This window comes from Arachis stenosperma, chromosome 5 (assembly GCF_014773155.1).
Source record: "Arachis stenosperma cultivar V10309 chromosome 5, arast.V10309.gnm1.PFL2, whole genome shotgun sequence".
Lineage (NCBI taxonomy): Eukaryota > Viridiplantae > Streptophyta > Magnoliopsida > Fabales > Fabaceae > Arachis > Arachis stenosperma.
The window spans coordinates 7,080,537-7,152,198 of record NC_080381.1 but is presented as its reverse complement, the minus strand read 5'-3'; the positions used below and the strand labels follow the sequence as shown (position 1 = coordinate 7,152,198).

The 71,662-nt window shown below is 35.7% G+C and overlaps 6 protein-coding genes across 6 annotated transcripts; 4 read left to right on the top strand and 2 right to left on the bottom strand.

Moving 5' to 3' along the window:
• Nucleotides 1–17,095: 17,095 nt before the first annotated feature.
• Nucleotides 17,096–19,063, top strand: LOC130983254 (cyclin-D5-1-like). Its single transcript, XM_057907461.1, has 5 exons — nt 17,096–17,461; nt 17,564–17,650; nt 17,729–18,026; nt 18,140–18,273; nt 18,387–19,063. The coding sequence occupies exons 1-5, from the start codon at nt 17,198–17,200 to the stop codon at nt 18,591–18,593; spliced, it is 990 nt and encodes a 329-aa protein (XP_057763444.1). The 5' UTR covers nt 17,096–17,197; the 3' UTR covers nt 18,594–19,063.
• Nucleotides 19,064–22,859: 3,796 nt separating this feature from the next.
• On the top strand, nt 22,860–27,451 carry LOC130981617 (uncharacterized). The gene is made up of 5 exons (XM_057905193.1): nt 22,860–24,100; nt 24,200–24,664; nt 24,774–25,832; nt 26,122–26,260; nt 26,487–27,451. The coding sequence occupies exons 1-5, from the start codon at nt 23,048–23,050 to the stop codon at nt 27,449–27,451; spliced, it is 3,681 nt and encodes a 1,226-aa protein (XP_057761176.1). The 5' UTR covers nt 22,860–23,047.
• Nucleotides 27,445–32,005, bottom strand: LOC130981618 (calcium-transporting ATPase 2, plasma membrane-type-like). The gene is made up of 7 exons (XM_057905194.1): nt 31,345–32,005; nt 31,173–31,227; nt 29,135–31,086; nt 28,892–29,050; nt 28,639–28,810; nt 28,246–28,544; nt 27,445–28,147 (listed from the first exon to the last, which is right to left on the bottom strand). The coding sequence occupies exons 1-7, from the start codon at nt 31,519–31,521 to the stop codon at nt 27,908–27,910; spliced, it is 3,054 nt and encodes a 1,017-aa protein (XP_057761177.1). The 5' UTR covers nt 31,522–32,005; the 3' UTR covers nt 27,445–27,907.
• Nucleotides 32,006–38,876: 6,871 nt separating this feature from the next.
• Nucleotides 38,877–41,294, top strand: LOC130981658 (mitochondrial outer membrane protein porin 2-like). Its single transcript, XM_057905281.1, has 6 exons — nt 38,877–39,035; nt 39,176–39,243; nt 40,006–40,116; nt 40,211–40,297; nt 40,383–40,591; nt 40,698–41,294. Exons 1-6 carry the CDS (start codon nt 38,987–38,989, stop codon nt 41,002–41,004), a joined length of 831 nt encoding a protein of 276 aa, XP_057761264.1. The 5' UTR covers nt 38,877–38,986; the 3' UTR covers nt 41,005–41,294.
• A 1,600-nt stretch (nt 41,295–42,894) lies between these two features.
• On the bottom strand, nt 42,895–43,621 carry LOC130981659 (60S ribosomal protein L26-1). The gene has a single exon (XM_057905282.1). It carries the CDS (start codon nt 43,524–43,526, stop codon nt 43,086–43,088), a length of 441 nt encoding a protein of 146 aa, XP_057761265.1. The 5' UTR covers nt 43,527–43,621; the 3' UTR covers nt 42,895–43,085.
• Nucleotides 43,622–44,395: 774 nt separating this feature from the next.
• Nucleotides 44,396–47,466, top strand: LOC130979652 (BTB/POZ domain-containing protein At3g49900). The gene is made up of 4 exons (XM_057903140.1): nt 44,396–44,832; nt 44,915–44,984; nt 46,062–46,583; nt 46,675–47,466. Exons 1-4 carry the CDS (start codon nt 44,684–44,686, stop codon nt 47,275–47,277), a joined length of 1,344 nt encoding a protein of 447 aa, XP_057759123.1. The 5' UTR covers nt 44,396–44,683; the 3' UTR covers nt 47,278–47,466.
• The last annotated feature ends 24,196 nt before the right edge of the window (nt 47,467–71,662 follow it).

The window sequence follows — 71,662 nt, the reverse complement described above, 5'->3', positions numbered from 1 at the left end:
TTTTTCCTTTCTTAGTTTTTTTATTGCTTAGTTTTCTACTTTATTTTTACTTTTTTTAGGCTTACTATTTTTGGCGCCAGCAGGAAAAAAGATATTGAACTGAGATATTGAACTCAACAAAAAAAAGATATTGAACCCAAGTTTAACCAAAAAGAAGATGCATTGAATACAAATACCTCGTTAATTAATGAGGTCACAAATATAGCAACCATATCCATGCATCATGCTTCATGCATCGTTATAGCTAGCGAGAATCTTTTCATAATGAAGAAATATCAGTGTATATAAAAATGAAAAAGGAATAATTGTGGTGGTTGCGAAATGATGAAAACCAACACTGAAAACAGCTCCATGAAAGGGTGGTGATTAATGGATGGTGGCCAAACAAATATATCACACTTCACATAAGTCACGGTAATAATAAATGGTAATTCGCATTTCCAAACCTCACACTCACCAATATTCTATTCCAACCACACATTTTTTTTTTCTTTTTTTTCCTCCCATGTAGAGTACGTGCCCCTTATAACCTCTATATTGCTATATTTGTTTGTCAATAACTATACGTTGAGCTAAAACTACAAAAATATTTATAAAAAAACAAATCATTTAAAAGATGAAATAATAAATATAAAAATAGATCAATATCTTGATCTTATTTTTTTTTATGATTAGAATGTAGGGCTAACGCCCAAAAGCACTACAACAAAACAATTTTAGGGAATTGTTTCGGACTCAATCTTTAAGTTCCTCGTCCTGACTTCCGAGTCTCTTTCATAAAATTTCAACAATTTCTTCTGCTCCTCAAAAGCCCACAGGAACGGAGTTGATGCTCCTACGTCAATTCTTCTGAGAGGCTACAATTGTCATGCAAACATATAAATAACAAAAAAAGTTTTTTTTTTTGCTATGCTATAAATATTTTATTTTTTTCTATTATTCTACACAAGTCTAGTTGAGAAACTCCAAACCTGATTATTCAAATTCACGCTTTTTTCATGGTTCAAACCGGTCCGATAATCCTAAATTTTTAGCCAATATTTAAAATCAAATATCTCTCTTATCTTAACTAATAAGATAAGATAACTACTCCAAACTATATAAAGAAGGTCAAGGGTCTCTTAGGTATGACACATTTTTAACCTTCATCTATACTTCTTAGATCTATTTTGACTTGAGCGTCGAAGTGCCTTTATAAGTACTACTCCCGCCGCTCTAGAAGTTCCAACCCCGTCACCACTTTGACCGGTGAATCCCCGATCCATCCCGCAACCCGTACTAGCGACTTCTTGTACATTGACGCTGTTTATGGGGATCGCCAAGTCGTGGTGGCATGACTAAAAACTTCGAGGAGTAATCCTCAAGTCATCACCATGAGTCAGACCAAAACAACCTAACGCCCGAACCACGGAGCAACATCCCTCCGACCCTCAGGAGGATAACCATCACTGTGCAACGCCAGCCAACCCCTGATAGGCAACCACCAGCTCAATAAGGCCCAGACGCTTGATGGATTGGGAGAGAAAACAATCTAAATAATCAAAGAATTCTACCAAAGAGTACAAACCCTTGACGCCGGATCGCGACTAAGGAGTGATACCATCCGAAACACGTAAGTTAAGCGACCTCTAGGAGCCAATCTCGGCAAGAAACCAGGAACAAAAGATCGCCTAACTGGCGTCACAAAAAATGCCAGAATCGCAGTGGCTCTAGTGAATTTGGTGGAAATATATATATATATATATATATATATATATATATATATATGAAAATTGTTTGAATGAATTGATGAATTTAGGAGTTGAAGTGATTGTGAAATGGAAAATGAGTATGAGATATTGTGTAGAAAAAATTGGTGTTGAATTGGTTATGGTTTGAGTGGTTTGGGGTTAAGAATTTTGAAATTTTAGAGGGTTTGAACTTTTGGTAAAAACTGGAATTTTGACTAACTTCGGCAGGTCATAACTTGGCTTCTAGACCTCCAAATCTTATGAAACTTATTTTGAATAAAAATTGGGTTCGAGAAGTTTATAACGTTCGAAGAGCAGAATGAAAATGATTTTTAACAAAAAAGTTATGCGCGTGAAAATTTGGTGCAAAACACTAGTTTTTCTGAACTTAAACAGCTTTTTGGGCAATCTGATATGATTTTGTACGAGACATGTATTATGCGTAAGCGAGATTTTTCTCTGCCCGCTATTCTCGTGTATGCGAAACATGGCTGCGTACGTGACATTTTCAATTTTTCACTCATATATACGCAGAATTGTGCATGCAAACACGGAACCTTTCCTCTGCCCGAAATACTCGCGTACGCGAACAGTGCATGTGTACGCGACACTGTCTATTTGCGAATTCTCTTACAATTTGTCTACTTTTCAAATATTCGTCTAGCTTTTTAAACGTCTATAACTCTTGTTTAAGGTTCGATAGCCAATGTTGGGATTAGAAAAGGGGGAAAACCTATTTAGGGAGTTAAGTTGACTTTGAGGAAGATTTGTGAAGTGAATTATTGAATCAATGAGGCTGGGTAAAGATGCATAAGATATGGATAAAGATGATAATGATAATGATGAATTATGATTGTATGAGATATAAATCGATAAATTATGAATTACAGATCCAAATGGCATGTGCATTAAAATTATCTGAAACACGAGTTTTTCTGGGTAGATGCAGTGGCTTGCCACCATTTCACTCCAAGTTAAGACTCGATACTTTGTTGACCTTCCGTCGCAAGATGTGACCGGACACTTTAACTCCCCGGATTTCTCCACTGAGATGATAATTGATTGATGATATATATATGCATAGAGTCTTGGGGATGCGCGTATGCAGGGACTGTCCAGGATTTACTACCGGACATGTCGGGTTTGGTTGGATAACCGATAGATGAGACTCATCAGTCATAGAGTAGACATGCATCATATGCACTTGTATGTTTTGTTTGAGTATGCATTATTTGGGCTTGACTATTTATTTACCTGTACTTAACTGCTACATGATCTATTTGCTGTATCTATTTACATGTTTGTGTTTTTTCTTATCTGTCTTGTTTGTATTTACTTCTGAGAGATCCCTTTGGTAGGTGAAGGAGGAACTGATGGTTGTTTCATTTGGTAGATTAAAGGTTTGTAGAGAAGAATAAACAAAGAGTTAGATTAGGACACTTAAACTTAGTTTCCATAATTCAGGTTTAGTGAAAACTTTAAGGTGTGAATATAGGTTGTTAGAGTTTTGGAATGCCTTTGTCTTTTCGGGATATTATTTATTATCTATGCGGGTATCTTTACCATACTAAGAACCTCTGGTTCTCATTCCATACATATATTGTTGTTCTTTCAGATGCAGGACGTGAGGCGCCTCGCTGAGCATGCTGGAGACTCTTGGGATGCGAAGATATACTTCCGGAGGTTTTGTATTTTGTATATGTATATATTTAGTATTTTCTATCTTGTACATAACTTGTATTTTGTCCTTCTTAGAGGTTGAATTCGGAAACCAGGGTTTATATTTTGTCTTTTAGGTAATATTTTTGGGTTGTGTGCATATATATATATACTCTGGCCGGCCTTTGTTTCGCATATTGAGTCTGGAGCTTGATATATGTTTCTTTGGAATGTGTGCTTGCATCAGTTGCATATCTTCAGTGATTTCAAGGATGAGATTCAGAAGGCTTAGCAAAATGATCAGGAACTACAAAAAATGTTACAAGAAATAGAACAGAAGAAACAAGGAGAGGTTACGCGAGACAGAGAAGGAGTTTGGAGGTACAAAGGAAGGATCTGTGTGCCGAATGTGAGAGATTTAAGGTGTAATATGTAGACATAGGTTCACATGAGCGGATTCTTGATTCATCCAGGGGCTACCAAGATGTATCATGACCTAAAGGCGATATTTTGGTGGCTAGAAATGAAGAGTAAGGTGGCGACACTTCTAAGTGCTTGACTTGTCAGAAAGTGAAGATTGAACACCAGAAGTCATTTGGCATGTTGCAACCAATGGAGAATCCACAATGGACAATGTTACAACTGTGGACTTTGTGTCTGGTTTGCCGAGAACTAGAGCAGGATTTGATGTTGTATGGGTAATTGTTAATTGGTTGACTAAATCCACTCATTTTTTGCTTGTTCGTATGAGCTATACCTTAGAAGAGTTGGCACGTTTGTACATTAAAGAGATTGTTAGACTATATGGTGTGCCTACGGCTATAGTTTTTGACAGAGATCCTCGCTTTACTTCAAGGTTTTGGGGAGCATTCTAGAGGGTGTTTCGGACTCGGTTATGCCTAAGCACTGTGTACCATCCTCAAAGCAATGGTCAATTGGAAAGGACAAGACAGACCCTAGAAGATATGCTGAGAGCTTGTGTACTGGGCCAACCGGCAAGTTGGGACCGGTATATGCCACTAGTGGAGTTTGCGTATAACAACAATTACCATGCAAGTATCGGAATGGCTCCGTATGAGGCTCTGTATGGGAGAAAGTGCCAATCTCCACTATGTTGGTATGAGGTCGGAGAATCGAGTTTGTTGGGGACTGAGTTGGTGGCAGAGATGACGAAACAAATTAACAATATCCGATCTAAAATTCTTACCGTTCAGAGTTATCAGAAAACCTATACTGATAAGAAACGTAAACTTTTAGAGTTTGAAGAGGTTGACCATGTGTTTTTGAGGGTTACTTCGACTACAGGTATCGGGAGAGCGATAAAAACAAAGAAATTGAATCCCCGTTATATTGGTCCGTTTCACATCCAGAAGAGGTTCGGGCCAGTGGCATATCGGATAGCTCTACCACCTCATCTTTCGAAACTGCACAACGTATTTTACGTTTTGCAGCTTCAAAAGTATACCTTTGATGCAAGCCATGTCTTAGAGCCTGAACCATTTCAATTGAAAGATGATTTGATGTTTCAAGTGATCCCGGTCAGAATTGACGATGTTAGTATCAGAAAACTTCAAGGAAAAGAAGTTCAGTTAGTAAAGGTTGCATAGAGTCAAGCCGGAGTTACGGAGCACACTTGGGAGCTTGAATCGAAGATGAGAGAGGATTATCTGCAGTTATTCTCATGTAATTAAATTTTGGGGTTAAAATTCCTAATTAGGTGGGTAGGACGTAAAACCCTGAAAATTAATAAATAATTAACTAATAAATTAACTATGATCCAAAGAAATTAGAAAATTAAATTTTATATTATAGAGAAGTAAAAATATTTTAAACACAAATTAAAACACTAATTTTAAAGATTTTGACTCAAAACCGGGCCAACAGAACGAACCGGTTGAACCGAGCCCGTATTGGTCCCAAGGACCAACATATAAATGAAGAACTCAGTCTTCCCTTCCCCTAACACACATGAAACACGCTGAAGAAGGAGAAGAGTGAAGAGAACCCTAACCCCAAATCACTCCCAACTTCAATTTCTTCTAACTTTCAATTCGGAACTCCGATCGCGCGCATCGTTTACGACCATGTGACCATCTCGCCGAGCTCTTCAAATTCATCCGAATAAAGTGATAAGAAATTTGATATTTCTCACCTAGTCCTACTCTCTTTAATTTCGTGATTTTTGGCTTAAGGGTATTGAGAATTTTGTGTTTTGATGGTTTAGGGTTGAACTAGCTTAGGGTAATCGTTGGATTTCATCCAATTGTCCGTGGGTAAAGGTAAGAAACTGTTATCCCCTTCGAATTTTCCAATTTCATGAGGTTATGGTATTGAAAGTGTGAATGTGTATGAAATTAGGTTGGAGATATGTGAAGTGGAGTGCTTGAATTGGAACTCTGGTAGTTGAAAGCTTGTCAAGTGGACTCTGGAGGCTTGAAAACTTGTAAAAACGAGATCTTGAGGTGTTTTGTGGCTTGGGAGAAAATCTGCCAATGTATGGTTTTGATTTTCTGTAGTTAATCTATAATATTATATGAAAACTTGGGCTAATTGCCATAGGATAGGCTTGAATGCTCTGAAATGTTGAATTTGGCAGATTAAAATTTTATAAATATGATGATGATAATGATTGGTGAATTTGGTGGAAATATGTATGAAAATTGTTTGAATGAATTGATGAATTTATGAGCTGAAGTGATTTGAATTAGATAATGAGTATGAGATATTGTGTAGGAATAATTGGTATTGAATTGGTTATGGTTTGAGTGGTTTTGGGTTGAGAATTTTGGAAATGTAGAGGGTTTAAACTTTTGGTAAAAACTGAAATTTTGACCAACTTCGGCGGGCCATAACTTGGCTTCCGGACCCCCAAATCTTATGAAACTTATTTGAATAAAACTGGGTCCAAGAAGTTTATAACCTTTAAAGAACGGAATGAAAATAATTTTTAACAAAAAAGTTATGCACATTGAAAGTTTGGTGCAAAAAACTAGTTTTTGTTAACTTAACAGCTTTTTGGAAAATTTGATATGGTTGTGTATGCAACATGTATCATGCATACGCGAGATTTTTCTCTACCCACTATTCTCGCATACGCAAAACACAGTTGCGTACGTGACATTTTTAATTTTTCACTCATGCGTACGCGGAACCTTTCCTCTACCTAAAATACTCGCTTACGCAGACAGTGCATGTGTACGCGACACAGTCTTTTTGCGAATTCTCGCGTATGTGGTAAGAGGCTCACGTACGCATGACTCCTGTTTTGCTGAAACTTACAATTTTTGACTTTTCAAACATTTCTCTAGCTTTCCAAACGCCTGTAACTCCTGTTTAAGGTTCGATAGCCAGTGTTGGGATTAGGAAAGAGGGCAACCCTATTTAGGGAGTTAAGTTGACTTTAAGGCAGATTTGTAAAATAAATTATTGAATTAATGAGGCTGGGTAAAGATGCATAAGATATGGATAAAGATGATAATGATAATGATGAATTGTGATTGTATGAGATATGAATTGATGGTGATGATGACATTGATAAATTATGAACTAAAGATCCAATTGGCATATGCATTAAAATTATCTGAGACATAAGTTTTTCTGGGTAGATGCAGTGGTTTGCAACCACTCGCTCTAGGTTGAGACTCGATATTCTGTTGACCCTCTGTTGCAAGATATGACCGGACACTTTAACTCTCCGGATTCTTCCAATGAGATTATAATTGATTGATTGATGATATATATATATATATATATATATATATATATATATATATATATATATATATATATATGCAGGGACTATCCAGGGTTCGCTACTGGAGATGTCGGGTTTGACTGAATAACTGATAGATGAGACTCATCGGCCATAGGGCAGACATGCATCATATGCAATTGTATATTTTATTTTAGTGTGTATTTTTTGGGCTTGCCTATTTGTTTACCTGTACTTAACTGCTATATAATCCATTTGTTGTATCTGCTTACATGTTTGTGTTTTTCCTTGTCTGTCTTGTTTGTGTTTGCTTCTGAGAGATTCCTTTGGCGAGTGAGTGAGGCGCCGAGGGTTGTTTTATTTGGTGGATTAGAGGTTTGCAGAAAAGAATAAATGAAGAGTTAGATTAGGATCCTTAGACTTAGTCACCATAATTCAAGTTTAGTGAAAACTTTAGGATGTGAATATGGGTTGTTAGGGTTTTGGAATGCCTTTGGCTTTTCGGGAAATTATTTATTATCTATGTGGACACCTTTACCATACTGAGAATCCATGGTTCTCATTCTATACATATATTGTTGTTTTTCAAATGCAGGACGTGAGGCACCTCGCTGAATGTGTTGGAGACTCTTGGGACGCGAAGATCTACTTCTGGGGATTTTGTTTTTGTATTTTGTATATGTATATGTGTAGCATTCTCCATCTTGTACATACCTTGTATTTTGTCCTTCTTAGAGGTTGAATTCGGAGAACCAGGGTTTATATTTTGTCTTTTGGATAATATTTTTGGGTTGTGTATATGTATGTATGTGTGTGTGTGGCCAGCCTTTACTTTGCAAGTCGAGTCTGGAGCTTGATATATGTCTCTTTGGAACTCTATTTTCACATTTATGTTATCTTATCCGTGCGTTGATATCTATACCTTATACGCTTAACCGTTTCAAGTGCGATGCATTTTCTGTTTGTTTTGTTCAACTTTTTTTCTTCAAGGCTCCTAGTTAAACTTCTTTTCATATATGCCTATGTACGCATTTTACTTTTAGAGGTCGTAATACCTCACCACCTCTGGTTAGGAACTTAAGCGTAAAGCTCTATGTGGTAGGGTGTTACATCCTCTAAGTTCCCCCTGAACTACCCCCAACGCCTTTTTTCCACTTCCTGCTAGCCTCGGAAACCAAAACCTCCACAACCTCCACCTCCGTCTCAACCCCGGCTCCGGCAGCCTCAATAGCAATCACATCCTGAGAAACTGTGCGAGAATCTGGCTGAGTCACGAACTGAGGGGTCGACGGCGAAGCCTCACCGCCCTCGCTCCTAGCATCCCGAGCCATAGAAACCTTCAATCGAGCAAGCGTGGTCAAGTCCCCAACCATCTCAACTGAAAAGGGATAGAAATTTTTTTAGTAAAGTTACAAACTCGGCGATAAAAGAGAAAAAAACAAAAACATAACACAACAAAACTCACCAACATAAGTCTGGCATGCCATCGGGTCCTCCATTACATCCCGAGGATTTAACGACCTATCCCCAAAAACCAACAATAGAACGTCGGCAATATCCTTGTTCTCGAAAGACAAACCCTCATATGTAATCCAAGTTAAATACGACGCACCGGCATCAAAATTTCAATATGTAACAAAACGGCGTTTCCCCTTGAGGGTCAGCCAGAAAGAATGGTGTCCCCGAGCAGGCCAGATCTTTAAGTATTCCTCCTTAAATCTGTGGAAGGAATCCTCAAACAATCCAAAGATCCGCCGATTTGGTTGGGCTCAGAAAGATACATAGCCTTTCTTATGCTTCCCCTCTTTGGTTAGAAGGGTACATAGAAAGAAATATAAGAAGACCTCCACGCGATTCGAGAGCTCCAAGTAATCACAAACTAATTCGAAAGTTCAGATGGCCACTCAGCTATTAGGATGCAGCTTAGACGACACCACCGAACATTGATTCAGGAAGGCCTGAGCAAATGGGAAGAAGGAAAGTCACACCCCCAACCAAGTAAACATTGACTCATAGACTCACAAGCAGTCTGCGACTCGGGAGGAGTCAGGGTTTATATAACAGACCCTTTCATTCATCTCGGGAAGCAAAAGCTCGTATTGTCGCTCCGACTTGCCACTTCCACAAATTACGCTATCATCGTGCAACTTCTGGAGATCCTCCTCCATAACTTGGAAGTGTCCCCCACACGTCAGAGGTCACCCAATAGTAAGCGTTGGGGACACCCCAGCTGAGATAATGGGAGCCCTAGCTCCCTTAGCTCTCCGACGAACCATACCTAAAAACGACAAGGGGCACCACTATTAGCCCACTCCCAGAGCAAGAAAATCATACAAATTCTAACACAGGGGCAGCCCCCCCTTTCCTCTACCAATTCCCACAAAACACGAAACTATGGCACCCCCAGTTTTCTAACTACCACTGCTTAGAAAGCGCAAAGCATAAGGTAGAAGCAAATAAGATAAAATGGAAGCAACAGAATTAATACCAACCTAATTTCGGAGAAAACGAACAAGAGTATAATGTAGAAGCTAAACACAACACCAATGAGCGTGCCAAAGAATCAATAAACGTAGCCAAAAACAACTCCAGAAAAAGGATATGAAAAAACACTCAAGAAAAATGAAAGACGAAAGAACAGTCACAGGCAAAGAACTTTCAGAGAAAAACAAAAATGAGTAGTTACAGTAGTAAGGCAAGAAGAAATAAAAGCCCAAAAATTCCAAACGTTTTTGAATAAATAAAGAGCGAAGGAAAAAATTGGCTAGGGAAAACCAAAACTTCCCTACATTAAAGCATTATTTATGAGTTCTAGGTAACCGCAATTGACAAAACCCTTCTTCAGAAAAAGCAACGGACAAGTAACGGGACGATCAAGCATTCCCCAGACGTTGCCCTCCCTTGCCAAGCTCACAGCCGCATGGTGAGAATCAAAAACTCCTTTAGTGACAAGACCAAGCACGCTCCAGGGGCAACTATTCTGGACCCAATCCTCGAATCCTTTGCCAGAGCAGTCTCCAAACCTAATTATCCGGGTCCAGGCTTCCCTCATGGCCCAAACCGCCTTGATAATTCCAAATTTCTAACCAACATTCAAAATCAAATATCTTCACTATCTTAGCCAACAAGATAAGATAAGATAACTATTTATGACTATATAAAGGAGGCCAAGGGCTCCTTCAGGTACGACACATTCTTAACCTTCATCTATACCTCTTAGATCAATTCTGACTTCAGCGTCAGAATATCTTTGCAGGTATACTACTTCCGCCGCTTCAAAAGTCAAATTCCATTACCACCTTGACCAACAAATCCCCAATCCATCTCGCAACTTGTACCAGCGACTTTGTATACATAAAGCTAATTCCTCTATTGCATAAGCAACAAAGTTAAAAGCAATACAAGAAGGAGTCGAAAAGAAAGTATGAAAACCAATAAGCAAACTATGCCCATACGCTGCTAATCTGTCCGCACAACTGTTAACCTCTCCAAACTCATGATAAATCTCCCAATAATTCAACTTTCTACATCTTTCTCTGATTATTATAAATAAAACTCATTTAATTTGTATGTATCCAAACAAAACAAATGTTAGAAGCTAATATTTTTAGTAAAAAAAAAAATTTAACTATATTGATTCAAATATAAAATAAATACAAAAAAATATTAATCATCTAATATTTATGTTTAAAAAAATTATAAAAAAGATTAGTTTTAAACAAAAATATTATGTATATATTTAAAATAAATTATCAAATTAATTATAGTGTATTTATATATGTATTATTTAATTTATTTTTAATATATATTTTATATTTTAATATATAATCTATACAAATCATTTTCATGGTTGAATTTCTATTGTATTTCAATTATCTTAATTATTTTTCTTGTCATTAACATAGTGAATACAATTTCTATGTATATATATGCGTATGAAAAATGTCATGATGATGATGAGGCAGTGATGAATGAGGATATGATAGAGTGAGAGACAACAAAATGAGGGTTGTTGTCCTTATTGTTCGTGCGAGTGTGTGCAAGACAGAGGCCATTCAGTGACACATACAAAGCATATAATAGTTGATTGAATACAAAAGCAGTTGGTCTCGGAACTATGATTTTCCCCACTCCCCCATTCTGCATCTGTAAGCAATAATAATCAAGCATATATACAGAGTTACAGAATGGCACATCATAATACATATAACCCAGTCAAACTTGCTGACCATCTTGGGTTTGATGTATGTTTCTTAGTCAAAGCTTCTAACTTCTAAGTTCTAACTTATTCTTCCCATCACTAATACCTAAGCCATACCTCAACAAAACAATTAGATATTGTTTGTTTGGAAGACCTTGAAATTCATATATACTCGAATATTATGATTTATTATTTTGTTGGTAATTCAAAATTAAAATTAAAATTCAGTTTAGTTTTAGAAAATAGGATCACAAAGGACAATAATTTTTGAGGATAAAGATTAAAGTTTTAATAATATTTTTTTAATAATTAAAAATATTTTAATAAATATTTTTATTTTATATTTATATTTATCTTAAATTAAATATTATATTAAAAAATAATTTAATTTTATATATTTTATACTAAATATAATATAAAAATTTAATTTAATTTTAATATCCTAATTTTTATCTTTCAATCTCTATTTCTCTGTCCAAGTCTTTTTTTTATAAAACATATATACTAATATTTTTAAAAAAAGTAAGTAACTTTTATCTTTTGAACTAGTTTATAATATCCAATTAGATTTACTAAATTATAGTATAATATGAAAGCTTATGTAATTCAAAGTAATTATTAGGTAACTTGTAAATGCTCAACAATACTAGACAAGAGATAATATATTATAAATTTTGTATCCAGGGATAATTTCTAAATCACTTTTTAAAAAAAATATAATCGAATTATTAGGGCTACTCAATTATAATACACTTCATTAATGTTCTAAAATCCGAGATAAAAATTTAATAGTTTAAAAATTTAACTGAAATTTAACATAGAATGAATCAAATATAATAAAATAATATATTTATGTATAAAATATTATTTAAAAATTAATATTTTTATATTTTATTATTTTAAACTAATTAACTACTAAAAATTCAAATCAATTTGTATAATTTATCAGTTTTTTAATCAAATTTTCAGGTACTAACCGAATTACTAATCTATTTTTATCCTGAACCGAATCGTTTTTTGTTAATTCAGCTCAATTCTCATATGCACTACAATATATTTGCTAGTGTTGTAAGTGTGAGAAGTGTTGAAATTAGTCTCACGTTAAAGAAAGTAAAAAAGAGTAAGAAGTTTATAAGATGAGAGACCCATTAACTTAACACCTTAAGGTTTTGAGTTGGATATGATGTCTTCTCATCTTATGTTATCTCACTTGATTCCTCTCCAAAATTTTTTGGATAGTTGAAAGTTCTCCATGGGCCACGGTTGGCCCAACAGTATTATAATTTTACATATTAGCATTTTGTAGAGTATTTTATGTCCATGAAATCATAATTATAATTTTATTATTTTTTTATATAACACAAGAAATATAAAAAATAATGATAATATAACTTTATTTGTAGGTAAATATAGATGTTGCGTAATTAATAAATATCATATGGTAGGTAGTAGTAGTACAAGTACTTAGGAAAGAATGGTGAGTGATGTTAATGATGTATATAATAATATGAGTGGGAGGCAAGTTAGGATAGAAGAGGAGCGTCTTCTTGGCTTGCTTGGGTTCACTTTCACTCACCATTTCTTCTTCTTTTCATGTTGCAAACACACAGACTGGATTGTGGTCCACCCTTTCACACGTGAAGACGCTCCTCCCCTCCTATTTTATTCACGTGTGCTATCATACTTTCATCAATTTTTTTATGTGGCCCCTCATCAACACAAATTATATTTTCTAAATTCTATCCTTAATTATCTTATCTGCTTAAATATTTTGATCATGGCCTCAACCCCTTTTAGGCGCTATGTATTGTATTTCTAACTATATGCATATGCTTTAGCCTTTATGTCTTTATTTGTCACCAATGCAAATCATACATTCAAATTCCCTAAGCCGCAAAATCCTAAAATATGTGACCTTTTTAGTTTTTTCTGGATTCTTTAAATAATAATAAAAAATTTTAATTATTCTGTTGGTTTTTATATTTTTATTAAATTTATAATTAATTTTTTATATTTTTTATTATTAGATCTTTATACTACTTTTAATTTTATAATTAAGTTCTTTTTAGTATAAAAAATATTAGAATTAACTGAATATTTTTTTTTGTAAATTGAAGATATTCATAATTAAAAATATAATTAGATTTGTTATTGTATGTATTTTAAAAGAAATATTTTATTAATTTTAATATTTTTAAAATATAAAAATTTAATTATAAAATTAAAAATAATTAAAAAATATAAAAATTTAATTAAAAGTTTGGTAAAACTATTGAGGATAAAATAATTAAATCTAATCATAATTACTTTTAAAAGAAGATGTGGATCGACCTTTTATTAATTACTAGGGTATTCAAAGTTAGATCAAACAAAACTTATAGTACTATATTGTTGTTTTTTTTTTTGGGTGACTAGTACTATATTGTTGTTTATTTAAAAGCTTTGGTCAATTAGTCAATTTATCGATCCGTAGCTAAAATTGTTTCCATTCCATGTGCCTTCAGTATTAAGCTAATTGTAAGTTATTAATAGATGAAGAAGAAGATAATTTTCTCTATTTATTTTGGTGAGACCATAAGTGTGATCTTATCTGGCGGTCAAGGACTGTAAAAGATGGCATACGCCAGTTAATAATAATAGCAGCATCACAGATTTTGGATCTTGTGTCATTTAGTTTAATTTAGTCCCATAACATTAACAAGTAGTTATATATAGTTTTTATATATGTATGTAATAACCTGCTATGTGTTAATAACAAATATATTAGAGCCATAATCTCTAGTCTTTATAAATTATTTGATAGAAGAAAAAAAGATTATTCAATGTGTATAATGGACATGGTTTTCTGACTATCTTATTAAGAAAATGTTTATGCTTAGAAACAAATTAAGACCGTGAAGACTTATTAATGGCAAGTAGTCAAGTCCACCTATTTTATTGTTTTTTGATTTGAATTTAATATATATGTTCCATTTAAAAATGCTAGTTACCACTTACCAAATGCAACAAAAGGAATATAACTGGGGCTACTCATGAGTACTACAGGCTCATAACACTAACTATGTTTTCGGTGATTTAAGACTTCGTTTGTTTGCAAAAACAAAACACAAACATATTATTTAATAGATAAGATATAAATAAAAATATTATATCCAAAAATATTGAATTACTATATTTTATATTTATTTTAACAAAAAAATATAAAAACATTAATAAAAGATATAATTTATTTTTTAATTTTTTATAATTATATTTTTTATTATTATATTTTTCTTCTCAAAATTTTTAAATAAAAAAATAAAAATAAATAGACTTTTATAATTTATTTTAATTTATTATCAAACAAAAATACTAACTTTTGTATATCTGTCTTATCTTATCCTAAACCAAATCCAGTCTAAAGCACTTTCATTGATAACTAACGACAAAATGAAATAATAATAAAGCTAAAAGAATGAAAATTAATAATTTTCATAGCCATCTGATTAATACACTTTATTATGTTTGTCACTTATAATTACGCAAAAAATCTGTTAATTGGATGATAGATTTTTTATTTTTTGGCAACTGTTAGAATACGTGTGCGGGTGTGCCTATTTGTGGGGAGCAGAAAATAGCTGTACTTGTCTTGAGAAGGAAAATAGGATGTGGATTCAATGGCTCAAATCAAAAGTGACGCTGATGCTTAAATGGGGCTAAGTAGGGTGGCTGTCTGCCTGAAGGAACCACAAATCAAGAGTGTGAATTGAAGTCCGACATGTGAGACCATTCATAATAATGTTCCACTAGAACTTAGGCAACAGGTAAGGTCATGGACTTTCATACGTTATAATTCTTTCCACTTTTTCTATTATATTTATTTTTATCAGAGAAAACTACAAAATTAACTCTAGCAACGTGAGACTAATCTATATAGAATAAACTATTAAAATGATATCTAAAAATTTATATCGCTAACAAAATTTTTTTTAAAAATACTATTAAGATGATACCTGAAAAGTTTATATTACTAACCACAAAAAAAAAACTTAAAAAATGTTAACAATAAATAAATTCTTAAAAAAATTTAAAAATGTGACAAAAAATTAAATATAAAATATGTATTTTAAATAATAATTTTAGAGATTAAATTTTGATACAAATTTTTATAATTATTATTAGAAAATAAAATTTTTTCATCTTTTAAATTTGATAATTTTTTGTCAAATAATTTTTTATTAAAAAAATTATTGTGAATGACCACATTGTTTGAAAAATTATACAAAAATTTAGAGATCAAATTTCGATTCGAATTTTTTGGTTCACCTTCTATATATTTATTTAAATATTGTCACAATGATTTACTAAATATAAAAATTTTTTTGTTATTTACAAAAAATATAATATCTATAAATTTTTTTGTCGTATTTTCAAATCATTTAGAAGTTGTTTTATCAATAACATCTTTTAAAAAATTTTTTATCAACGACTAAATCTTTTCGAGTATAACTATATATATATATATATAATAACTAACTTTTGTTATATTCATTCTGTATTCAATATTCTAAAACTTATAACTATGAATATACAACTATACATAAAAAATTAAATTCATGCAAGCTAAGAGCAACTCCAATAATTGCTTTTTTTGAGTTCCTATTACTATGCACGTCAGTAAATATAGGAACTAACCATTGGAGTGAGTTGAGAAAAAATGCTTTCTCTTGAATCAAGAATGGAGAAGAGGGACTCCTATTGTCTAATAATTATATAAAATTTTAATTAATTAAATAATTATATTAAATAATTAAATAATAATTATAATAATTAATTATATTAAATAATAATTAATTTATTAATAATTATAATAATTAATTAAATTAAATAATTAAATTTTTATTTAATTAATGATTTATATTAATTATTTATATCATAATTAATATTAAATATTATTTATATTATTATATTAAATTATAATTAATTAAATTTACTTACATTAAAAAATATATTTAATTTTTACACCTTACAAAATAATTTTTGGTTGAATTGGTTATTTTTATTTTTAAAATTTAAAATGCTAACTATATTATTAAAATTAGCAGTGGTAAAAACTAGCCGTTACAAAATTAGCCGTTGAAAACTTTAATTAGTGTAATCTCGAATTATATATTGTATATTATTGTTATATATAAATTTATTTAATATTAATATCTTTTAATAGTAAATTATTTTTAAATTTATAAATTTAAATAATATTATTGACAAAAATTAATTACATTAATTTTAAGTATTTTAATTAATTAATTAAGTGGGACCACAATAGGGACTAAAGTTAGTTCCTCCTAATGGAGAAGAGAGAGATGTTTTGAGTTTCTATTTACTGTTTATGACGCAAAAGTTACTTTTTATGACAAGTGGGTTATAAATAGGAATTGGGATGAGTTCCTACTGGAGATGGTCTAAGGTGAAAGAGTGATGAAGGTTCATCTAGGTAGCTAGAGCAAACCACATGGGACAAAGGTGACCATATCCTACAGCTGTCCCTAAACTGTAGGGGAAGACCCCAAAAGTAGTGTACCATGTACCATAGCTCAATTCTTAACAATCTCCCATCACAAAGAAAATATACTAAATTTAAGAGATATATAATCAGATACAAAATCCAATTTCAAATAAAATACATATAGGGTATAATTATAGTTATAGTTTAGTAGTGAAAAACTGTGTAACCGCTAATTAACGTCCTACACTCCCTCCTTATTGTGTTTATTTTTGGCGGCACAAAAACCGGTATATTTCATTCCCCACTCACTCCACTCCACACTCTCTTCAACTATTTAGAGGTTACAAATGCCAAGACAAGTGAGCTTAGCATAACTCAACTTTCAGATTTCAGATTACTGAAAAAGAAAAATGGGGAGCTCTCTCACTGCCACCTCTTTTTCTTTGTCAAGTCTAATGTGTGAAGAAGAAGGTGAAGCTTGCTTCTTTGAAGACAACTATGATGATGAAAATGAACACACTGGGATTGTTTTTCATGAGGAAGATGAAGAGGAATACATTGAGTATTTGTTCAGCCAAGAAACTGCTTTTGGATTCCACAATCATGATGATTGCTCCGCCGCCAGATTCTGGTTGAGGACTGCTCGTTTTGATGCCATTGATTGGATTTTCAATGTTAGTTTAATTTCATTCTTGTTCTTACAGTTTTTGCAATTTGTCTTTTGGATTGTGTTTTTTTTTTTTTTTATTGAAAGCTTTTTTCATTGTTTGATTCAGACACAGGCCAAACTTGGATTCAAAGTTCACACAGCTTATTTATCAGTCTCCTACTTTGATCGGTTTCTTTCAAAACGATCCATTGATGTAAGTATCAAACTCATTGGAGATTTTATCTTATTATTATCATTGTTTTTAGTTTGAATAATGGGTTTGTGTCTGTAGGAATCAAAACCTTGGGCTATTCAATTATTATCGGTGGCATGCTTATCTCTTGCAGCAAAAATGGAAGAGCAAAATGTGCCTCCTCTCTCTGAATATCCAATAGTTGAATACAGATTTGAGAGCAAAGTGATTAAGAACATGGAGCTTCTGATTCTTGCTACCTTGGATTGGAAAATGGGATCATCATCACCAACTCCTTTTTCTTATCTCCATTACTTTCTCACAAAGTTCTGCCCTGGATCCAATTCACACACAATCATCACAAAAGCCACCCAACACATTGTAGCCATGGTCAAAGGTAATTTTTTGATAATGCAATCAATCCTTTCATGAAATACTAGTTTTATATTATTACCAATAAACAAGACCTTAAATTTACTTTCTTTTTTTTTTTTGGGGTTTCTAATGCAGATGTTAATTTGATGGATCAACGGCCATCTATAATAGCCTCCGCTGCAATATTAGCAGCAGTTGATGCTACATTAACAAGAAAGGCCATGGATCTTAGGATAAGAAAAATCTCATCTTGGGGCAATCTAGAAAGTGTGAGTTTTTTTTCAGTTAGTATAGTGAATGGACCAAACAAGTTCATTGTTTTTTATTGTGTGAATTGAACAGAACAGAACAGAGTTTGATGATGTATTTGTTTATGCAACAGGGAGATGTATTTTCCTGTTATAATCTTATACAGGAAAAGAGGAGGAACAAAGTTAAGACCCCTTGCTCGAATTTAATGTCAAACCAATCGAACTCCACGTGTGTTCTTGAGAATCAATCTGACACCGCTTGTTCCGGAGTTAAGAGAAAACTTTCTTTTCAGGACACTGAGGAAGCTGAAAACTACAAGAAGCTACATCGTCACTAGTTTGTGGTTCATCATCCACCATTGATTTAGTTGGTGTTTTTCATTTCACTGATGATTGAATCATAGGTTTTTCTTTTTTTTTTTTCTTTTTCTCTAAGAAAAAATTGATTCTTGTTAGTTTATAATTATAGGTCTAGTGAGTGTCATCCACCATTTTTGTGGAATGATTTGGTATTGATGATTGGGGTTTTATTTTTTTCACTACCCAACAAAAAGTTTTTTTCCCAAGTCACAACCAAGATGATAGAGAGAAAAAAAAGGAGAAAAAGGAGGAGTAAATAAATAAAAAGATAAAAAAAAAGTGGCTAGCTTTAACCTACATTGAAGGAAGGTGAAACAGAATTGCAAAGATGAGGAGCTAGAGAGAACCAGAGAAAGCTACATTGAAGACTACTTGTCCCAGTAATTTTGGGCAGTGTTTTTTTTTTTGTTTTTTTTTTCTTCCCCCTAATTTTGAAATGAAGAGGGTATTGCATTTTTAATTTAATATATATAGGTTTGTATGTAATGTATGCAAGGAAATAATAACAACAACATTATAGCAAGTAGGAATTAAAGCAATAGGCCTACCCTTTTAAATGGGATGCTTTATTTGTTATGTGACTTTGAAAAGGCTGAAAGCCACCGAGAATGGGGAATTGGTTTTGTTTGATTTGATTTGATGTATGTGTGTAACATCTGGGTTGCTTGCTTGGGCCATTTGTAAAGTTGAATCAGATTTTTTTAGTTTGCTTGGAACATGGGAGACTACTTTATTTTCAAGTGCATCTGGGATACTACTTCCCTCTATTCTCTTCATCTGCTGACATGATATGACTATTGGGATCCTTTTTTTTCAGCTAATTTTATGAATATATATATATAATTGGATAAAGTAGGATATAAGACAGCCCAACAAAAAATGTAGTAGGATTGGTACGGTGCTCTTGCAGTGCCTATGTCTATATATAATGATCAAATTGATATAAGTTTCACAAAATAGAATTTAATCAAAGTTTGCGTGGTAGTGAAATGCATATATACTATGTACACTATAATAATTTAATGAATAATAACAGTACACTTTAGTTAAGGAGAATAATAATAATAATAATAACAGACAGAAAGAATACTACAATAATAATAATAATGGATATACGTATATAGTTTGTACAGAGCTGAAATCATGAAAAGAATATCTGGGACTGATGACAAATCGGCTTGAAGGCTTCAAGTTGAAGCAGGCTCAAGGCTTGTATCTATTATTAGATAACAATATATTTTACTGAGAGAAGAAATGACTAAAAACTTTGTCCTAAGAGGGCCCAGCATGCAGATGATGAAATGAGATGAGAGATGGTGGTTTTCTGTTAGTGAAATTAGAGATGCATGGGAGATTATAAGGAAAATATTAATGGTGTCAGACATGTGTGTCCTTCACAAGCACAAGCATGCTTATCCAGTCTGGCATGAACTCTTGTATTTTGCTCTAAACAAATTACTGTGGGGTTGGTTCCTCATATCCCTCCTTGGTTCACATGGAGAACTACTCAACAAGATAGATTCTCTTCACCCTTCCTGTTTAAAGTTTTAATTTGCTGTTAATTTTTCAGCTATGGTCGGACTATATTGAATTATTGACCTAATCCTACTCATCTGACACTTACCATATTCACATGATCCATCATAACTGAATAATATATATATATATATATATATATATGTGTGTGTGTGTGTAACTTCCCAATATTATATACGAAATGGAGTATTAATTTCATGTAAAGATAGAAAAATTTCTCATAGAAGAGAAGAGAGTAACAGAGAGATTAATATGTTGGAATTATTTTAGAATTCCTTAACCCAAATATCATTCATGTTAAATTATTAAGAAAGGAAATACTGAATGCCGAAGCAGAGTTTGGATCTTATAGTTTGTATTCCTAGGCGGCTGAATTGTGACTCTTTTCATTGGAAAAGAGCAACAAATACGACTTTAGTATATTGGGAGACCGAAACCCTGAAGGTCTATTTATATTTGAGCATGACACCTATTAAATCCTAAAATTTAAATAAAATAGTATCTAAAGTCTAAAAGATAATATATCTAAAATCCAAAAAGATAATTATCTAAGGAACAAAAGATAATATCCGATTTTATTCTCATTTAATTCCAAGTCAAAAATAATAATGACTTATTCAATTTAGCATTTATAACAATAAATGAGATCACCATTATATAAATCATTTAATTTAAAACAGTATAATTTGTGATTATAATTAATATATTTATCGTACACAAATAAATTAGGAAATTAAATAATTTCCTAACATAATATAATTAGTTTAGTTCACAAGTGGCGATATTGAGAATTGGAAAGAAATACATATACATTTGACAAAAGAGTACGAATGGACTCTTGGCAAAATTTAAACTGCACTTAAATTAATTATGATAGAGCTACATCATAGGGGGAATAACATTGATGAGGACAGTTTCCACCCGTGATTCCATGATGACGATGAAGTAATAAGGCCTCTATGCTCTACATTCTTCAGATAAGCTTTAATTTAATTTGTTAAGTTCGCCATATCTATTGTTAACTATTAATTAATGAAGGAGTAAACAAGATTTAATTACGTTGCAGAGAATGCATGGTGGTTGTTGGACCACAGCACAGAAATGTACATTACATAACATGGTACGACTAAAAGGAGCTTTAGCTGTTAATGATGTGCATGTCATGAGGAAAACGTTGGTGTCTATACATGTTTGGATTGGACAAAAATTCTTTGTCTCTGAGTTTGAGAGATTAATTGAGTTAGAGACAAAGTTAGCTCGACAGATCCGCGGCATCATATGGAGGGAGGGACCGGGTTCAGGTTTTTAACCTCAATTCACAATTCACAAATGCTTTATTTGCGTCCAAACACGTTCCTTCTTTCTCTATCATATCTTCAATTCCTTAGCTTCTTCATTTTTTTCTCTCTTTTTCTGGGAGACTACCGTATCAACAAATGTAGGACTTGTTTGATTTAATTGTGTAATTAATTATATCATTATCAACTTAGTCACCAAACGACTACGACATCACTCTAAGGATCCTCTATACTTGGTTATTATAATTCAAAACATGTATCGAGTCTATCTTTATCGTTTATGTGAGGGAAGGCGTAACGTAAGAGATCTTAGCAACTAGCAAGGCAACACGATGGGTCTGAAACAATTACATACAAATTCGAGTGCAGTTGTTTTTTATGTAAAATTAATAGTATAAATTTAATTAAATTTGTTAAATTATTTAATAGTTTTTAATTATTAATTTTATATAAAGACAACTATATGAACTTTCATCAAACAATTATGCTAAATACTAATGATATGTCTTAAGCAACCATCCTACATATACATAAAAAATTAGTTACAAATTAATACTCGTTTAAAATATATATTAAAAATAATTAAACAAATATAATTTAATAGCTATTTTTATATACACATAACATTATTATATTTGAAGACATTGTTGTAAGGATTTCGCACTAATTTTGGGGTTCACTAAAAATTAAACTCTTGACCTTTCGAATTTAGCACTCTAATACCATGTCATAATACCACTCATCCCAAAAACATCACCTGATGAAAAAAGGTAACAATAATGATTATATCTCAAATACTTCATAAACTTCTATTGTACATATTGTACAAGTATTCTATTGGCTCCTCATATGTTGTAATGCTGATTGTGCATGGTTTGGTATAATTTTGTTTTTCAGATATTTTACAATGGAAATTCATAAAATATTTTGCCAATTGCAAATATTCAGGAACACCTCAACAAATCTTTTTTTTTTGGGTCATATAAATACATTCACACACACTAATTAGATTCGAATTTGATGGCATTTAGCTTGAGGCAAACACCTTTACCACTACATCACATGTCTCAGCCACCTCAACAAACATATTTAGATGAATGACAATTTTAATTAAGAAAAGTATAGGGGTCAGCAACTTTTGTGTTTTCTGATCAGCACTTAACCATCAAAACAAAAGTGAATGATCTCCTACTATTAAATATAATCTCACACCATTAAAAACACTATTGATGACCAATTGATAATTACAAAACATCAAAATTGCTGTCCCTAACATTCTTCTTTTAATTATTAATATACAAAGTTGTAGCATTATCTGATCTCTCACATAAAAAAAAGGGGTGAGGGGACTCAACCGGATTTCATGGGGACCAAGGCTAAGTAGGCCCATTTAGCGGTAGTTCCCAGAGAGTTGGCGTTTGTGAACAAATGGGCAAAAACGAAAAACATTAAATGGACCTCCCTTTAAGAAGCCTTGCGTATGTTCTAGGTTGAGCCCACTTGATAAGCCCAAATGGAAAAGGCGAGAAGACGTTCAGAAATTTGAAAGAGAATTTGAAAATGGAACACTTTCCCTCCTCCCTCACCAAACGGACGCCATGAAGAAGAGGCTTCCTTCATCCGCAGAAGAATTTCTTTCTTCAGCCACAAAACAAACTCTCAAAACCTCCAAGCCATCACTCAAAACCCAAATTCACGCCATCAAACCATCCTCCGAACTCTCCTCTACACTCCCTCAATCCCTCTGCAATTCAATCTCCTCCGCAATTCAATCCTTCCACAACCTTCTTCAACCAAACCCTCCAACAAACCTCAGCCCCACCAAATCCCCTCGCACCCCTCCCTCCAAGCGCCTCCGCCGCTCTTCTCGCCTCGAGCCCCCACTCGCCAACCCGGATCATGAGAAGGACAAAATTCTCGAGCGCCTCCAAATTCTCGCGCATATCGCGCAACTTTGCGTCTCGCACCCCAAGAAACCGTTCTCGCCGTCGGATTTGCTCCCGGGAGTTCAGGTGCTTCACGATAACTTGATCGTGTTCGAGTCCGACTCGGTTCTTTCCTCGTCGATCGAGTGCTTGTGCGAGGAATGGTGGAAGGACAATCTTCCCGGCCGAGAGTCCTTAATCTCGCAGACTCTCCCTTTTCTTCTCGCGAGATCTCTCACGGTGAAGAAGAAGGTCGACGTGCACAAGGTCTACACGCTCCGGGAGGCTTTTGCTCTGTTTGACTTTGACGACGACAGCATCGAGGATTTGAAGCTGTTGCTGGTTCGTTGCGTGATTTCGCCTCTGTATTTGAAGACAGAGGACGGAAGGAAATTCCTCTCGTTCGTGTTTGGTTTAAGCCAACAGTTTGGGAAGGAAGTTTTGGCTATGATTCGCTCCCAGATACCGTTTGGGAGGAAGTCGATGCTTGAGTCTTACGGGGATATCCTGTTTCGGGCATGGAAAGCAGCCGAAGGGGATTCGAAAAGCGAAATTGAGAATGGGTTCTTGCAGGAGATGATCGAAGCTGCTATACATGCTGGTTCCTCAGCGCTTGCTTCATATATTAGAAGGATTTTTGGAGCATTTGTTGAACAAAGGACCACAGATGGAGTTGAGAAGCTTCTGTTTAAGCTTGCTGAGCCTGTGATATTTAGGTCCTTGCAGGTAAGAGAATGATTGTTAAGCAGAACTTTCTGAATTAGTCAATTAAACTGTTATTACTTTCCATATGTTCTGAATTTTACTTTGCGTTCTTTGCAATAGGTTGCAAACTCAAATGTTAGGCAGAATGCTTTATATTTACTTCTTGACTTGTTCCCTCTTGAAGACCCTGATGCTACGAAAGAGGAGAAAGATATATTGCTTGATAAGCAGTTCTTCTTATTAGAAAGGTTACTTAAGGATGATTGTCCACAAGTCAGAACAATTGCTGTTGAGGGTTCCTGTCGTGTGCTTCATCTGTTTTGGGAAATTATTCCTTCACCAATCATAACAAAGATAATTACAAAACTATTTGATGACATGTCTCACGATGCATGCAGTGAAGTGAGGGTTTCCATGTTAAATGGCATAATTTATTTGCTTGGCAATCCCCACTCTCATGAAATTCTTAAGGTTCTCTTGCCAAGACTTCGGCATTTAATGCTGGACAATGTTCTCACAGTTCGAGTTGCTGCAGCAGATCTCTTATTACACCTAGAGGACGTCAGAAATTTTCAGTTCAACAAGGTACATGTTCTTGAAGTCAGTGTTGATTACAATGTTCTTGTTTCTTATGTATTTGGTAATATTATGCATTCTGATTGGTTTGCTGACTGTTCTTTTGAATATTCTGGAGGTGGTGGAGCTTGATTCACTATTGTCTATCCTTGCTAGTGATCAACCTCCTGTGGCTCAGAAGATAACAAAATTGCTTATGCCATCATACTTTCCCTCGAAAGTACCCATTGAGGAGGCATGTAATCGTTGCATTACACTTATGAGAAGGTCTCCGATGGGAGGTGCAATCTTCTGCAAATTTGCAATCTTGGAAGGAGCACCTAAAGATCATCTTATGGAACTCATCAAAGCATTCATGAGTTTGGTCTTGTCACCTCATAAGTTGGATGCAAATCAGATTGAGGGTTTTCTTGTTGCTGCTAGCTACCTTTGTGATGACTTAGCCAGTGAACTATGCTACAAGAATGCCCTCAAACAATTATTTACTCAAGAGAAAGTAAAAAAATTACTTACTTTGGCATCAACAGGCCAAGCTCAATCTTCTTTATTCAACCTCCTTTCTGCTGTCCATCCAGATGGTGTTGCTGGACTACTTGAAGAATGCATGGCTATTGTCACAAACTGCAATGGTTTATCTGAGGATGTTGATCGCCAATCTGAAGTGAGGTCTGCACATAAGTTATTGCTTTCATTGGGTTATTTTGATGATATGTTGGAAGCCTTAACATCCCTCTTGCATAAGGCTGCTTACCGGTGTCATATTAAATTTGGCACAGTCATGCCATCACATAGCATTTCTTCTGTTAAGGGGAAGAAATCTAAATCCTCTGGAAATTTCTCATTTAAATCAAAGATTATAAACAGAAAGCAATCTTTTGAGGATGATTATTTAGTTGCTGTTGGGATAGCATGGCAAGTTAGGGACTTCCTTCTAAACGAGGATACCAGAAAAGCCTTGCTAAGACCTCAAACGTTAGAGATGTTATTTTTATCCCTCAAGATAATCTCCGAGGTAACAATTGTGCATTGTGGGGAGTATGATTACATGGACATTTCCCCCATTTTGGCATATATGGCTATTGCTCTGCAAATGACCGTTGATATTGTTAGCACAACTAGTATTCAGAATAATGATAGGAAAAAACGTAAGACTGAGGCTTCTACATCACTCTCAGAGGCAAGTATAATATTTAACTTTGATTTTTCTTTTTTTTTGGTTGACTTTTTGCCGCTTTTGAAATTTCATATTTCAGAATTTTATGCACCTCTGATCTTATCAGTTCTCTTTTTTAATTGTCTTTCTTTACTGCCACTTTGTTTTATCAGTTAACTAATTGACTAATTTAATTTCCACACTACCCCTTGTATCTTTGGGTTGATCTTATTGTAAAAGGACCAGATTGGTTATAATTATAGCATGCCTAATTCGACTTTTATTACTTTCTGTTTAAATTTCTTTTGAGCAGTCTATCTTGGAGCAGACGATAGAGCATGTGCTCGACTGTTTAGAAAAACTATTTGTAGCAGATGACTCCACAAAAAATGACAAAGTTGATTCAGATCTTCAGTCTGCCAACAGGACAAATAGAATTGCCACACAAAGTGGTATGTTATCTCCTTAATATACATGTTATTCAAGTAGTGGTGGGGAGTAGATGTTTATATAATACATAGTGTTTTAGGGTCTAAGAACTACTTGGGGATCAGGGGATGCTTCTTAACAATATGCTGTTTAACCATAAAGATTGTGTGTTTTTGTTATGTCTTGCATTTGTCCGTGTATATTTTACCTGTACTTTATTTCTGACTTTTACACTAAACATATGCATAGATTCTGCGCACAACAAACCTCGGCAAGTATTATGTAAGGTGAAGATGCTTACTGCTGTTCTCAAGTTCATGGCTGACACATTCGCAATGGATTTTGCTCCCCACAACCATGAATTATTCTTAAATTACACATCAAAATGTGTGCAGCACATTATGTCTTCGTTGGACAGGCTACATCATAAACAGATACGGTTTAACGAAGATGATATGAAAAGCGTATTCTTTTGTCTGAAAAGCTCTTTCACCTATGCAACAAAAGTACTAAATATGACACTCACAGATTCCAGTGGATTATCCACAAATTCACCAACAGCTTTTGCCCTTGCAAATGACCTGCTTGATTTAGTCGTTTTGATTGAATCATACTTGGGCTCTGGATATGCCTCGCGTCTTGTTGCAGCAGCAAACCCTTGGCTCCCCGATTTGGTTCTGGCATTAGCATCTATAAGTGTTCAGAAACATGGTGTGGGTGGCAGGAAACATTCAACTGCATCTGACCAAATGAAGCTTCGTATTCCAAAATGGATCTTGATTGTAGCCAAGACTGAGCTGTCATCTGTAAAGGACGCTGCAGAAGATGGATATTCCGACCAACAGAAATTCTCTGCCTTTGATAGGCTTGTGTCCATGCTGGTTGTGCTATTGAAAAAGAATTCCGATGTAATGGATGCAGTTGGGGTTATTTTCTTGGATTCTTCACTTGTTGGGCTGGAAAGAAAAGACATTGGACTAGCATTAGGACTATTGCACTTTGTACGTTTCAAGTTGTTCGAACATGACGACAGGGATTGGGGTGACATGATGCTGTCTTCTCTGCAGGGGATCTATCCTAAGATAGAGAGGGAAATTGCAGAAGAGAATCATGAAGAGGAACTGGATAAATTAACCTTTGCAAAAGATTTGATTGAACCTCTTTGGATGCATCATTTATATGAAACTGGAAAGGTATCCATGACAGATGAATAGAAAGTTAGAACTAGTTTTATTTCTGAATGTTTCACCTCCTCAGTATCATTCAGTCTAAATAATATGAAGAGGCCTTTAGATGCCCAATATACATAACTCTTCATTTACAGTGCAACTGAAGCAATAGCATAAAGCAATATCATTTGCCAGTGCATTACAAGTTTTTTCTTTTTTCCCTTAAAAAATCCAATGAAATGCACTCGGACAAATTGCAAAATAAATGCATAAATAGAAAAATAAAAATTGAAATCCTAGAAAGAGTTTCATTCTAGCAGTGCTAAAGGAGTCAGCATTATCTACACACTGTATTTTGCTGCGTCCTTTCATCTACCATTCTCTTTTCATATAACAAACAATTGAATAAACTAGTTAGTAATCTACAAGAGACCTTGAAGCTGTGTGATAACCAACCATAAACAATCTTCTGAACAGAGTTATTATGCACAACAAAGTTCTTCAAACACGGATCTTCTTCAAGCGAGCTGCGATTGGCATGCCTAAAAATCCAACCAACAAGCTGAAGAACCATTGAACCAGAGTTAGAGGTGCTGTGTTTGCAAAGGTTCCCAAGTACTCCACTATTATGATTTGGAAGAAAACAGTAGCAGTAAGGACACCCACGAAAACATGATTGTTCAATATGCCTTTGAAAACATCTATTTCCTCCATCTCACGTGAGTTAATCTCATTGAAAACCTGCACAACCAAAACCAAGCCACATATGTTAAGGTAAATTTTTGCAACAGTTAGTTATAACTGAAATATCATGTGCTTTGAATTTAGTCAATGTTTACCTGACAGAAGACAAATGTGTTGAAAATGAGTGTGTTTAAGACCAGATCCGAGTCAGGGCCGTCGAGCGAAAATATCGATTTCCCCCTTGACTGAAGAAACCATATCACCATAAACTGATACAATGATTGTCCCAAGATGTTCCTCCACATGACATTGCTGATGAAATTGCCCTTCCTTCCAACAGGCAAACGCTTCATTAAATCATCATTCGGAGGTTCAGTTGCTAGTGCTAGTGCTCCCAGTGTATCCATGATCATGTTCACCCACAAAAGTTGAACAGCTGTGAGGGGTGCACTTCCTGTTGAGATAATGAATCCAATATAATTAGAGACAAACCGATAAGAGGTTCATAAATGACATTGAAAGTAGACAAATTAAGCTAATTTTCTAACCTGTCACACATGCTGAGGTGAAGTTCACTATCAATGCAACCACATTAACCGTTAACTGAAACTGCACGAATTTTTGAATATTTATGTAAACAGAACGTCCCCATTTGGCCACTGTCACTATTGTGGAGAAGTTGTCATCTAGAATTATGACATCAGCACTTTCTTTTGCAACCTGCACAATGCAAGAGTTATGGAATTAATTAAGATCATTAATGACTAAAACTTAACACAAAACTATTGAAATTGCACTTACCTCAGTTCCAGCAATGCCCATAGCAAGTCCAATGTCAGCTTCATGAAGTGCTGGAGCATCATTTGTTCCATCTCCAGTTACAGCTACAACTTCCCCAAACGTGTTACGCAAGTGTTTCACCAATGTATGTTTGTCTAAAGGCGACGACCGAGCCATTACCTGAAAAAGGAAAAGTATGTCACAACTATTGTTAATGGAAGTATTAAACAATGAATCATTCATTTGATAGAATGAAAGAATTACCTGAATTTTGGGAATGAGTTTAAGCAATTCTTCCTCACTCTTCTCTCTAAACTCTGGACCTTCAATGGCTATGCCATCATCTGTTAAGATCCCACATTCCCTGGCTATAGCCTTGGCAGTATTGATATTATCTCCTGTAACCATCCTCACTGTGATTCCAGCAGAGCGGCATACTGCTACAGATTCCTTAACGCCGGGGCGAACCGGATCCTTGATACCAACAATTCCTATACAAGTATAGCCAGAATCAGGAATTGGATCCTCAGAAGAGAATCCATTATCTAATTCTTTATAGGCAAGGCATAATGTTCTGAGTGCCTCATTAGCAAACTGGTCTATTGTAGCCTTGAGATGGTTATTTGATTCTTCATTGAGCAGGACAACCTCGCCGGCGGAGTTAAGCACCTTGTCACAAGAGGCCAGGATGATCTCAGAAGCACCTTTGCAGTGTGCACGCAATCCACCACCAGGGAGCTCCACCACAAGGCTCATTTTCTTCTTGGTGGAGTTGAAAGGCTCAACTTTAACAACATTGCATTCTTGTTTCTCTGCTTGAAAATCTCCACCAAGTGACAAGCCAAACTCCAAGATTGCAGTCTCTGTTGGTGTCCCTAAGATCTCTCGCTTCCCATGTTTGTTAACCACAACCTCTCCTCCAGTGTTGTTGAATATTGACTGAAGGAGCAGTTTCATGGAAGAATCAGGAAGCTCAGAACACAAATCAGAAGCCTTATTGTTACTCACTTCATTGGTGTTCATACAAATGCATGTTTTCACAACAGTCATGTGATTAGTTGTTAGAGTTCCAGTCTTGTCACTGCATATAGTTGTGGCAGATCCCATGGTTTCGCACGCGGCCAAATGCCTCACAAGGGCCTTATCATTCATCATCTTCTTCATGGCGAAGGCAAGGCTCAATGTCACAGCCAGTGGCAGCCCTTCTGGGACAGCAACAACTACTATGGTAACCGCGACAGCGAAGAATTCCAGCATCTCCAAAGCATCATCTCCATTCCAGCTCCATATTCTCCCTTCTTGGAGCTTACGGCTCACTAGTCCTTGCACAAGAACCGCGAATGTAACCACGGCGAAGAAGAGGCCTATCTTGCCAATAATGGTTGCAACTCCATTCAATTTAACCTGTAATGGAGTTTCATCATCTCCACCTTCACTCAGAGTTGCCATCAACTTTCCCCATTGAGTCCTCATTCCCACAGTGGTAACCAACATCTTGCAAGATCCATCTTGAACCTTGGTTCCAGAAAGAAGAAATGGATACTCAGAGTTCACCATAACCGGTTCACTCTCCCCTGTCAAGCTTGATTCATCAATCAACAGAGAGAATCCAGAGAGAAATAGTCCATCAGCAGGTACTTGATCACCAATTGAAAGATGCACAATATCACCAGCAAGTAATTCATATATTGACATCTTCTGCCTGCAACCGTCTCTTGTTACCTGAACTGAAATCTTCTTCTTCTCCTTGTCCAAATCTTTGAATTGCAATGACTGCCTGTAATCACTGGTTGCTGTCACAAACACAACCAGTAGTATGCTGGCAACAATGCCAAGACCGTCATGTGCTCCCTTTGGCCAACCTTCTGTTGCAATGCCAACTATCAGAGACACAAAAGCACACACTCCAAGTATCATCAGAGTCATGTCTTGAAGGGCTTCCCAAACAAAAACCCAGAAACTCTTGGCTTCGCTTTCGGCGAATTTGTTGATCCCATATATGTCTTGTCTCTTGCTCAGTGAATCAGGATCACTGCTAAGCCCCTTGCTGGTTGATGTAGAAAGCTTCTCTGCAATGCCATCAACCCCACCATGAGATTTCAGCTTCTTCACATCATGGCCTTCAACAATAGTCCCCAATTCATCACCACTGATTTCGAAACCTGCTGCTTTAACTTCTTCAGGTACTTTTTCATCACTTGGTTTCACTTGTGCACCTGAGGATGTCATCATGAGTAAATACTAAATACATTGAACCTTGAACTCGTTCACTATTCAGTATAATGCTGATGAAAATTCTTACCTTGGATAAATTGAAATGCTGCTTTGGAAACCAAAACTGCCACCTTCAGCTTCTCCTGCAATATAGAGGGAACAATAAGTCTTCATATTGTTTATAATATGGGAAAGCAGAAACATAAACAGCTTCTTAGTATCATTAAAAACAGTGAACATCAAAAAACATGAAAAGATACCTTGTTGCCAAGACGCATGGCATCTGCTTCTTGTCTCTTGGAGAGATTTGCAGTGAAACGGAACCTTCTTTTGGGGTTCTTGACCATCCCACATAGCTTCCTCCATCTCTCAAGTGCTTCTTCAGATGAATTCTTAGGCTTCACATCAAAATTCTCTTTTAGGTAGCTCTCCATCATCTTCTTCAAACTTCTCCAACGAACCAACTTTTGCTCACTAAATAACAATAAATAATCTGCTTCCTATTAACTATGAAGTGTGAAACATGAAATATTCAAATGAATTCGGAGAGACTCGGTGAGACCCCTGTCATATAATGGGTGTGACTATTTCCTGGGTTTCCTAGCAACCTTCTTAGAAGTTAGGTGCGAAACTTTGAATGAAATGTGATTTTCGTGGAAAAAGAGAGAGACACTGTAAGTAAAGCTTGGTGGGGGGGACCCTGAAAAAAAATAAAGACAAAAGTGAAGTTTCTCAGAACCTTATCCTGTCTTGAAGAATCAGAAAAGATCAAAAGAGAACAGAGTAAGAGGATATTTGAAACAAGGCTTGAGTAACGGTTCTGTTGATGGTGTTCTGTTATGTTTTGTTTATTGTTGGGAGATATAAGGGTCAATGGCTGCGCCCGCCTTATACTTAAGGAAGGAAATCTAGAAGACCATATGTTCTTGTAGATTGTAAAACTTATATATAATGAAACGAATAAATAGAGAGAAATGAGAAATCACCTAGGGTCCGTTGACAAGCTTCAAAAGCTATTCTTTTTTTGAGTTTTTTATTTATAAAAAATAATAGTATTATTGTCTGATATCATTTTTAAAGTTAAATTATAATTTTTAAAAAAAATTATTTAAGTATTTATAAAAAATTAAAATAAAAATTTTTTATCATATTTTTTTAAAATAAATATTTTTAAAATAAAAAAATTAAATATAAAATAATTTATTTATAAGATATTTTTAATATAATTATTTATTATTTAAATTAATTTTTAAAAAAATTTAATTAAACTGTTAAATTTTCATTTTCAGCTTTAATTTATGAATTTTTTTTTGTTTATGGTATTTTTCAATCTGACAGGTTAAGGATTAAGTAGGGATGTTCTCATAAAGACGCGTAAAATATTTTTTGTAAAGACACTAATGTACGGCGTTATTATTGGACGTATTAATGAATTTGTTATTTTTTAATTTTTTAATAAATTAGAATAAAATCGATTTTTTTATAATAATAATAATAAACCTAATTGTTATCAAATCTGGTCGAACCGACTAATTTACATAACTCACTCGATTATGGTTTTTTTTAAACAAAAATTAAGGATATATTTGTCTTTTTATCAAAAATTTAAACATGATTCGGTTTATATTGTGTAAATTGTTCGGATTAAATCGGGTTTAATAATTATAATACGAATAATTGAGTTTATTATTATTGCTATAATAAATCAATTTTGTTCTAGTTTATTTAAAAATAAATTATTAACTAGTTTAATAAAAATGTCCAATAATATCATGACACATATAAACGTCTTAACAAAAAATATATTTTTAATGCCTTTATCAAAATGGTCTCGAAAAATTAATTCGTTGCAAATTTAAGTTCTATTTAATAGTTTGTCATAATCAATAAATTATCGCATATACAAAATAAAATTTAAACTTGCTTACTGAACGAGCTCGATTAACCAAATTTTGGTTTGCTTTAATTTATGATTTAATGATGCGAAATTGCGAAAGCCGAAAATACACCACTAGCACTACTTTATGTCTTTTTAATTTAAACATTTTGTCTAAGTTAAAGGACTTTATTTATTGTTGTGGAACACGACGCAGCATTGTTTCATGCCTTTATGATGCTGCTGCTCCTCCTCCTCTAATATTAAATCCATCACCGCGTTTTTTCATTCTTAAATTGGTAACGAATGATAATAATATCATCAATCAATCAGTGCCTGAGAAGTAAAGAAAAAGAAAAAGCATCTTCAATTGAAAACGCGTAAAAGGACATTGGAAGAGAAAATTACAAATAAACATACCGCGTCAAGGACGTGTTTGGTGGGCGCAGAATGACTCGGACCTTTTCGCTCAAAAATTCAGCAATTCGGGCCGTCTCCAAACACGAATAATTCTACAACTATTAATGTTTTATGGGCTAACTACTTGTCTAGGACATAAAAACAAGGACAAATATTAAAAAAAAAATGACAAATTTTATAACCTACTGGTTCACCTCATTTACTTGCCCCTTTTTAGATGAATAATACAAAGTGACGAATACATCAAAATGAAGCTTTATGAGTCCTCATTGTTTTTTAAGCTAAAATGGAATATTATTTTTTTGGCTTTTTTTGTCGCGAAGCTAAAGTTGGATTTATTTATTTTTTATTTATTCTTTTTTAGGTGTGTTATACATATTTTTAATAAATTTGGGTTGATTCGATATTTATGATATGCAAGCAAAAAATACTCGAGACAGATATTACCAACCCTTTTTAATTTATAGAACAAACCAACCAATTTAAACACAAATCCAAGTACCTGTTCTTTTGTAAAATGTTTTTTATTTTTAATTTTAAAATTTATCAAAAATCAAACTCAAAATTTTGTTGACATAAAATTCTAAAATTATATCTTAAAACTACTCATCTCAAACACTTAAACTTATCGAAAAATGCAATATTAATAGTTAGTTGATGTTTTCACAGTCCCAATCTACACAGGTTTTGGTCAAGTTTTTTCCTTTTTTTTTTGTCATGGAGGTTTTGGTCAAGTTGAACTCATTTTGGCAGTACTGATTGAAGCCTATGGACCAAAGGAAAACAGATCAAACCATTGGAACGTTCATGTGTGGCCTTGAGATTTTCGGGTCATGATGTATTAATATCTTAGTTATTAATTTTCCAAAAACAGCCCAATAAACAGAAGCTCTTTCAGATATTTGGTAGGCCCATAAATATTTCTTTTATTTTTAATTTATAAAAAATTATGATATTAATGTTTGAAATAATTTTTACAATTAAATTATAATCTTTTAAAATTTTATTTAAATATTTGTAAAAAATTTACAAAAAATGATTTTTTTATAATAAAAAACTTTTTATTATTATTCTTTTAAAATAAATATTTTTAAAAAGCAAAAAGGAGAGGCTAGAAAAGGCGGGGCAAGAGGTTTTAAAAAAATAAATATAAAATAATTTATTTATAAATTATTTTTAATATAAATATTTATTATTTAAATTATTTTTCAAAAAAAACTTGATTAATCTATTTACTTAAACTGAACCTAAATATTTGTATGGACCAGCCCATCAGAGAAAAAGATACTACGGAAGTGCGAGTGATGGATGGTTTACACTACTTTACTCCCAACGCATCTTATTCCCGTTCAAAAATCAACGGCTGAAAACGACCGGAATCAAAGAATAAAGACGTTAATGTGCGTGAATTATTATTTTGTTTCAAAAAAATTGATTTATAAGTATATTTATTACATATTTATAATTATAAAGACGTTAATGTGCGTGAATTTAAAAATTATAATTTTTTTATGTTTTTAGAAATTATAAATTTATTGAAATTGTTGTGAAATTATATATATTGTTTAATATTTAATGGTTTATAAAAAAAAGGAGATCCCGCTAGCCTACCATTAGGTAGGCAAGGGAAAAATTCAGAACCGTTTTACTAGGCGGGGCGAGCTTTTGGCAAGACAGGGCGGACTTTCTCATTTGCCACTCCTAATAGGGGCACGGACATAAGTACCCGCCTCATGAAACTTATTAAATATACGCGAATATAAAATTATTAATTTATCCTATTTATTATATATGTAAATCTATTTCTTGAATTTAGTAACCTTAATTTCTGCCTCCAATTTGAATTTTTCCTTTTTCTTCCAGACTCATTCTCAGCCTTGATCCTCTCTCTCTCTAACTCACTTTCTCTACCTCTCATCAAGTCCGTCACTATGTCGCTCAGTATCGTCCTAAAAAATTATGTTATGTTATTATGTTGGATTTTTTTATGTTTTCTCCTTTTTAAATGTTATTTTTCATAACGAATATGTTATAAATTGTGTTGAATTATATTGAATTGATTATTTTATGATTTATTATATTATGTCTTTTTGTGTTAATTTTTTAAAAAATTTTCAAAGAATATTAATAGATACCCGAAGAGATCTACGTTCTCTTAGGAGTAATTAAATAGGAACTTACAATGACGGAGAAAGAACAGAGACATTTTTTTTAAATAGGAATGAAGGATGAAAAGTGGGTTTCTCACGCTCCCCTGAGTTCTCATTACCATATCTAACTAGCAACGGAGATCCAATTTGAGCCGATTTAAGAGGAAACGCATGGACTTCATCTGCATTGGGTCTTTAAGGTAACGAACTCAAGTCAAATTTGGGACCCTAACAATATATTTTAGTTGATCTTGCTTGCATTGAGGTCTTACCAGGTTCAAATATATCTTAAATTAATATTTTGAGTCATTGTTATAGCAAATACCATACTATTTAATATTATAACACTTAGTATATATAAAAGTTAGATATATTTACAAGACATTTTTTAATTCAAATTAAAAAAATTAATTATCTCTTTTTTAGTTTTAAATATTATTTTCTAATGTAACAAAAAAGTGAAAATAACAATAATCACTCACATAATTAAAATAGAGAATTTTAATATATACATGACACTATATATATCAAGAATTATTATATATGATATATAATTTTTTTTCTTTTCTGTAATGACTATTTATATAATTTATTGAACAATTTTAATTTTTCATCTTAATATTTAATAAATTTAACATACAAAATAAATAACTTAAGTTATCATCTAGCACAATAAGTATAATAGTGCAAATATTTATTTATTTATTAGTAGTAAAAAATATATAAATAGTATAAATTGATATTTTTTTAGTATAAAAGCAATAATAAAGATTATTAATTAAGTTAATTACATAATTAAAAAATTAAGAAGAATTTATTAAATAATAATAAAAAATAAGATTACTATTTTCACATATTACAAAATTTATAAAAAAATTGGATAATAAATCAATCCTCAATAGATTATATATTAATTCTGTCAAAAAAATAAATAATCAATACATTGGATATTATTATTTACGTACTATATATATATATATATATATATATATATATATATATATATATATATATATATATAATCGATTATTAAGTTTATAATTAATTTTTAATCTAATTTTTGGTAATTAAAATTTAAATGATTGAAATTATTAAATGATGAATATTTTGCATCTAACCAATTTATTTTTATTGAAATTAAAAAAATGATGAGTGTTAATCAATTCTAAATTTAAATTTAAATTTGAGTAAGAAAATAAAAAAATATTTTACATTTTATCTCACTAACCAAATTAATTTTAAGATAAGAAATTACTTTGTACATCATATATTGTAAGATAGTATGGTCATTTGTTATTTTTTAATAGTAAATATTGGCAAATAAAATGGTGTAAGAAATTAGAAGAAAATGTATTTACAAGTTTAGAAAATATTAATTTATTTTTCAATAGAATAAAATATATTGAATAACAAAAGTTGTTATCGGTTTCTTTTCACACTAACTAATACTCAACGATGGTGTTTCGATACACCATATTTCCAAAAAATATTAATCGATCTAATAACTTTTGTAATGACATAAGTTTATGAATTTGAAAATTTAAAAATTATTTCATAAAATGTGAAGTTTTAACAAGTAACAATGTTGATCATATTGTTTTGATTTCAAGAATGAATACGATAGTAATAAATAAAATTGTCCCAAGAAAATTTCAACAAAGACAAAAATTCATAAGTATTTCTATTAATGAAAAATTAATCTATTTTAAAGACAAATACAATTTTTTCTACAGATTTTTTAACTTGGCAAGTCGAGAATTAATCCACCACATATTGATGTTCTATTTATTAAGGGTCTGTCGCTAACTAATGGATTGTGATACACAAGGCGAGATTCGAACTCCAAATACTTGCTTAAGCGGGCAAATGAAATGACCATTCAATAAATTTAAATTGATTAAATAAATATTAATTATTTTTAATAATTTTAAGTTGTAAAATATTTATAATAATAATTACTATGTATATTTTTTATTTAAATTTTAATAAAAAATTTTATATAATTTTATGTATTATCCCGTGTAGGACACGGGAACATACACTAGGGATAAAAATCGGATGTCTGCACAAAATTTAGATCTTGAATTACTGAATAGCATAAATTGCTCTGGTTTGCCTCCATATAAATTAATACTCAAGGTTGGTGATCCGGTGATGTTACTGAGGAATATTGACTAATCTAGTGGTATTTGTAATGGTACATGGCTACAAGTTAGGAAGCTTGGAAATCATGTCATAGAATGTGAAGTCTTAACGGATAACAATGTTGGTCATATTGCTTTGACTCCAAAAATGAATATGGTACCAACAAATGAAACCGTCCCAGTTAGATTCCAACGAAGACAGTTTTTCATAATAGTATCGTTTGCCATGATAATTAATAAGTCTCAGGGACAAACTTTATCTCATGTTAGATTGTACTTGCCCAAACCAGTTTTTACACATGGCCAACTATATGTGGCACTTTCAAGAGTTAAGAGTAAGAGATATTTAAAAGTTTTACTTATGAATCACGTATGAATGTCTATAAATTTAACTATCAATGTTGTTTATGGAGAAGTCTTTGAAAAAATAAGATTTTAATATAAATATTTTAATTTTATTTTAAATTCTGTACCAATGTATAATTATTTTACTTAAAAAAAGTGTAAAATAATTATTACTCACTATTTTTGAATTAAACTTTAATTTTGAGAATAATTTTATAAATTTCTTAACATAATAATTATTTTATGTTTTTTTTAAAATATCTAAACATATAATTTTTTTTTTATTTTTATAAATTTTTCCGTACTTAGCACGGGTTGATACACTAGTTCCCGTTCAAAAATCAACGGCTGAAAACGACCGGAATCAAAGAATAAAGATTCTGCACAGCACATCATCGATCGGATCCACTTCAAGTCTTCAACCATCCATATAGACTTGGTGCTAGTACCATACCTTATTATTTCACATTTCAAATATTTTAAAAAAATAATTCATAAAAAATATTTTAAAAAATAAAAACTGTTCATAATTAAAAATTATTAAATAATTTAATAAATTTAACTAAATTATTATCTAATAATTTTTAATTATTAACTTTATAAATTAATTATATTTAAATTTTTATTATTTTTAAATTATTAAATAATTGATAAAATTATTATCTAAATTTATTATAAATTAAAATATGTTAAGAATAAAAAAAATATTTTTTTTATAAATGACATTCAAACAATTCATTTTGTTAAAAAAATTTATACGAATAATTAAATAATTATTCAAAAATTACATGCGATGAAAATTTTTATTTTTTTGTCAAATAAAAAATAAAGAAAAAGGCTATCATTTCATCGCCACACCCTGGTTCGTGAAGCTCAGTGGCTCAGTGCATCAAGATCCCTCTCTCTCTCTCGCTCTCTCGCTCTCTCCTTCTCTCATTCTCTCTCTTCGTAAGCTACGAAATCGAAGATGACCAAGGGACCGGGACTCTTCTCCGATATCGGCAAGAAAGCCAAAGGTGAAAGCTCATTATGCTCTCTCACTCTCTTCTCAATCTCTTTTACCTGAGTCTCCATCTCTTGTAACACAATTTTTTCGTTCTTGATTCGAAGCTACCAAAAGACTTAATAGATCTGCATTTGTTGTTTTTGATTGTAGATCTTTTGACTAAGGACTACAATTCCGATCAGAAAGTCACTGTTTCCACCTACAGCGGCGCCGGAGTGGTAAGCTCTTCGGATTTTCGTATTTTACCCAATCTATTCTCATTTAGTTACCTTAATTGGAGTATTACATATGAGGGATAATCTATTTGTGTTTGAGATCCATCGTTATATCTATGAACCGTTTGCAATGCGTTATAGTTAATATAGTATTAGCATGATGAGGATAATGACGATGCTCCTTTACCAATTTAGAAGCTTAGTTTCCTCATGTATTGACTTTTTCCCCCAAATGAATCACGAATTTGCCTTCAAAAAATTATTTAACTCGAATTCCGCATTGCATTTAAGAGAATCCGTTGTACGGACAAGGTTTATTGATGCTATCAAACAAATAAGAAATGTAGTTATTGGATGGGTGGTCGTGTACAGGTGTACTCTTCTTAGGATCTTCTGTCTGAACATGTTTGGTGATGTTCTAAGGAGAATCTTAACTGCAGTTGCATCCATGAGTACTTGTGTATGTCTTTTCGCACTTATTTAGAATTAGAATTTTTGGCATTTATTGGTGTCTATTTGAGACTCATACATAAATCTGAAGGTGGAGAAGGTGTGATAGGTAAAAGTAAGTGGGAGTTACAATCTAATTAATAGTTGTAGCCTTGCATATTAATGGTTGTACACATATCATTTTTTAGTTATTTAGAGTTGCATGTTTTTCTCTCAGTTATTGTTACAATGAGCTAAATGTTCATCATTCTAAATGTGTAACTCTTGCTGCATCTTCTACTTTGGTAAGCTGATTTCTTCTTGATTCTGTCTTAGGCCCTTACTTCAACAGCCGTGAAGAAAGGTGGACACTCAGTTGGGGATGTTGCAGCACAGTATAAGTATAGGAATACTCTTGTTGATCTCAAAGTTGACACAGACTCAATTGTGGGTTGCTTTATTTTTTTTTTTTAGATTATAATACAGTGATAGTTCCATTATCGAATACATCATCTTATTCGTTTACCCTCTTCTGTGTCAGATCTCTACTACACTCACATTTACTGACATTATTCCTTCCACCAAGACTATTGCTTCAGTTAAGCTGCCTGATTATAATTCTGGCAAGGTATATACATCTTCTGGCTTGTAAAATTTGTCCCAAATGAATAGCTTATGTTTTTTCTGAAGTTTGTATGATTTGCCATTGGCAGTTAGAGGTTCAATACTTCCATGACCATGCTACCTTGACAACAGCCATTGCAATGAACCAATCCCCTATCATTGATGTTTCTACCACTGTTGGTACCCCAAGCATTGCGATTGGTGGTGAGGCAGGCTATGATACTACTTCAGGCCGTTTTACTAAGTACACTGCTGGGATTAGTTTCTCAAAACCCGATTCATCTGCTTCGATAATCCTGTAAGCTTCTTGTGCCTGTAAAAAAAAATGGTCTTGTTTGAGATCTCTTAACAATGCCGTTTTAACGCCCCAAATTAACATTTAACAAGTTTCACTTTCCAATCAGTGGTGACAAGGGTGACACCATCAAAGCATCATATCTCCATCATCTGGACCTGTTAAAGATGAGCTCAGCTGTTGCAGAGATCACTAGAAGGTTCTCTACAAATGAGAACACTTTCACAGTTGGAGGCTCTTTTGCTGTTGACCATCTTACACAGGTCAAAGCAAGGCTTAACAATCATGGAAAGCTTGGCGCCCTCCTGCAGCATGAGATCATACCAAAGTCAGTGCTGACTGTTTCTGGTGAGGTTGATACCAAGGCCCTAGATAAAAAACCCAGGTTTGGATTGGCAATTGCCCTCAAACCTTGAGGGTTTTCTTCTGTAATTCAAGAATGCATTGTATGAATTCCAAACTTGATTCAATTTTTTTGGGGTGGCCCTTGAAGTGAGGGCAGAATAAGTAGTGCCACTGATGAGTGTTTCTGGGTTCTTGACGACTAAATTATTTCAATAACTTGGTACCTGCCATTTGCTTTTTGTTTCACATTTTGTTTCACATTTTGTTTCATTCTTGTTTCCCTCTTATATTGTAGACGGCATTCTGAGATACAGGAGTCCTGTTTCTTATGAGAAGTTATATTATGCATTTTCCCCTAAAACTGTACTTTCAATAGTTATCGGTGGCACGGTTTTCACATACACATACAGTACACGATTACTTTTAATGGCCTATTATTCTCTCATTATTATTATAGGAATTCTATATGCACTATCTTTTTATACAATTTTTTTTATATTTTTCATATTTGTTATTAAAGATGATTATAAAAATTGAGAAAAAATAAAAAACATTATTTTTTTATACCATAAAAAAGTGTAAAAAATATACAGTGATACGAATATTATTATTATTTTGAAGTGGGAGATCACAATCTTAGTTGGGAAATGGAAACTAGAGCATGATACTTATGGCAACCAAAAACGTTAAAATTATATTTTTGAAGTAATGGCCTCGATCTAATTTTATACAAAATAACATGAGCAAAAGGCGCAAAGGATAAACGTACCCTTTGGCCATTATTTTTTTCTCTTTAATTTTAACAGCGATATTCTTTTTTCTTTTCACCTTCAAATCTTATGGAGGGGGAACAAGATCAAAGGCAAATATCTTACCATGTGCGTCATCTGTCATGTCATCTACTCGAGAACATTAATATCCGACTTATGACATTAACAAGGTAAATTTCAATTGTGACGAACAAATTCCTCTGACCCAACAAAACTTACGGAGAGAACGATTTATTTTACAAAAGAGGATTTGTTTAGTCCTATCTCTTAATGGTTTTTTTTTTCGTCATGCAAAATGATTTCTTATCTAAAATAGCAAAGTGTACTAACAAAACCACATTGAAAAGAAAAATCCTGTAAAAGAAACAAACTATATGCATCTCACATTCCATCATCGCCCACCATAATACACTTAACATGCTTAGTTATTTGTTGCTTTTTCAAGCGTTCAGTCCCGCTGTTAAACAATCAATCAAATATTATATACACTGAGCATGCAAAAAGTACGAACTACGACGAGAGAGAAAAATGCTATTCGATCTGATGGGCGGTTTAGAGACCTCTATTAGACTATTACCTTGTAAAACAAATAGAAGAGGAAGAAGATTGATGTGAGAGCTGGGTGTAGTGGGATCTATGGATACCGTGTGTAGAACTGTTTGTGAAGATGGAGTGGTGCAAATTAAGTAACTTCCTTCAAATAATGAAATTAGGCCACAACTTACTTTGGGATATCCTCAATCACACACTGAAAATTCGAGCAGTCAAGGCATTCGACATCCCAAGTAAAATTATCACTCTATTAGTCTATTCACAGAAGCTCTCAAGGTTGGAGCATTTCTGAAAGTGAAACCTCTTAAACTTTACCGAGTCCAATTTTCTAGAGGGTGAAGGAGCCACAAAATGACATCATAGTGGAATCATTTAATGAGACTACCCTTAACTTGAACAGAGGCATGTAATCAAGGTGCTAGAGAAGTGTACTAGTGTCTCCAATTCTCCATCTCTCTATTCCTATCTAAATTACATTTAAATCCAGCTGCCTTGAGGGTAACTACGTGGCACCTATAAAGGTTTATGCTTCCGTAAAAGCAAACAAAAGATATAAACAGTAGGCACACTATAGAGCAGGCACTCCAAGCCACCATAGCAATGCTTATACCAAGCCAGAATAAACAAACTCAAGAAACATTCAGCAATAATGTCAAGCATTTCAATAAATAAGCAAAACATAATAGGCCTCAAAACGCACCATTTGTTCAGATCCAGACCCTCCAAAAAAACTAGCGACCAAAAATAGTTAAAGCTTTAAAATACGAAACAACACTAACAGCAGAAACAAACTAAGTAGCAGTATATAGAAAAATGAAAATGCGAACGAACTAATCAACGGTCTGCATGATATCCTCAGGAGCGAACTTGGTACCCTTTTCCTTATCAGCGGCAGCACGACCCTTAGCCTTGCGGTCAAGAAGCGACTTCCTGTCCTTGTCCAATCGGAGCTTTGTAATCACCACCTTCGATGGGTGGATTCCGACGTTCACGGTGGATCCGTTAACCTTCTCGCGTGTGATGCGCTCGATGTGGATCACCCATTTGCGACGGTAAACCTGAACCACCTTCCCTTCGCGGCCCTTGTAGGTTCCCCTAACCACCTGCACCTCATCGTCTTTACGGATCGGCATGGACCGCACGTTGTACTTCGATCGGAGATCGGTGGTGAGCGGGGCGCTCATAAGAACGCGGCGGACGCTCGACGGAGCAGTGAAGTGAGCCTTGCGGCTCTTCCTACGGCTGCTTGAAACCCTAGGATTGTACTTCATTTTGGCTCTGTTACTTACACTCTCTGCTGTGCTGAGAAAGGTGAAGGGTTTTGGTTTCTCTTATCTCTCTTTCTCTCGCTATGTGACGGCAATGCAAGGGTGTATATATCAAAAGCTCAAAACTAGGGTTTCAGAGTCGTCTTTTTTTTTTTTGGGACGAGGTATTGGGCCTATTGAACCAACTTTCCAAATTGACCGCATCTTGGGCCTATTGGGCTAACAGCCTAATGGGCTTAATAATTCCCCATGACCAAAAAAGTCTAAAATTCCCATTTCCAAAACCAAACTCTGCATGACCAAAAAAAAACTGTGTGAAATTCAACAAGGACAAAAAACATATTTGAAACTCAACATGTCCAAAAACATTGTAATGCAAATAACAAAAAACTAAAAATATGACCAAAATAAAAAAAAAAAGTTGAAAACTCTTAAACCGTAAAAAAAATGAAACTGTTTTGACTAATGGAAATTGAGCAAATAAGTAAGAAGTGTGTAACGCATTATTTGGATTGGTAAACTCACGAAAGAGGAAAAATAAATGAATGATAAATATGGGGTTAGCGTGTGTGCTTTTGTCTTCGATCTTACGTTGATAAATTTGTTAATTCTGTTTTTTAGAATGCAGAACCGCTTGGAGTGCATGTGCATTACTGGATTTTATAAGAGAGAGGAAATTGTTGTCCTTCTTTGGTTACTCAATTTTGATTGTTAGCTACTGTTGACATCACATGGTAGGAAAAACTAGGCCGTCCATTACTTGGTTGGTATGCCACATGGCCATATAAACCCAAATCCATCCATTTATATAAATGCAAAATCTGATTTGTTCCGATTTTGGAAAACAGATTAAAATATTGAGGACTTGATTATGAGAGGAGAGTAAAAATATATTACCAGGACTATTACTACTGGTTGTAGTGTAGAAAAAGAAATAAAAGGAGAGAAAGGGAAGGGAAGGGCGAAATTAAAGAGAGGCATTTATGAGTCATCAAAATCACATGTGCCATTAATAGCCTTCCCTGAACCAATATTTATGAGCTCCCAAAGAATCATACTGATACACCTATACGGTCATGAAAATAGCAGTGGAAGCATTGAGTGTGTCCTGAAAAGCGCGTTAGGATCGTTGGGAAGAAGGAAGGAAGATAGTTAGATAGATGAGTAACGGGTGGAACCACCAGTTCGGTGTTATCGACACCATCTATGAGGAAGAACCCGAGTTCTCTTCCACCTCCTCTTCCCCCTCTCTCTCTCCACCCTCCTTCTCCTCTTCTCCCCCACTCCTTCACTCAACTATCAGCGCCTGGTAATAATTACATCATTATAATTATTTCTTTCTCCTTTCCTTTTTCCGTTATATATTAAGCAAAATTATCGATTCGGTTCAGGTCTCTGTCTTCTGGCCATCAAACGGACCTCCTGCTACGTGTTCAAGGAACCTGCTTTCGCCTACACAAGGTTTGTTAATAACTCCTTGCATTTTGTTTCAAATTCAGTCGATGCTTTTTCTTTCGGTTACTTTTATTAGTGTTAATGCCTTAGTTTACCGTTGCATTGTAGCTTGATATGTAACTTTTTATATTAAGAGGGAAAAAAAATCTGCAGCTACTTTGGCTGCAATTGCAGCAATGACATTAATGCAACGTATAGCAACCCTGAAAATTCTCAATTTGTGATTGATAATAATGTGAAAACACGACTTTGATTACTTGAGGGAGACAGTGGAGAAAAATCTAATTTTGTTTCGGTTTATAGAATATGACGTGATTAACCGTTGTACTGCAAGTAGCAGTGGGATTCCCATTAATAAGTTGTGTGACCTACCCTACCATACAGGATTCGTGAAATTTATCTATCTAACCCCCCCCCCCCCTCTTTTCTCTTTCCTCCTACATTGTAATTGTTCTCAGCATTCATATTTAGTTATTTACTACGCATTGCTAGCTTGTATCAATGCAAAACATGTGGGATGATTTCTTATTCAGCTGGAACAGCTTGATCCACTTTTACAGTTGGCTTTCAATAGTTTAAATTCTCCTCGATTAGGATCACTCACACTCAGTACCCAAATTTGTCCTATTCCTGTGCTTAAAAGAACATATCAGTAACCCCACCAGAGGTGTCGTTTTCTTGTTCTTCACTACACAACAAAGGTCTCACTGTTATTACCCAACCAATACCAAAAGAAAAAAGGTTATTCTATCACTACTCTTTCTTAATCCTCAGAGTATTCAACTCCTAAATTTATAGGGTGCTCAATTTCATACCCCATGAACATTGCCAAAATAGTAATTACAAAAATTCTTATTGGCAAAGCCACATTGAACGATGCTCTGGTTTTGTCGGATAGGCTTTTCTGGCAAAGCAGAGCTTTAAGGCTCTTTCTCTCTGCTTTTGAATTCCGGCAAAGAGGGGACGTTCCCTTTATTTGATTTGATGACATAAAAGAATGTGCTTCACTTTTCTAATTTTGTTTGTTTATTTGTTCCCTTGTGTAAATGAAATGACGCGTCATCACACACCTCTCCCTTTCAGGATCGGATCATTTCACGGAGCTCCTATCTCAAACGCCACCTAACGAACCTCACCGAATTCACACTCTCCCCGCCGTTAAACATAACGCCCCACACCTTCGCCGCCATCGCAGAATTCTGTTACAGCAGCAGAGTCCACCTCACGCCCAATAACGTCGCCGCCATCAGGACGGCGGCGGGGCTGCTCGGCATGACGGATTCCAGAGGCTACGACGGGGAGAATCTCTGCCACGTGGCGGAATCCTACTTCAACAGAATCGTCGGTATTGACCAAGAGTACGCATCGGTGGTTCTGCGGTCCTGCATGGGTCTGCTTCCCGAGGCCGAAACGACGGCGTCGCTTGTAAGCAGGTGCATTGAAGCGCTGGTTTGGGATGACTACGATGGTCACGACATCGATGCAACTTGCTTAAACGTCGTTGTAGAGATTCGCCCTCAGGATTTTCAATCTGTCGTTGATTCCATCAATGCGCGCCTTCCCCACCACGACGTTCTCTACAGGATGATTGATCTTTATTTCAAGGTGCGCCACGTCACGTCACGTGTTTATTTTTTCCATTAAAAATTAATTAATTAAATTGATTACTGTGTTGTACTCGTATTGTTTCATGAAGGAAAACAAGAACGGGAAACTTACTGAGGAACAGAAATCTCAGTTGTGCAATTCGATAGATTGTACGAAGCTATCGCCGCGTGTGTTGATGGAGTGTGTTCAGAATCCGAGAGTGCCTTTGAGGTTCATAGTGCGAGCGATGCTGGTGGAGCATCTCAACACTCGCCGCTCTATTGCGGTGGCGGCTGCTGCTTCCGGCGGGAACCAACAAGATGAGCGAGAATCACTAGGGGATATTCTGCGGCGTGACTCGGCTCGGCGTCAGACGGCTCAGCTGAAGGAGGCGATGGATTCGACGTGCTCTCGGATTCAGAGCCTGGAGAAGGAGCTTAATGGGATGAGGAAGATTCTGCTGGACCATCATGCCGCCGACGCGGAGCAGCAGGAGCGGAAGTTGAATGCGCTGAACTCAGAGCGTTCGGCGAGTTTCCACGTTACGCCGGCGGCGGCGGAGGAGAGAAAAATAGGGAGAGGTGGAAGGGGATCAGTGTCGTCGTCGGCGCTAATGTATGATGGGGAGAGTGGGACTCCAAGGATGACGAAATCACTTAGGCAGAGGTTGATGAGTGGCCTCAAGAATGCATTTCATAGGAAAAGCTTATAGAAATTGAACTATGTACATACATTTCGCCGGGATATCGTGACGATCACTAATGTTACTGCACTTCTTCCACCAGATTCAACTCATGCTTAGCTTCTTGCTTTCCAATTTTTTTTTAATTATATTATTTAGACGTAATAATTTATCTCAGTGGCCATTCTTGAAGTTAATGTATTCAGTATGTTGTGTTTACCATGCTTAGCGAAGAAAATGCTAAATTAACTGCGTTATGGAGATTAGCACTTTCACGGTTTTATTGTTTACCTCTTACTTTCTCCCTGTATAAAAATGTTACGCAAGTCTTTGTAATCCAAATCTTAATTATTGGTTTGAATCGAAATAACTAATTATGTAGTGTTATGAGCTTGGTTAGACTTGGCTATGTATATGTATAGGTCCTTGTATTTGGCAGGTATTGGATAAAAGATTAGTTGGGTACACTAAGTAGGCATATAAGCCATACAAGTTAAGGCAAGCTCTAAGCATCAGTTAGATGGAGTTTAATACAAAAGCAATCCAGACATGAATTGATGAGTGCGTAGGCCACATTGATAACCAGAATCATCACTTGCTTAGTCCAATGTGTTTGTTGTTGGACTAAGGTCAAACGGTCAATCTATAAATATGTAGGAAGTAAGGTGATTATGTCAGTCTAAGGTACTATTTTGCATGTGATTGTAGCTAATATTTTATTAGTTGTGCCAATCATAATCATCACAATTCTTTCATGCCAGCTCATCATAACTGAAAACCGGCACAATCATGGAGGCTCACCTACTTGGCTACTTGTTATCAACAAATTTATAAATTTGTCTCTTATTGTTTTATCTATTTTTGGTTAATTTTCACCTAATAAGTAATAACTGTTGTGTGTTAACTATTCTCTCAGTTGAAGACGCATACACCTTCAACTTACCTCGAATAATGCTCTTTTTTTTGTCATCGTTATGGGTTCGGGCGTTCAGCAACGGCCCATCCCACAAACCAGAATAGCAGATGATTATAAGGGATGCAAAAGTATGAAAAAGTACACAGCATTTACTTCCAATCAATGGCTCTCTTTTTTTAATGGATTTTCATTACGTGTTTTGTGTTGTTATGGGTTGTTTAGAACTTTAGATGTATTATTGTTGATACCCTGACTCAACGATAAGGCCCAGGTCTCAACAAAAGGCCCAACCCAAAAGGGTTGAGCTTCGCCTTGTACCGACCTCCTCCCTACGAAGTCGGTTCTTATCACGACTAACCCTAAAGAAGTCGGGGACGAAGATTAGCTGGCAAATAATCACTCATTCAAACGAGTAACTGCCCCTAAAATCTCTCTACCCACTTCCAGGAGCCATATCTCAACCTCCCTAAGATAAAGGAACGGTTATCCACCTTAAAAGGTGGAACTACTTCAGCGGTGGTTATGGGTTCACCCCTATAAATACACTGACACCTCTCAGGTATCACAAGAGTCCAATACTCTCTAGACCTGTTTTACCCCTTTGCTGACGTTGGCATCAGAGTGTTTTTACAGGTACCACCCCCATTCTCCCTCACACAAGTCGGACGGGAGCCTTGGATCACCAACTCACTTGGACGTTTCATCGTTGAGACGATTGGGCCAGCCAAACTTGTCCGACCCATTAATCTTCGGTTACCCACCGTAACAGTGGCGCCGTTGCCGGAGACCCGAGAGATCAACCAGTAATGGCGGACATGTCACAGGAAGACGGTCATGTGGCATCAGATTCTGAACAAGAGAATCTAGATACCGGAAACAATGACGCATACCTAACCCTTCACCAGGGAACCAACGACCAACATAGGGAAGGCACTTCCGGATTTAAAAATCCGAAGATGAACTCCTCCGAGGGGCGTGAATCGGAAAAGGACGGGCCACCCCATGCAACCGAACTAATGGGGCTATTCCATGGCCACCAAGGTCGCTTGGAACAACTGGAACAGGAGCGAGAGCGACAAAGAGAAATAGAAAAGCACTTAAGAGAGGAGATGGAACGACGAAAAGAGTTAGAAGAAAAACTCTTAAAGTTAGAATCCTCCCTCAAAAGTCGGAACTCCCACGGCGACCGAGAAGAGTCACCCCCAGGAGGGGAGGACCCCTTTAATAAGGACATAATGAGGGCAAAAGTTCCAAAAAACTTTAAAAGCCCCGACATGGACCTCTATGATGGAACCACAGATCCAAAGCATCACTTAAGCAACTTTAAAAGTCGGATGTATCTGGCTGATGCTTCTGATGCAATACGCTGCAAAACTTTCCCGACCACCTTATCGAAAGCAGCAATGAAGTGGTTCGATAACCTCCCTCCAAGGTCGGTCACCGGCTTTGAAGACCTCTCGAGAAAACTTCTAATGCGGTTCTCCATTTAGAAAGACAAGGTAAAGCATGCACCGAGCCTCCTGGGGATAAAACAGGAGGTTGGAGAACCTCTACGAGATTATATGGAAAGATTCAACAAAGCATGCTTAGAGATTTAAGACCTGTCCACCGAGACAGTCATTATGGGGCTGGTAAATGGGCTCAGAGAAGGACCTTTCTCACAGTCCATATCAAAAAGACACCCCACCTCCTTGAGTGATGTACAAAAAAGAGCTGAGAAGTACATCAACATGGAGGAAAACGCCAGACTGAGAGAGTCAAGCTGGCGACCTGGACACCTCCCCTCGATAAAAGACAGGGAGAGGGAGCCAAAGAAGAAAGAAGACCTCGGTCTCGACAGACCCAGGAAATATCACTCTTATACTCCTCTAAAGGTTTCCATAGTGGACTTTTACAGAGAAATTTGTAATACTGAAAGACGGCCGCCTCCTAGACCCATCAAGAATAAAAAAGGGGGGAGATGCAGCGACTATTGTGAGTACCATAAAATATATGATCACTCAACAAACGACTGTTACGACTTCAAAAATATGATAGAAAAGCTGGCCAGAGAAGGCCGACTCGATAGATATCTCATGGAGAGGTCGGACAATCATGGAAAGAGAAAGCGAGATGATGCAGACAGAAGAGACCCACCACCACAGACTCCGGAGAGACATATACATATGATCTCAGGCGGATTCGCGGGTGGGGGGCTCACCAAGTCCTCTCGCAAAAGACATCTCAAGCGAATCTACCAGGTCGGAAGTGAATCGCCCGACCTTCCTACCATCTCATTCACAAAGAAAGATGGGCAAGGAATAATCCCCGGACACGATGATCCGGTGATAATAACCATGATCCTAGCCAACGCCCATCTCCACAGAACTCTGGTGGATCAAGGAAGTTCAGCAGACATCTTTTTCAAGCCTGCGTTTGATAAACTAGGGCTTGACGAAAGGAAGTTGAGAGCCTACCCCGACACCTTGTATGGGCTAGGCGATACACCAATAAAACCACTGGATTTCCTGCCCCTCCACACTACTTTTAGAAAAAGAGAAAAATCCAAAACTCTAAACATAGACTTCATAGTCATCGATGTGGGATCAGCATATAATGCTCTAATCGGAAGAGCTACCCTAAACCGACTAGGAGCAGTGGTATCTACCCCGCATCTCTGCATGAAATTTCCGACGTCAGCGGGGATAGCAACGGTGCGTGGGGACCAGAAATTGGCAAGAAAGTGCTACAATGAAAGCCTGAACCTAAGGGGAAAAGGCAAAGAAGTCAATACCATAGAACTCGGTGGAGCAAGGGCCAAAGAAGAGTTGCGACCACAGCCAGGAGGAAAAATCGAGGAAATACAGGTCGGCAGAGAGGAAGGAAAAAATACCAACATAGGAGCCAACCTAGGGGAAACCCTGAAGCAAGGGTTGACTAAACTCCTAAGAGACAACTCTGACCTCTTTGCCTGGAAAGCCTCCGATATGCCTGGGATAGGCCCCGAGCTTATGTCCCACAAGCTCTCGGTGTATCCAGGATCCCGACCTGTACAACAGAAAAGGCGCAAGCTTGGCCCTGAACGAGCTTTAGCGGTGGTAGAGCAAGTACAGGCACTCTTAGAAGCCGGCTTCATCAGAGAAGTCAAATATCCAACGTGGCTAGCAAATGTAGTGCTAGTCAATAAGCAAAATGGCAAATGGAGAATGTGTGTCGACTACACCGACATAAATAAAGCATGTCCTAAGGACCCTTATCCACTTCCAAGTATTGACGCCCTGGTAGACTCTAGCTCGAGGTATCAATACTTGTCGTTCATGGATGCCTACTCGGAATATAACCACATCCCTATGGATGAGCCAGACCAAGAGAAAACATCGTTCATCACGCCCCGAGTAAATTTCTGCTACGTGGTCATGCCATTTGGACTAAAAAATACCGAGGCCACATACCAAAGGCTGATGAACAAGGTATTCGGCCCCCACCTCGGGAGCTTAATGGAAGTCTACGTGGATGACATGCTAGTGAAAACTAAGGAAGAAGCTGATCTCTTGACAGACCTCTCGCAAGTCTTCGACCCCATAAGGTTGCACGGGATGAGGCTAAATCCCGCAAAGTGTACCTTCGCGGTGGAGGCTGGAAAATTTCTAGGGTTCATGCTAACACAGAGAGGGATCGAAGCAAATCTCGATAAGTGTAGAGCCATCCTTGAAATGAAGAGCCCGACCTGCCTAAGAGAGGTCCAACAATTAAATGGCCGACTAGCAGCCCTCTCCAGGTTTTTGGCAGGATCAGCACTCAAATTCCTTCCACTATTTTCTTTATTAAGAAAGGGATTCCAGTTCGAATGGACTCCAAAATGCGAAGAAGCGTTCCAAGAGTTCAAAAGATTCCTGAGCCAACCGCCAATCCTGACCCGACCTCTAGTCGGGGAAGATCTCGTCCTTTATTTGTTCGTAGCAGACAAAGCTGTCGCATCAGCCCTGATAAGGGAGGACGAGGTCAGACAGCATCCGGTTTACTTCATTAGCAAAGTCCTACAGGGCTCTGAGATAAGGTACCACAAACTAGAGAAGTTTGCCTACTCCTTAGTAATAGCCTCACGAAGGCTACGAACTTATTTTCAAGCACATACTATAAGAGTCCGAACGAACCAGCCCATGAAGCAAATCCTCCAGAAAATGGATGTTGCAGGAAGAATGGTTCAATGGGCAATAGAGCTCTCCGAGTTTGATTTAAAGTATGAAACTCGGACAGCGATCAAAGCCCAATGCCTCACCGACTTCATAGCAGAATATGCGGGAGACCAAGAGAAGCCAACTACATGGGAACTTTATGTAGATGGATCCTCAAACAAGACAGGAAGCGGTGTAGGCATAATACTGGCCGATGAAAGGGGAACCCAAATAGAGGTATCCCTCAAATTTGAATTTCCAGCTTCAAATAATCAAGCAGAGTAAGAAGCCCTAATTGCAGGGTTGAAACTGGCAGAAGAGGTCGGTGCAACGAAAGTGGTGATATACAGCGACTCTCAAGTGGTGACCTCTCAGATAAATGGAGAGTATCAGGCTAAAGACCCGAACATGAAAAGGTACTTGGAAAGAACCTTGGAACACTTAGGGCACTTTGCGGAAACCAAAGTTAAGCATATAACTCGGGATCTCAATAGCAGAGCAGATGCCCTCTCCAAGTTAGCAAGCACCAAACCTGGAGGGAATAACAGAAGCCTGATCCAGGAAACTCTCCAAGAACCCTCGGTAGTAAAAGAAGAGAACAAACGAGATCTCCTAGAGGTAACTGGGCTAAACCTCAGATGGATGAATCCCTTAGTCGAATACCTAAAATTTGACATCCTCCCCAAAGAGGAAAAAGAGATTAAGAAAATTCAGAGGGAAGCACAACATTACACTCTGGTGAAAAATATCCTTTATAAAAGAGGAATATCAACACCATTGTTGAAATGCGTACCGACCTCAAGGACCACTGAGGTATTAGAGGAGGTTCATAATGGGATCTGCGAAAATCATCTCGGAGCCAGGTCACTAGCCAGGAAAGTAATCCGAGCTGGATTCTACTGGCCGACCTTGCAGAAAGATGCTATAGAATTTGTGAAAAAAGTGCCGGCCATGCCAAATGCACGCAAATTTCCACGTGGCTCCCCCCGAGGAGCTAATCAGCATAACTTCTCCATGGCCCTTTGCAAAATGGGAGATGGATCTGTTAGGTCCTTTTTCCCAGGTCCCAGAACAAGTCAAATACTTGATTGTGGGAATAGACTACTTCACAAAGTGAATAGAAGCAGAACCATTAGCCACAATCACAGCCTAGAGAAGTCAGAGGTTCCTATACAAAAATATCATCACAAGGTTCGGAATACCCTATTCCATTACTACAGACAACGGAACCCAGTTCACCGACTCTACCTTCAAAAGTCTGGTGGCCAGTATGAAGATCAAACACCAGTTCACCTCGGTGGAACATCTGCAAGCGAACGGACAAGCTGAGGTAGCCAACAAAGTCATACTGGCAGGACTAAAGAAAAGACTACAAGATGCAAAGGGAGCCTGGGCTGAAGAGCTCCCACAAATGTTATGGGCCTACCGGACAACGCCACAATCTGCCACTGGAGAAACGCCCTTCCGACTCGTCTACGGCGTAGAAGCCATGATACCAGTAAAAATCAGCGAACAAAGTCCAAGGGTGATTCTCCATGAAGAGGTCAGAAACATACAAGGGCACAAAGAGGAGCTCGAACTGCTCCCCGAAGTCCGAGAGCAAGCCCAGATAAGAGAAGCAGCGTTGAAATAAAGGATGACCATCAGGTACAACAAAAAAGTCATTCGAAGAAGCTTCACCCCAAATGACTTGGTCTTGATCAGAAACGACAATGGAGTCAATAAATCGGGGGAAGGAAAACTCGCTGCTAATTGGAAGGGACCATACAAAGTTAGTGAGGTCTTAGGAAATAAAAGCGAACTCTACTCCCTGATGTACTCTTTTCCCTACTTTATGATTTTTCCCCGAAAAACAAAGGGTTTTTTCTGAAAAAGGGTTTTTAACGAGGCATCATAGTAGAGCCTAAGGGGAATAAGTTGCTAAAAGCCCTTAGTAGCAATAAACGTACCTTTCCAAATAAATAAAGATCTTTTTTAAATATCTCTTATAAAAATTCCTTCTCGTTTATTTTTTTTCTACGAAACGCGCCGACTTAAGCTCGACAAAACGTGAAAATCCCATGAACCAACCTAGATGGTCGTCAGGATAAAACGACGAGGTACAAGTCGGTGTAAAGAGGTTATAGAAGTTGATCGTAAGAAACTCGGAATCACTCCGACTCATAAGTCGAAATGAAACCCGAGTAGAGAAGTCGGAAACACTTCGACCCATAAATCGAAATGAAAAACCGAGTAGAAGAAAAACGCATCGCAAAAATAACCTAAGTCATAAAAACTCAATAAACCCACAAAGTTGAGTATAAGGAATAGTGAAAAAGAGATAAAAAAAAAGCCAAAAGACTGTCCTAAAAGCGAAAAAAGCTCAGAAGGACAGACAGGCCAAAGGAAAAGGTTTTTCAAGAAAAAGTCGAAGAAATTTTCTAAGTATCAAAACAGAAAAGCATGCACGCGAAAAATAACTTAAACCCTTATCCAAAAAAGGGTATTTCTAAAATATTTTGTTTACAGCCTTAAAAGGCCAAATAAAATGTCAACCACCACAACCAACATAAAAAAAAAGAGAGTGTAAAAAGAGGGGACCCACAGGCCGGGCCCCCATATAGCCAACAAATTTTTAAACATCACCACCAGGAGTAGTCGGATCACCACCAGAATCAGGAAGATTGGCCGCAATGCCATCAGGACCAGGGAGAGAGGCACCCACAGGAGTTGGAAGAGAAGTCTCGGGAGTTTCGGAAGAACTCAAAGCATTGTCTGGACGGGGAGGAGACTCTATGATTATCTGACCCCGAGTCTTCAACTCGGACTCAGATACACGGCGGGGAGGAGACACAATGGCCCCATCAATGACAATCTTATCAGGGTCCAAAGGAGAGAGATCCAAATCGGGAGCAAGGATTCCGACCTGCTCCTTAAAAATCCTCCAAGCCTCCTCAGCTCCCTCAGCGATAGAGTCTTCCAACTCGGCGTAAGCAGTCCGAGAATTCAACAAGTCCTTTCTCACCTCCATGAAGTCCTTGAACAAGCTCGAATAACTCTCATGTGCCTTCTTCCTCAAGCCCTCCTCCATATTGCATTGGGCTTGTAACTTGCTCCCCTTCTCCCGAAGACCATCCCTTTCCTCCCTCAATTTAGCGACCTCCTCCTTCAACTCCTTCTCATGTTTCTGATACATGAGAGGCCTTTCCTCCAACTCTTCAACCCTCGAGGTTGAACCCAAAGAGCTAAGAGGAGTCTTCTCAAAAATATCAAGAAACTTGGTGCACACCATCGCCGCCCTGACACTCTCCTGAGCCAGAATAGTGAGGTGGTTCTGGACAGAAACATCATCCATACCTATACGAGTATGGGGGTAGATGTGTTTTCCGGACAAATGCAGGAGCATCCACTTTAGCCTCACCTTCAAAAGAAGAGGAAGACTCTAAAGTCTTACGCTTCTTTTTCTCTGGCTCAGGAGAAGGTCGGGGGGAGGGGGCGGCTGAGAAGAAGCCGAGGAGGAAATAACAATAGGTCGAGAAGGGGTCCCCAAATTTTGAGAAGAAAGAGGAGGAGGAGGAAGAGAGGAGCTAGTTACCCTGGCACCGCCGGCCCTGGCGCGAGATCTTGCCCTGGCCTCCTGGACTCTCTGGTAAGATTCGCTGGAATTCTTCTTCGCCATCTCTGTAAAAGCAATTATTAGCCAAAAAATTCAGACAAGTCGGATACAAGTTGGAAACAAAGCATAAAGACAAAGGCTACCTAATTGTGCCTGGACAAAGGCCGGCGACCCCTGGAGAAAATTTTTGGTATCCAAATATGGGGCCCTCCCCCACACTTCTTGGAGGAACCCCACAATGGCTGCCTCCACCTCATCCAAGTCATCTAAACCATATTTCTCGCAGGGGGAGGCCTCCAACCAATACAGAGGAAAGCGAGGAACAGAATTTTCATCCAGGAAAAAGGGGTGGTGACCCTCTACACCTTGAACTTTGAAAAAATAATTTTTAAAGTCATGGAAGGATTCATCAAAAAGGGTAAAAACTCTCCGACCTTGTATGGCTCGGAAAGACACCCATTCCTGCTTGTTATTTAGCCCACTGAAGGGTTTGATCATGTGGAAAAGATAGAAGAAAATCCTCAAAGAGGTCGGAAAATCTAAGGCGTGGCTGATAAACTGGTAAATTTTCAGAAAACCCCAAGAATTGGGGTGAAGTTGGGTAGGAGCAACTTGGCAGTGACGCAAAACAGCTATTTCAAAATCAGAAAATGGAAAAAAAACACCCAAACGGTAATCATGTTTTTATACATGTAGAAAAAATGAGGAACCTCCTCAGTATCCCTGACAAACCCCGTTTTGACGGTTTATCTTGTATTGATTTTAAGAGAGTTTATCACCTTTTACCCACATTTATTCAATGAAATAGCATGGTTTTGTGATTGTCTCCTTATTTGTGCTCAGATGTGAAAACATGCTTTTCAACCCTTAATTTGATGGTTTTAATCTCCCTTTGATTCCACTAGATGCCTTGATATGTTTGTTAGTGATTTCAGATTGAAAAGGGCTAGGAATGGATCAAAGGAGTGAAGAGGGAAAGCATGCAAAGTGGAGAAATCATGAAAAGTCAAAGAAGTTGAACTCGTCCATGGACGCGCGCGCGCACCTGGCGCTTGCGCGCACCTGCGAATTACCCCATGGACGCGTACGCGTGATGTGCGCGTACGCGTCTGTGTTGGTTTAGGATTTTTTAATGAAAACGTGGCCAACGAATTCTGAAGGGTTGTGGGGCCCAATCCCAACCAACTTTGGCGCCAAAGATGCTATTTAAAGCCAAGGATTGAAGAGAAAAGGGGTTCCATTCATTTTACACACACTCATTAGGATTAGTTAGAAGTTAGTTTCTAGAGAGAGAAGCTCTCTCTTCTCTCTAGAATTAGGATTAGGATTAGGTTTAGTTCTTAGATCTAGGTTTTAATCTTTGCTTTCTTCTACTTCTCCCTTTCAATTCCTTGTAGTTACATTCTTCTTCTTCTACTCTTTTGTTGTAATTTCTTTTATGTTGTTCTTGTATTTTGTTGTAGATCTAATATTGTTCCTTCCATTTTCTTTCAATTCAATAAGAGGTAATTCATAACAATTGTTCTTCTTTACTTTTCTATTGTTGATTTCTTGTTTTTGTAGTTGTAGATTCCTTTAATTCTTGCATTTAATAATGATTACCTCTATTGCACTTTATGTGTTTGTTAAAATGTCTCTTTTAGTTTTAGTGTAGATTTTGTTCCTCTTGGCCTTGGTAGAGTAATTAGTGACACTTGAGTTATCTAATTCCTTTGATGATTGATAATTGGAGAGATTGCTAATTGGTTTGGAGTGCACTAAAGCTAGTCTTTCCTTGGGAGTTGGCTAGGACTTGTGGCTCAAGTCAATTCATCCACTTGACTTTCCTTTATTGAGTAAGGGTTAAATAAGTGGTAGCCATGAACAATTCTCATCACAATTGAGAAGGATAACTAGGATAGGACTTCTAGTTCTCACACCTTGCCAAGAGCCTTTTATAGTTGTTAGTTTATTTTCATTGCCATTTACTTTCATGCTTCTTATCCAAAACCCCAAAATACATTTCTAACCAATAACAAGACACTTTATTGTAATTCCTAGGGAGAACGACCCGAGGTTTCAATACTTCGGTTTATAAATTTAGGGGTTTGTTACTTGTGACAAACAATCTTTTGTATGAAAGGATTATTGTTTGGTTTAGAAACTATACTTTACAACGAGATTTTATTTGAGAAATTCTAAACCATCAAAAATCCAATCGTCAAAATGGCGCCGTTGCCGGGGAATTGCAATGGTGTTGTGTTATTGGTTATTGTATATATGTAAATATTGTGAATAGCTTGATTTTTGGATTGCTTGTTAGTTTTTGCTAGTCTTAGTATTTTGTTTCATTATTTCTTATTAGTTTTTGTTTTTTATTTTCTCTTGCTACCATGAATTCTCACTTTGGCTATGAGTGTAATTACAACTATGTTGTAGGTGATGAGAACTATAATGAGAATGTGTATCAAGAATGGGATAACCAAAGGTGGGAGGAACCATATGCTTATGATCAATCCTCATGGCAACAACCCCCACCAATGCACTATGAAGAAGAGCCATTCCATGATGCATACCAATCCAATGGCTATGGTGAATCTTCTTGTGACTTTCAAGAACCACCACCATATGCCTATGAGTCATATCCTCAACATGACCCTCAACCACACTCTCAAGCCTATTTTCACCAAACACCTCCATATGACCATGATTCATATCCACTACACCAACCACCTTTTGAACCATATGAGCCATACATGGAACCACAATTCCAAGATTACTACTCCCAAGAACCACCTCAATACACACCACCACCTTACCAAGAAGAACCACCTTCCTATAATGAACCCTTTCTCCAAGACAATGAACCCTCCTATCCACTCCAACCTTCAATGGATGAAATCCTTAGCCTTATACTTCAAGGGCAAGGAGAAATGAAAAGGGAGACACTAGAATTTATGGCTACTTTGACCAAGGTAGTAAGTAATTTAGTCTCCCAATATTTGAGTACTCAAGGCACTCCCATGGTTACATGTGGAGAATCAATTGAAAAGCATAGCATGAAGGAGAGATTGGAAATTCCGGTGGAGAATGAGGAATGCTACTTTGTGTTAGAACAATTGGAGGAACCTATGGTCATTGAAGAAGAGGAAGAAGTGGTTGAAGACTTAGGAGATGCGGAACCCCCTTGGGAACTTAGAATTGAAGAAAACCCCTCCAAGAAGATTGAATTTGATGTTGAGGAGGAAAGTGCACAATCTCCAAAACAATTTTTGAATGAAGACTTGGAAGGAATGAAGCAAGAATTGAGTTCCCTTGGTGATGAAGATCATGCATCCAATCTTCTTGGTGAAGAATCCTTTGAATGTGAAGAACCTTCTCCCAATGAATTTGAAAGTGATGTGGAGGTAAATTTCTCTCGTCCTCCAATTTATGATTTGAGTGATGGAGAAGAGCTAGATGAATATAATGAACAAAGGATTGAAAATAAAGAAGTTTATGAAGAGGTGGAAGTTGACAAGGAAGAATACAAGGGAGGAGAGCTTGCAAGCACATTGGAGATACCTCTCCCCAAGCCACCACCATCTATCTTTTCATTCAAGTGGGTAAATTCTTTATACTTAAGCTTTATTATTCCCCTTGAATATGGTTTGCTTGAGACGGATGGTCAACTTAGACATATTTGTGGCTTTAAGAGTAAAAAGGAGATGGTTAGTGGTTTGAAATATCATTCTAGGTTCATCATGGTTGCATACTCAAAGCTTAATTGTAAGAGTTGGTGTAGAACTAGATTGCTTGGGTCTAGAAGGATGTTTGGTCACTCTATTGAGAATTCACCTTGCTCACCACCCACATGGATTAATAATAATCAACTTGGAGATGGGTGTGAAGACAAAATATGGGATCCGGGAACACATAAGGATCAACATTGGGAGCCCATGGTTTGTGAAGAACTCCATCAAAGCTTGGAGATATTAATCTTGAATGATGGAGCTTATTGGAAGTCCAAGCATTGGTGGAAGGTCCAAGATGAGTACAAGCACAAGCCACCTTGAGAGAAGCTCCCCATAAGTCCAACTTAAGGACTTAAAATAAAAATGCTAGGTGGGAGACACCCCACCATGGTAATTTCTTTTCATTTTCTCTTTTGTAAATATTTGGTAGAATTCGTCTAATTTCATGATTTGTTTAGTTAGTTGAGTGTATTTGGTAGTTTAGTATGTTAAATAAGGTTTTATGGTGTTTTGGTAGCTGTTTGGAGGTTTAGAATGCTTGGATTGGTGCAAAAACATAGAAAAATTTTTTGAAAAACAGAGCATCATCCACGCGTATGCGCACTGCATGCGTACGCGTGCATCAAGCATTTTGGACCATCCACGCGTGCGCGCCATACACGCGTACGCGTGGATTGAGAAGTTCCACCGTCCATACCTTGACCCGAGAGTTAGGCCTGCACCATGCGGAAATTGGGCCTGAGGCACACGCGTACGCGCCACTCTCGAAATAAACCATCTGCGCGCGCGCGGCATGCGCGCGTACGCGCGGATTTCCTTCCTTCACCACATTTCTTTTCTTCTCCTCTTTCCATTTCTTCCCTTCTCATCTCTTCTTCCCTTCTTCTACCCCTCATCCAAAACTTCCAAACACCATTGATAACCATTTATTTTAGTTAGTTAGTTAATTAGTTAGTTAGTTAGTTGATTAGTTAGCTTTAGTTTAGTTTTCATTTTATTTTCTCTCTTTTCATCATAAGTGTTGGATTATTGACTTTGTTTACTATGCATTGCTTCCCCCTTATTGCCTAAATGCTAATTTAGCATTAATGTTTTTAGATAATCTTTGTTGGATCCTATGATTGAGGTTATATTTTGCTACTTGGTCTTGATTTTTTCATGCTTAACTTTTGAAAAATACCAAGTGATGAGAATTGCCTTCGAGCTTGTAACTCTTCTTGAATTACATGATTTGGCCACCATGTGATTTGAGCCTTATTTTGTGATTAGGCAACCTCTTGATGGATGATGTTGTGCATTTACCTTAATGCATTGTATTTTATGATTAGATGCATCCATATGTGTTTGGCTTGAATGCTTTCATGCTTCTTTAATGCTTGTTTTACCTTACAAGTTCACTTAAAGCATCTCAAGCATACTAGAATGAGTAAAGTGCATGCTTCTTTTGTGACATAACTTTTATGCTAATGTGTGTTCTAAACCGCGCAATTTAGAATTCACACACTTATTTGTCATTAATGTCACACTAATTCACTCACTCAATTCTAGTGATTTACCTCATTCCAACAATTATGCTTCCTTGCTTTTGTATATTTTTGTTTTTCATGATGAATGCACCACAAGCAATAACGGAAGCAAGGTAATTAATACCTACGCATACCCCTAACGGACGCGACGTTTGATTAGACGTAACTGTGAAAATCAAAAGTCACGAAAATTCACGTCGGTTGCAAACAAATCACGTCGGTTTTCTCACAAGTCGGTTACGACCCCGAGTAGAATACTCGAACCCAAATCTTAAAAGAAATTGGGCTCGAGTAGGGGTACTATTCATATCCTGGCCCAACGATAAGGCCCAGGTCTCAACAAAAGGCCCAACCCAAAAGGGTTGAGCTTCGCCTTGTACCGACCTCCTCCCTACGAAGTCGGTTCTTATCACGACTAACCCTAAAGAAGTCGAGGACGAAGATTAGCTGGCAGATAATCACTCATTCAAATGAGTAACTGCCCCTAAAATCTCTCTACTCACTTTCAGGAGCCATATCTCAACCTCCCTAAGATAAAGGAACGGTTATCCAAATTAAAAGGTGGAACTACTTCAGCGGTGGTTATGTGTTCACCCCTATAAATACACTGACACCTCTCAGGTATCACAAGAGCCCAATACTCTCTAGACCTGTTTTACCTATTTGCTGACTTTGGCATCGGAGTGTCTTTGCAGGTAACACTCCCATTTTCCCTCACACAAGTCGGACGGGAGCCTTGGATCACCAACTCACTTGAACGTTTCATCGTTGAGACGATTGGGCCAGCCAAACTTGTCTAACCCATTATAACAATTATATTGATATGGAGTTAACTTTTTTTTTTAAAACAATAATACATAAATCGAAGGACACATATTGTCAGAGAGAGAGAGAGAGAGAGAACCTAATTTTTTATTTATGCTCAAACTTGATTGATGAACAAATTAGACTTTAGATATTGTGTGTGCGATTTTTTTTTGTCAAGTGTGTAACAAATTGGAAGATAAATTTTGTAGTTAAAAAAATAAAAATATATTAAAAATCTAAATCAAACCTTTCGATTTGTTAAACTGTCTTCTTTCACACTCTAAATAACAATAAAATTTTAATAATAGTAGATAACACAACAATTTTTTCGATATCAAAATTAAAATGTGCCGATCAGTTTCCAACTCCTTCCTTAACTATATAATATCCTATTCCTATTCCGGCTTCATCGTCAGTTGCGGTGGCTTTGAATTCTTCTCAGGCCCACTTATTCTTGGTAAACTGCGCCAGCCAATGAAACTTGTCCATACCTTAAGCAAGAAAGGAAGCGTTGACCCAAATGAATAAGAACTTCTAACAAGAAAAGGTGAGAAAAAACATTAAAATTACTATGCACCTTATGTCGAGTAAGTAATGTAATTGGCCCAGATCCCCTGACCAAAACAAAAAGAGTTAGTAACATAACTAACTATAAGAAAAATGTTGGTCTATTTGGTAAGGAGCAAAGTGATACATAGATTAACCAAGTTGGGTTGTTCTAGTGGTTAGCTTACTAGTCCTCTTAAGTAAGTGTCGGGAGTTCGAATCTCGCATTGTGCATGCATCAATCCATTGGCCAACAACAAACCTTTAAATAGAACTCAGTACCGCGATAAATTAGTCCTTGACCTGTCGGATTTGGGGATACCGTAAGAAACCAAAACAAAAAAAAAGTGATACATAGATTAATTATACTTAAAAAAATGACAATTAGATTATAAGAATTTTAACTTTAGGCTAATTAGTTGGTGAAAAAAAAGTATTAGTTCTTTATGATAATAAACAATGGATATGTATATTTTTTGTTAATAGATAGTATGAAAATAGAATTGTCTATGTATTTTGTTATTTATAGTGGTACGTTATTATTACATGAATATAAAAATGATGTAATTTTAGAAAATGAAATATTTATTATCTTTTAACTTTTCATATAATCTATATCAACTATTCTCTATTCATTACGAATTCTATCAAAACAAATGAAGTTTTGTTCTAAAAATTATTATCTGCATAACCATAATAATCTTTCATAAATATATTTATATGACGATCTTTCATAAATAAACATGTTATAGTAGATAAATGTCGAAGTTATCATAAACTTATAGTGTGTACTTGGATTAACGTTTGTCAAATTGAAATTTGAATGAAAATGATTTTATATAAGGACAGTGCTACGGTGCTGTTATGTGATGAAAATACGTGGCTGAAATTGCTTCTATACACGTGATTTATATGCTGAGTGTAGTGGAAACAATTACTGAATCAAAAACAGAAGCATAATGAACTTGTCACTTCAGGTGTTATAATTAGCAGTGTTAACAACGGTGTAATTTGTAGGTTATTTTTGGTGGGCCTAAAAATTTTGTACAAAATGATTATGGGTCTCTTTTTTTTCTTTTAAATTCAAAAATAGAAGTATTATGGGTAGGTTTTTTAATCCAAAAAAGAGGATTATGGATAGCAAAAAGTAAAGAAAAAAAAAATTCTTTTGCCGAAAAATAAAACAAAAAATACTTGTTCTTGTCCCAAAAAAAAACATGATGATGAACATAACAGTGATGACATGAGCTGAAAAAAAAGTGACAATTATAGAAAGAGTAACACTAGTAATAGCAATAATAATAATAATAATAATAATAATAATAATAATAATAATAATAATAATAATAATAATAATAATTAGAAAATGATTTAATAAACATCACAAATTGTTCGACTTTTTTATTTATGATTTAGAGTGTGTTTTGAGTGTGATAATTTTTGTGGAAGAACAAATTTTTGTTAGATGATTTTAGAAAAAAAATGAATATTGTTAAGCAGAGATAGTTCTATATGTACTAATTTGTGGAGACAAGTATTTCTACTATAATTTAAATTTTTTTAAGTAGTATATGATAATAATATTTATTTATCCTATTAAATTATTAAATTTGGTCCCATAATAATTTGTTATTTAATTTTTGATATTTAATAGTCAATTTAAAAATTTTATATTAGATGTCTATTAGAATGATCAATTTTCAGTTTAAATGAATTTGTGTTGTTTGTTAGAAATTAATTCAAAAGAATATTATTTATCTTATTTTGAAATTAGCTTGAGCTTTTTCGGTAGCAACTGCATTAATTTAAAGAACTTTTTTCATTATAAATATTAGTAAGAGTTGGCTTCTAATTACATGAGAAGTAGATTTTTAAATAATTATTTACTAATATAAATAACAAGAGAGACATTTTGATTGAATTTTTGAAAAAAAGGTTATTCATTTTTTTTCAAAATATAAAACCTAAAAAATAAAATTTTAAAATATATCTTATTATTTAAATCCTAAATAAAAAATTTGTTCTTCTACAAAAATTATCACACTCAAAACATATTCTAAATCCTAAATCAAAAAGTCGAACAATTTGTAATGTTTATTAAATCTTAAACATAATTCTCTAATTATTATTATTATTATTGTTATTATTATTATTATTGCTATTGCTAGTGTTATTCTTTCTATAATTGCCACTTTTTTTTCAGCTTATGTTATCACTGTTATATTCATCATCATGTTTTTTTTTTTTTTTTTGGGACAAAAACAAGTGTTTTTTGTTTTATTTTTCAGCAACAGATTTTTTTTTAACTTTTTGCTATCCATAATCCTCTTTCTTGGATTAAAAAAATTACCCATAACACTTCTATTTTTGAATTTAAAAGAAAAAAAAAGACCTATAACCACTTTGTACAAAACTTTTAGGCTCACAAAAAATGGCCTACAAATTACACCGTTAACATTAGCATTAACTTATGCTAATTATAACACCTGAAGTGACAAGCTTATCATGTTTTTGTCTTCGATTCAGTAATTTTCACTACCCAACATATAAACTACGTGTATAGAAGTAATTTCAGCCACTTATTTTCATCACATACAGAAAAAAAGACCTTCAACATCGTAGCACTGCCTTTTATATTGATTTTAGGTAGAATCACCCGGCTCGACCCGGGTGATTCAACTGGAAATTCAGTCATTTGGCCATGTTGAGAGATCCTTCAAACCGTCCAACCATCAAACTCGGTAAAAACCGGTTCGACCCATCCAATTTTCATTAAAATCAGTGACTCGGTCGGTCTTTAAAACCCGGATCGGTCATGTTTAATTTTTTTTTCAAATTTTGAGAACGACGTCGTTTCCATTCATCAAAACCTTTTACCCTAGCCCCTCAACGTCTCCTTCTTCTCGTTACTCATCTCCTTCTTCTTGTCACTCTCTCACTGAAGCTCGAACTCTTTTATCTCTCTCACTGTGGTATTCTGGCTCTCGCATAGTCGCACTCAAGCTCTCTCCCTCTCTTGTCTCCGATCTTTCACTGTCATTGGTCTCACACTAAAGCTGGTCGTCACTCTCTGTGTTGCTATTCATCACCGTCTCGCATCGCGCTCGTGCGCCTTCCCTACGTTGGTCGTCGCCGTCAAAAGAAGCAACAGGTCTGGAAACTGGTCGTCATCGTCACTGTCTAACACTCAATCGCGCGTCTTCCTTGCGCTTGTCGTCACCAGTGGCAGAAGCAGCAGGTGCCGGGACTGGTCGTCGTTGTCGTCTTCTTGTTTCGAGTCTCACTATCAGCTTCCTTCATGCAACCAGAAGCCCTAAACCCGATTTGGTGAGTTTCAACAAAATCTTCTGTTCTTTTTGTTTCTGTTTTGTTGCTGTAATTCATCATTGCACTTTGATTTTGTTGCTGAAAGTTGAATTTGTTGCTGAAAATGTCACTGAACTAGTGTTTTTAATGCTGAAAATCATCATTAACATGAATTTGTTGCTAAAATTTGTAGTTGAAAATATAACTGGGCTAGGTTTTTTTTTTGTTGAAAATTATTATTGAGATGAATTTGTTATTAATTATCATCATTGAATTTTCAATTTGTTGTTATCTTGCTCAAATAATTACTTAACTAAATCTTTCTGTTGCTGAAAATTATCACTTAGTTGAATTTGTTAATGATTGAACTTTTTTTTTGGACTTGATTGTGGGTTACGACAAAGCCCAACCTACACCACAAAGACAATAACTTATCTAAGGAATACAACTAGAATTGGTTTTAATTCCCTGCACCTAATAGCACTAATCAATAACTACTGGCAATTAAAACAAAATAAAGCATTGGAAAGATGGAAAACAAAGTAGCTGTCACGAGAGAGGTGAGAGAGCATTTTTGACGCGCTAATGTTTCCTGCATTGTTGAAGTCTTGATACAACTCAGAACTGCTTGACCGGGAGTCTCATCGACGCTCAAGGGATATTATAAATGCAAAATGAGACCCATTCCTGCCGCGACAAAAATTGAGACAAGCTCCAATGGCTAACCACTATGCTTTTCCCATTACTATAATTCTTATTCTTGTCCTCCACACCTACTTAATTTGAAAAGCCTCTCAGTATAGGAGGTTATCATTAATTATCAAGGTAGTTGTGAAACCCAGCAGTATTGGACTAACATCTGTAAAGGGGGAATGTCGCTGAGAATTGCATCGTACGACTCTAATTTTCTCCTTCCTAATGAGTTCTACTACCTGGGGTGGGGATTGAGGGTCCAATGAAGGGATTGTTGATTTTGACTCTTAAATTTTGTAATTGTCTGTGCAAGTTCATTCCCTGCCTTTAGAGTCCATGTGATGCTACAATTGGGGAGTTTTGCTCTGTAATCTCGTATATCCTAAAGCACAACGTCTATTTCCCAGATGTTGGAACTCGACTTGATTGCCTCAATCAAAGGTAAACAATCAAACTCTATAAGAACTCTTTATCTCCATATTGTCTGCCATGATAATAGCTTCCCGCATTGCATAGATGTGCTTTGATTGTAGAGGCAGCACCACCCTGAATCACACCCATACTGTCTCGAATGATCATCGCCATTGTACCAGAGTTGGAGCTATGGGTGAATGCTGCGTCAACATTGATTTTGGTCCATCCAGGTGAGGGAGCTCTCCAATGAACTGGTAAGCATTTTCTCCTATTTTGAATTATTAGTGATTACTGTAAACTCTGGATAATTAATAAATAATTAACCAATAAATTAATTATTATTTAAAAAAATTAAAAAATTAAATTTAATAAGTTAAAAGAGTAAAATTATTTAAAATACGAATTTTAATAATAATTTTAAAGATTTTAGTCCAAAATTAAGCAAACGGGCTAAATCGATTAGACCGGACTTGTTTTGGGCCCAAGGCCCAACATATATAAGATTGCAAACAATCCATCTTTCTTTCATAACTCATGAGGGGGAGGGGAGAAGAGAGATTGAAAAAGAAAACCTAACCTCCCAAAATTACCTCTAACTTCAATCTTCCATAACTTTTAAACCAGAGTTTCGATCGTCGCACCGTTTGCGGCCACGTGTTCGTCTCATCGAGCTCTTCAATTCTAATCCAACGAAATGGAATGGGCCTTTAATTTTTGTGCCCAATTCTCTGTTCTTCTCTTTTTTACATTTTTAGTTTGGGTATTGAAGAATTTTGATGATTTCGGTAGTTTAGGTACAATCTAACATTGGATAATTGTTATGTTTTACCCCATCATCAATGGGTAAGGTAAAAAAACTCTAAATCCTTGTGGTTTGTCCAATTTTGTGAACTCTGGCATTAATTGTGGTGAATTGTATGGATTATATTGAAATTGTGTTGAATTGGAGTTGAATCGGTGAATTGGAATTTGGAACGCTTGGAACTTAGCTTTGGATGGCTGGAATTTATTGGAATTGAATTATAGTCTTTGAAGCTTGAAGTTGAATGTTTTGAGCTTTGGGAGAAATCGGCCAAGGTATGATTTTGGTTTCTCGTAGTTAATGTATAATGTTACGTAAAAACTTAGGCTAGTTGACCATAGGATAAGTTGAATTATATGAATTGTTGATGTTTTATGATTAGTGGTGATATATGTTGAGTTTGTCAGGAAATCATATATGAAAATGTTGAATAATTAAAAGGGTTGGATGTTGATATTGAATGGTGTAGTGAATGGAAGTGTGTGTAAAAATGGAATTATGTGTATGTATGTATGTAATGAGTTTGATGTGAATTGTAGTGAAAAATTAGTGAGTGGCATTGATAAATTATATGTTGAGATGAATGTGGTGTGGTTGGTCTTGAATATAAAGTATGATGTTGAATTTGATGGTAAAATAGTTGGAGTTGAGGTAATCATCGTATATATGCATATCTATGTGATGAATATGATGTTGAATTGATAATGAAGTATTGGCATTTTAGGTGAGTAATGGTAATGCTTGAGATGGATTTGGTTAGGATTTGGTTGGTTTTTAGATTAGAAACTTTGGAAAAAGCTTGAGGTTTGTGTCTTTGGTAAAATCAACAATTTTAACCAACTTTGACGCACCATAACTTGGCTTTTGGATTCCCAAACTTTGTGAAATTTATTTTGAAAGAAAATTGAGTCCGTGAAATTTATGACATTCAAAGAACAGACGGAAGATAATTTTTTAACGAAAAAATTATGTGCATTTGAAAATTGGGTTTAAAAACAGAATTTGCAGAAAAATAGGAAATCGTGTGGGGAGGGTCGTGCGTACGCACACTCTGGAAGTTTTGCAAGTTGTGCATACGCACACTATGATGGGTACGTACATGCTGGAAAAGTTGTCTGGTGCGTGCGTATGCACAGTATGATGCGTACGCATGATGCCCTTATTTTGCACTAAAACCTTGTTTTTAATTGTTTGACCTTTTCGGCAAGTTTGTAAACCTTCGTAACCACTGTTTTGTTAAAAATTCACAATTTTTGAGCTATCAACCATTCATATAATTTTTCAAACTTCTGCAAACTCTATTTAAGGTCCGATAGTTAGGTTTTAGGCTACAACATAAGAGTGAGTATATTGAGGAAGTTAGAATTTGTAACGAAGGAGAATTGAGAAGTGAATGATTGATTTGACTAGATATTAAAAGTGATGAATGAGACATGATTGAGAATAGTTATGACATTATGAGATGATGATGAGTGAGTTTGATTAAGATATTGATGGTTATCAGTGGCTAAGAGAATGGAGGTTGAATCTTAGCTTCTTTTTCTGCTGTAACGTGCTTTTGCTTTTTCAAAGAAACTTAGAAGATATTTTTACTTTTATCTCGTGATTAACTAAGAGGCATTTTTATTTTCTCTTCTATGTAACAAAACAGAAATAAAGTAGAAAATAATAAATAACACACAGATGTATCTTGGTTCGGCTATTTAGTGCAATGTAGCCTACAGCTAGTCTCCATCACAATTATGATGGAATTTCACTATCTCTTTTTCATGATTACAAACACCAATGCTTCCGTAGGATCTTTTTAATCCTATCTGGGACAAATCCAGATTCTAACCCAATCTGAATTTTGACTAGAATTATCCCTAGCTTTCAACTGCAAAGTGCTAACCCAATTTGCAAGGGAATCCCCACAGGATCATGACACAAAACAGAAAGATGTATAAAGCAAACCTGAGACATTTTATGGCTTTTTCTCACAATTTAACTCACTGTCTTTTTTCTCTCATTGACTTTTTCATACAAACCTCATCATGTTTGCCTTTTACAATGAAACTCAGATAGATTAAACTGAGAAAAAGAAAATACTAAATGAACTACATGAAGGAGAATGACTCAAACATCTTGGGTAGCTATGAGAGTGAACTTTGTGCTTTTCACTTACTCTCCTTGTTTTCAACCCTCGGCCGTTCATCTTTAATATAGAAGAGTGAAGCTTCCAAGGTTGAAACAAGTTCAACCCTACCACTGTCTTCTTTTCCATCTTCAGAGACTAGCAGTGGCTTCATCAGAGAGGAGAGAGAAGACTGAATCTGTTGCATGCAACTCACCTGTTCTCTCTCATTTTTTTTTCTTCAAGCTTTTTCAATCTTGACCATTGAGCTTGACTTTGGCTCCAAGTTTTGATTTTGAGCGCTGATAAGCTTCTGAATAAAGTTGACTTCACATTCTTCATTGTTGCTTCTTCTGTGCTTAAGACCTTGTGGCTTTTTTCTTGGTTCCTCGGCGTAGCACAAGTGAGGAACGAAACTTTTGATGTGCTTTGACCTAGTGAGATTAGCTACTTGGTTGTAGCCCTTCTTTCTTACTTGATTTTGGCAATACCCCTTTTGCTTTTCTTCATAACCTTCCTTCTGTGCTTTCCATTTTCTTCTTTCTTCATCTTTGGTTGATCTGACCGATGCAAGAGAGGGAAGAGAGAGAAGAGAGAAGTGATGGCTTTCGGTAGAAGTTTCAAGGAAATTAAAAATGAATTGGAACTTAGGAATTAATTTTCTTGAACCAGGGGAGTAGGTAACCGAAAAGTGCTTTGGAGAATTTTGGTCATTTCCTTCTTTTCTTTTATTTTGGATCAAAGATTTTTGATGGGGTTTGACTTGGTTATGATGGATAAAATAGAGTATTGACTTGGGCTTTCGACATTTGTTCCTTGGGCCAACTTGTTTCTTTTTATTTCCTCCACACTTGATTAAATATATTAAACAACCAATTGGTAATATTTTAATAAACACTTAATAATTTTTTAATAATATTTGTTCATCATTTTAGTTTAATATTAATTTTCCAAACTCAACAGATATGATAAGAATGATTATGATAATGAGAGGTGAGGATGATTGATGATGAATATGTTTATGAATTCTCTTTGATTGTGAATGATATATAACAGGACACATATTCCCTCTAATGGTGACGATGCACATATTCTCTCTAATGGTGATAGGGTACTCTCACTCTAATAGTCAGCCGATATGCTGAGAAAATTATGCGCAACAAAGAGACAATGTCTGGGGTAGCTACCGGACATGTTGGATTTGGCTATATAACCGACAGATGAGACTTATCAGCTACAGGACAGGCGTACATCATATGCATTTGTATGTTTTGTTTTGGCTTGCCTAATTGTTTGACTGTAATTAACTACTACTTGTCCTATTTGCTGTAAGTGCTATCTATATATGTGTTTTTCTTGTCTGTTTTGTTTGTGTTTGTATCTGAGAAATCTCTCATATGGTGGAGACTTGACGAGGGTTATTCCACCCGCTGTTTAGGAGATGTGAAGGAAACGAAAAGTGAATAGTTAGATTAGAACTAGAATCCCTTAGATAGATTCCCGAGATTTCTGTTTTAGAAACAAATTTTAAGTTTGATTTTGAGTGTCGGAGTTCTAGGAATGCCTCTGGCTTTTCCAGGGCCTTATATATTATCTATATGGGTACCTTTACCATACTGAGAACCCCTGGTTCCTATTCCATATATATTCTGGTGTTTTTCAGATGCAGGTCGAGAGACACCTCATTGAGAATACTGGATATCCTTTGGAAGCAAAGAACTATATTTGGGCCTTTATTTTTTGTATTTAGATTGTATATTTGTAGTTATGTTCTCCTTTGTATATAACTTGTATGTTTGTCCCTCTTAGAGATGACTTGGAGAAACAAAT

What these genes read in the sequence shown, in the direction of transcription:
- LOC130983254 (XM_057907461.1), top strand. Translation starts at nt 17,198, where the DNA reads ATGGGGAGCTCTCTCACTGCCACCTCTTTTTCTTTGTCAAGTCTAATG. An exon ending in CCATTGATTGGATTTTCAAT is followed by an intron (nt 17,462 to 17,563) that starts GTTAGTTTAATT and finishes TGTTTGATTCAG; the next exon opens with ACACAGGCCAAACTTGGATT. An exon ending in TTTCAAAACGATCCATTGAT is followed by an intron (nt 17,651 to 17,728) that starts GTAAGTATCAAA and finishes TTGTGTCTGTAG; the next exon opens with GAATCAAAACCTTGGGCTAT.
- LOC130981617 (XM_057905193.1), top strand. Translation starts at nt 23,048, where the DNA reads ATGAAGAAGAGGCTTCCTTCATCCGCAGAAGAATTTCTTTCTTCAGCC. An exon ending in CTTCTACATCACTCTCAGAG is followed by an intron (nt 25,833 to 26,121) that starts GCAAGTATAATA and finishes TCTTTTGAGCAG; the next exon opens with TCTATCTTGGAGCAGACGAT. An exon ending in TAGAATTGCCACACAAAGTG is followed by an intron (nt 26,261 to 26,486) that starts GTATGTTATCTC and finishes ACATATGCATAG; the next exon opens with ATTCTGCGCACAACAAACCT.
- LOC130981618 (XM_057905194.1), bottom strand. Translation starts at nt 31,521, where the DNA reads ATGATGGAGAGCTACCTAAAAGAGAATTTTGATGTGAAGCCTAAGAAT. An exon ending in AACTCATTCCCAAAATTCAG is followed by an intron (nt 29,051 to 29,134) that starts GTAATTCTTTCA and finishes TTCCTTTTTCAG; the next exon opens with GTAATGGCTCGGTCGTCGCC. An exon ending in CACCTCAGCATGTGTGACAG is followed by an intron (nt 28,545 to 28,638) that starts GTTAGAAAATTA and finishes TTATCTCAACAG; the next exon opens with GAAGTGCACCCCTCACAGCT.
- LOC130981658 (XM_057905281.1), top strand. Translation starts at nt 38,987, where the DNA reads ATGACCAAGGGACCGGGACTCTTCTCCGATATCGGCAAGAAAGCCAAA. An exon ending in AAGTTGACACAGACTCAATT is followed by an intron (nt 40,117 to 40,210) that starts GTGGGTTGCTTT and finishes CTTCTGTGTCAG; the next exon opens with ATCTCTACTACACTCACATT. An exon ending in TCATCTGCTTCGATAATCCT is followed by an intron (nt 40,592 to 40,697) that starts GTAAGCTTCTTG and finishes CTTTCCAATCAG; the next exon opens with TGGTGACAAGGGTGACACCA.
- LOC130981659 (XM_057905282.1), bottom strand. Translation starts at nt 43,526, where the DNA reads ATGAAGTACAATCCTAGGGTTTCAAGCAGCCGTAGGAAGAGCCGCAAG.
- LOC130979652 (XM_057903140.1), top strand. Translation starts at nt 44,684, where the DNA reads ATGAGTAACGGGTGGAACCACCAGTTCGGTGTTATCGACACCATCTAT. An exon ending in CACTCAACTATCAGCGCCTG is followed by an intron (nt 44,833 to 44,914) that starts GTAATAATTACA and finishes GATTCGGTTCAG; the next exon opens with GTCTCTGTCTTCTGGCCATC. An exon ending in TGATTGATCTTTATTTCAAG is followed by an intron (nt 46,584 to 46,674) that starts GTGCGCCACGTC and finishes TGTTTCATGAAG; the next exon opens with GAAAACAAGAACGGGAAACT.